Genomic DNA, 71,689 nt, shown 5'->3' on the forward strand with positions numbered 1-71,689 from the left:
CGGCAAGTCGGCAACACCAAATGCATAGAAACCCACAAAAAAAATGCCAAAGAGAGAGACCCATTGATTTGAGAGAGGAGCTTGAGGCATATGGGTTTGGGTTTGAGCAAAATCAAAAGATAAAGAGAGTTTGAGGCTAAGCACCAAGATAGATGGAGAAAGAAGAAAAAGAAGAAGAAAGAAAGAGGAGAAGGAAAGAATGAAGGCAGAGAAACTGAGAGACCGATCTGGGGAAGAAAAAGAAAAAACGAAAGAAGAAAACAAAAAAGAAAAAGAAACGGAGAAACTGAGAGACCGATTTGGGGAAGAAAAAGAAAAAGAAAGAAGAAAACAAAAAAGAAAAAGAAACAAGTACAAACAAAATCACACACAAAACCCACCAGCACCATTGAGACAGGAGAGTTTCAGAGAGTTGTAATCTAGAATTTTGGTGTTTTGATCGGGTGGGCTTGATTTTTTGTTTTTAATTTTTTTAATTTAATTAAAATTAATAAATTAATTTTTTAATTTAAATTATAAAGTGACAATTTTTTAATGCCAAAATAGATTTTTTTAATTATTATTTTACTGTACCGTTAGCCACGTCAGCATTTTTTGTTAGTTAGGTTACGGTAAAGACTTAAATGTCACGTGTTAATTGATTTAAATACTAAAATTGGTAAAAATAACATGTAAGGACCAAAATAAAAATCGGATCAAAATGTAGGGACTAAAAGACATTTATGCCAATATCATAAAATATTCAGAAAAATATTTCAATATTTTCATAATTAAAAAAAACTGACAGAGCCAAAAGCCTGGTAATTGAATTTACACCTCCTCATGTACAAAGTGCTTGGAGGTTTAGGAGAGAAATGGTTCGAATTGTGAAATTAGCAGTATGTTGTAATTATTATTTTTCAAAAAAGATTTGATGCAACTTAAAATTGAGATTTTTTTTTTTTTTTTTTTCTGTCTTCTTAGAATTTCTTTTTAAAATATATACGAGTGGATAATGAACTCCAAATGGCAGCAAGGAAGAAAGCACCACGCGTCTATGGATTATATGAAATAATTGAGATGGGTTTATTCTCTTTTTATAGCATATTCACTCAATGGCTTAAAATTCAACAAAGTGACTCAGATGCCATCTGGGTAGTGATAGCCAATTAAACAAGACGAAAAAAGAGTGCTTATTAGCAGGTTGAAACATCGCAAGGGAGTTGTCCTAGCTTAACCAAGCGCGTTGGTCAACTGGTAAGGAGTTGTCCTAGCTTAACCAAGGTCTCGTGTTCGAGCCTTGGGAATGCAGCTGCGTTAAAACTCGGTTGGGAGAGCTTTGCCGCCCTTGTGGTCCTACCCGGCTCGAATCCGGATTTAGTCGGAGCCCCAGTGGTTCCGGACACCGGGTGGTTTAACCAAAAAAAAAAGAAACATCGCAAGGGAATCATTCTTGGGACACGTCAATTTAATTACCAATTTTGAATTGATCAAATGACAAAGAGAGTTCAGATACAAGCCAGACAACAGAGTTATACAGAGGGTTTGGTTTTAATGCCATCGAATTTCCCTTTCAATAAAAAGAATTGATCAAATGTGAACTATTGACACTTTCTATTTACTATTTTTTTTTTATATATAAACTTAAACCCATCATTTTTATTTATTCTACCACTCATAAATCATAATTCACCATTTTAACAATTATAAAATCGGGGTGTATTCGTACTATTCCGTAGTATTGTCAATCAGATTCAGAACTTCAGCTTTAATTAAATGAAACTTCAAGGCTTCAACAGTAGGTAAATAAAAAATGCTGTCAACAAGGAAAAATCTAAATGTTAATAATAAATGCAGATTATGATCTTCTATAATTATTAAGATAACCCTACCACATCATCAATGGTTTTAATAAATATTAAAGAATTGATAGTCAAAATTTATTTAAGTATTAATGATATGAAAAATTGTAACTTCAAATCATCAACTGTAGGTTAATGTCTGACAAAAAGGAAAAAATAAATGCAAATAGTAAATGTAGAATTATGATCTTCTATAATTATTATAATAATTCTACCATGTTATCAATAATTTAAATAAATATCAAAATATTGATAGTCAAATTTGTTTAAATATTAATAATATGATAAAATTTAATTATTTTAAGAAAAGAAATATGAAATTTTAGGAAGTTCATAATGAAATTTATAACTTTAAAGCTCATCTTTTTGTTACTTTCAGTTGTAAAAAGGGAAAAATGTTAAATAGTGAATGAATCTATTCCTTCACCTTTTGATAATATTAAACTAAGTAATGACAAGTGATAACCAATAAGATGTTCCTAACTACTTCATCTCCAATCCCAACAAAAAGAGCCTTTTATTTTTATAATAAAAAATGACTTATAAAATAGAAAAGGGACATCAAAGTGAACAATTAGAAATATAAAGAAGAGAAGTGGCTTTTGGGCTCACTTAACTATTGCAACTTTTAATGAAACAACAAAAGTGCAGATTTAAAAAAGATTAGGTACGTAGTTCAATACTTCAATCTGTACTTCTAGGTGTTTTTAGTAATGATATTTAGAATTTAAATCCTTGTTCCTATTATAGTTACTGAATTTATAAAAAGAAAAGAAAAAACAAATTTAAAGGGTCCACTTTAAAAAAAAAATTATATCATTTTTATAAGAAATATAAAAATATATCAAAAAAGAAATATTTTTAAAAAATTAGTTCAACAAAAATTTTAAAATTAATAATCTTAAAATATCTGTTAACTTTAATTATATATAAATAAAAAGAAAAAGAAGATGAGGTCTATACTCTATAAGCAAGAGTAAATATCCAGGCAGAGCAAGATAACGGCAGTCTTGACCGAGTCAAACTGCGTGTGGGGAAAAGAAAACCCCAAAACCAGGCACTCTTATAAATCCAAAAGCAAAATTATAATTTTTCCCTCTTCTTATTCTTAACGACCAAGCAAATAAAACCTAACATTGTTTGTAATTTTTAAAAATGGCCAAACCAAACAAGACGGCGGTGAAACCAAAGACAACGGTTCCTCGTAATATGTTTTGCTAACTGTTATTATTACTAGTTAACAGATACGCACCTTAGTTAGTCCTGCCTACCTAGCTACCAAAATACCTAATAAACTTCACCCATTCTATCACACATCTTTTCCTCATCTACTAGCAGTCTGATTAAAAATCAACGGTTGAGATTAATCCTTAATCTTGCTTCCCCCCTTTAAATTACTTGTTCACCTTTAACAAAAAATTAGATGGAAAAAGTTAACTGATACTGAGTATTGGTTTACGAATTTTTTTTAGAATTTTTTTTAATGAAAAATAGAAAAAAGTAACTAATTTTTTGTGACGGCTATTTATGTTTTTTATAAAAATAGTATTAAAACTTTTTAAAAATAGTTTATTAACAATACCTTAAAAGTATTCGTTATCAACTTTTAGTACTTAGTTGATAGTTCTTGTAGTATTTTCCTCACAACTTTAAATTCAAACGAAGAAAAGGTAGTGTTTAATTTCTTAAATAAAGGTAAAGTGAAAATTGAGTTAGAAAAACGAATTTAGAGGGATACTATAAAACTTATAGCATAGATCTTATGATTCAATTTTTAAACACAAAATTTAAAAAAAAAATAGTTAAAAGATTTATTTATTACTATTGTTAAGGTAGCATTAATCATATCAATTTGTAAATTTTCTTTTTTTTTTTTTTTTGTATATAAATCTTGTTGCTTTTGAAGTGAACAATACTTTTTTTAGCATCGCTGGGTTTAAGCACAGCTGACATTCTATAATTTCCATCTTTAATGATAAGATGAGATGGGCAGTTCAATCCCACATCAACATGCACAAGTAATTTCTTCAAATAAATAATAAAAACTAATCAACAACTAAACATAATAATAAGAAAAATACTTATTAAAGTTTTTTTTTTTAGAAAGTTATTAAAGATACTTGTATCTTCTAAAAATTTATCCCTATATTAAATAATTTGGATTTTCTTACACTAATGGGAACATTTAAACCAAGACCATTAATTGCTAGTATTATTCTAAACATTTATTTAAAAGTTAAAATGACGAGTGGGAGTTATAGATATCCTAACATGTAAAATTTATAGTTTTATTATCTTTTTTATTTTTTTTTTCGGCTTCAGTTATTCTCTCTCTTTCTCTATCCTTCAATTCTTAGTATAAATAGACACCTTGTGAAAGAGCGAAAAACCACCAAACGGCTATAAATGACGTTACAAGTTCTGCTGAACACACAAAAACACACACACAAAACAGACACACACACACACACATAGAGAGAGAGAGAGAGAGAGGAGACTTTAAAATCGTTGGGTTTTGTTGGGGTTAACTTTGCCAAATTTCTCTTTGAAATTTTAGGCCTTTGGTTTTGGAGAAGGGGTTATTGATCTGGGTCTCAAAGATCTGATTCTCTTTTCTCACTGAGAAAGACAGAGAGAGAGAGAGAGAATTGGGCATTTTGTTTTTGGTTCTTCTCCAACATATACACAATATTTTATAGTATATATATATATAATATAGTTGAGAATCATGTCAGATGGGTATTATAGTTCTAAGAAGACTGATGATATCTGCGAAAAAGTTTGTGGCCAGGTACAAATCCTTTACCAATTCTATACTTGTTCAATTTTCAAACTTTTAACTTCTTTGCTAAAGATTTTGGGTTATTTGAAATGGGTATCTTTGGTTATTGGGAAATGATTTTTCATTTCTGGGATTAAGGGAAAGTGGGTGTGTTTTTTTTTTTCTTTGTTTTGTTTAGTTTAGTTTATTTGCTTAAGTTTTTACTTGTTTCTAGTATTTGTCTTTCCCAATTGACACTACTCTTTTCAGTTTTATGTCTTTATTCCTATTTTTGCAAATTAAATTTAGTTTTGGGGTTTGCTTTTTGAGATTTTCAGTAATGGGTATCTCTCAGTATCTTTGGTTTTATGTGATTAAGGATAAAAAAAAAAAATTGGGATTCTTTTAACTATATAAAGTGCCCCAATATCTTTTTTTCTATACATATACCTGCACATAGACCTATATTCACGCCTTTTTTTAACTCTAGAAGTTTTTGGTTGATGGGTTTGTTATTATCTAGATGGAATTTAGTTTCAGAATTGGCATATGAATTGTTTGAGGGATAGAAATTCGTGTGTGTTTTAAATTCTTGAATTTTCAAGTTTTAGCCCTTTTGTAAGATCCTTTTTTTAGTGTCATTGTCTGAGAAGTGAAAGGTGCGTAATATGTGTCTGAAACATTGGTCATTTCGACTATACAAGTTTTGGATTTTCCTTTCTTAAGATTCTATCTTTGTCTGAAGGTCAGGCAGCTATTGAACTAGTATTTGGGGGTTTTAGCATCTGAACCTTTTTCTTTTCTTCTAATAAATCAATTTAAATGTTTAGAGCAAACAGAAATGGTGTTATATCCCTGGGATTTGTCAAAGTTTATATCATTTCATGTAAACAAGATTAAATCAGTGTTTTTTTGGTACAAATATTCATAGTATCTTATATTGTGTATTTTTTAAATCCACAGCAAGGAACTCCTACATCCCTGAGCATCTCAAGACTCCGGACATATCTGCTCTTGTTTGTGTTTGTCCCATTATGCATTGTTGGCGTATATGTACATGGGCAGAAGGTCACTTATTTCCTAAGGCCACTATGGGAATCACCTCCAAAGCCATTTCATGAGATCCCTCATTATTATAATGAGAATGTATCGATGGAGACCCAATGCAAACTTCATGGGTGGGGAATTCGTGAATCACCAAGACGAGTCTTTGATGCAGTTCTGTTTAGTAATGAGCTTGACATCCTTACAATTCGGTGGAATGAATTGTATCCATATGTGACACAATTTGTTCTTCTTGAATCAAACTCAACGTTCACAGGCGTGCCTAAACCATTGATTTTTGCAAGTAACCGTGATCGGTTCAAGTTTGCTGATCCTCGGCTGACTTATGGGATGGTTGGAGGAAGATTCAAGAAAGGCGAAAATCCATTTATTGAAGAGGCATATCAGAGACTAGCACTTGACCGGCTTTTGAAAATTGCAGGCATAGAAGATGATGACTTGTTGATAATGTCTGATGTTGATGAGATTCCAAGTGCCCATACAATTAATCTCTTGAGGTGGTGTGATAACATCCCGCCTATTCTTCACCTTCAGCTTAGAGACTACTTGTATTCATATGAGTTTTATATTGATAACAAAAGCTGGAGAGCTTCAGTCCACAGGTACCAGTCTGGCAAGACTAGATATGTACATTATCGACAAACTGATGACCTCTTTTCAGATGCGGGGTGGCATTGTAGCTTTTGCTTCCGCCGAATCAGTGAGTTTATTTTTAAGATGAAGGCTTACAGCCATAATGATCGAGTCAAGTTTTCTCATTACCTGAATCGCGATAGGATTCAGGATATTATATGCAAAGGGGCTGACCTCTTTGACATGATGCCTGAGGAATACACATTTAAGGAGATCATTGGGAAGTTGGGACCTATTCCTCATTCTTATTCAGCAGTACATCTTCCAGCATATTTGCTGAACAATGCTGAGAAGTACAAATATCTGTTGCCTGGTAACTGCAAAAGAGAAAGTGGCTGAGTCTTGAAAAAGAGGTTCCTCTGGATAGATTGGAGATGCAGATAGTGCATTGCACTGAACAGGGATCAATTGGATGATTAATGGTCTTGGTGAAGCAGCAATACAAGTATACTACCTTATATCTAATGAAGTTAGGTCACTCCCTAGAGAGATTATTGGAGGAACTTGTCAGGGCCCTGGAATTTGACAGAGAACTCTCTATATCCTCCTTTTGGTGAGTTGGTGTTTCTTCCGGTATGGAGGCATGCCAATTTTCTGAGTAGGGAGCTCACTGTGAGAGGATAGTCTATGGCTGTGACTAGTTTATGTATCATTTCTTGCGGGTGTAGCATGATCCCATATTGCATAAATGTATAATGACATTTTCCAGCTTTTCTGTGCTGAGAATTTGGCTATCTTAGACTAATTTATTCATATAATCTTATCACAACTTGGGTTGTCTATCATTTTGAATTGTACCATCTGATTGCTTTTGGATCTTCCATTGATCATATTGCTGTCCATACGGTTGCTGATCATTAAGTTAGTGTATGGTTTGTCTTCTTCTCTTTCTCTCTATATCTCTCAATATATTTTGCATTGAAGTGAACCTCCACAATGGAAATAGATGGCTTTTCTTCTCTGAGGCAGAGTTTTTATGCCTAGCACTTGTTATTGCTAAAACCTAGACACCAGAATTAGGTTGTATATATTCTAAGAGTATAATTTTCACATTGTCAACATTTTTCAGGGTTCAGAATCTTTTTTTTTTTTTTTTTGCTTTGGGAAGCTGGCATGATGAGGTAGTTCCATCTATTGTGAATTAGTTGACCATTTGAACTGACCTTGTATTCTAATCTGTGACTTGTGGCCACGCGGCCACGCACCACGAATCTAACTCTGTTTACTTCTAAATTCCCTGAATGAGATGTGAGTATTAGTTTTAGTTTTGCCTACAGCTATTGATGGGGATTTATTGTTTGTGTGGTTCTCTTAAATTTAGGGTCTTTGCCAACTTGGTTGACTTGTCTGCTTACCTTTTCAAGCATTGTATTTTGGGGGGCGTTCATAAATTGATGTCTCTTTTAGTGATTGTATCCCAAGGTGCGCTTTGAAATTTCCATAGTGAAGATCCATCAAGGTGACCCACTATGCTCACAAAGACTAGAGAGATAAGGAATGGCCATATTAGATTCTCCACTAAAAAATGTGTGATTTTCAAATTTTGGATTATTATCTGGTTTGAATTTTTCTTTTTTGCTCATGTGTTTTAATTTGCTTGTGTTGATCCATTAAGTTCTTGTTCTCTCATTGCCTTAAAAAAATTCCAAAAAAAGCTGATACCACATGCTGTTTCTTAGAAATTACATTTGGTCTTGTTTGGGTTTGTGTTTTGTCTGATACTGCTGTTGAATAAATCAATTTTTGCTGATTCTGATGTGGCTTCTTGGAACTTTCTTGGCTTTCCATCAAGCGATGAGTCAAGATTTCATGTTCCCTCTTCTTCCATATTAGGATTAGTATTAGTATTGATCTTCTGCTCTGCCATTACATTTTCACAGATCTTATATATTCTGTGAACTAATATTGTGCATGACTATATGAAAAGGCCGAGAATGAATTTTTGAGCAGCAACAATAGGATGAAACGGATTAGGATTCTCTAGAGGTCTTAGTTAATTCAATCATGAAGTTCCTAAAATCTTAGAAACCAAAATTGTGACAGTTTGGTAATTAGCCTTTCAAATAGAAAAGGAAAAAAAATTTCAGGGAGTAAGGTTATGAGTGAATTGCCTCTTCCAAATCACACAAAAGTAAGAGTGTTATGCATTTGGTACGATCAAATGGTGATTGTGAACTTATTTAAATGGTGATGACATGGTAAAACCTAATCTGTTCAGTTTAAAATGGATAAAATGTATTTTAAGAATTCCACGATAAAAGTATTCTTAAAATTATAAAATATTATGCATGAAACTTGTAACTCAATTGACATATCTTTGTGTTTTCAAACGAGCTGTCCACAATTCAAGTTTTCCATTTTATCGAATTATAAAATATATCCTAATATGGATAAAACATCGACCAATTGCTCTAGCATTTAGTGTTTCAAGGTTTGGTGAAGTAGGACAGTAGAAGCATTCAAGAAATAATGGCCTAGACTTCGGCAACCAATCAAATTATAGTCTAATAATATCTTGTTGGCCTGTAGCTTAATTGTTGAGTCGGACATGGACGAATGGCTTCAATTGAGCATTGACCCCTAAAGTTTTATTAGTCATTTTGTAATTGATTAATAATTCAATTCCAGTAACAGTCATAAAAAGACAAACAGACATTTAACAGGAAACTTTGCCTATTACACATCACACATCCTTAGTGGCCATTGTGAAGAATAATTTTCATTGCATTAAGACAAAGGGTGTGTTTAAATACCGCTTATTTGCTAAAAATTAAAAACTTATTATTAAAAACAATGTAACAAAATAATTTTTAAAAGTGTAAATAATACTGTGAAATCCAAATTTACTTAAAAATCTGTAAAAAAAAGTGAGTTTGGTGGTACGTAAACAGTATCATTGAGACCCACTCAAAAAAGAGGTCAACGTGCGGATTGGGCGTCAAACGCACACTAATAGTTGCCCCATTTTCATTATTCAGAGTCCGTTTGGATAGAACTTATTGCTGAAAACTGAAAACTAAAAACACTGTACAAAAATAATTTTTTAATGTGTAAAAATTACTGTTCATCCCAAAAAGTACTGTTCATTGGCCTAAAATCACTGTTTATGGCCAATGAACAGTGACACATGCACGTGGAAAAAAAAAAAAAAAAAAAAAAGGCCAGACATGGACGCAACTGTGCTATCCAAACGCCCTCTCAATTTCACAAAGTCACTCTTAATTAATGAAATTGGAGAGCTGGTTTCAACGGCAAGGTTGCCATTTGGTCCTAGTACTTCCAAATACAACACACAAAAATTAACGACTTGACGTGACCAAAAAAAAAGTGTAAAATCTCTTAATTTTATTTATTTATTTATTTAATAATTCGATAATTAAAGAGGAAAATTTAAATCTTGAATATTTTTCTTGAAAAAGCTCTATAATACCTATGAGAGCAATTAATTTTATTAATTACTAATTTTGAGATACGAGATCATTCTCAACTAACCTCAAGTCATATTTTCATTAAAAAAAAAAAAAAAAAAAACCTCTAGTCATTTTATCTTCTTCAAACCATTTAAGTTTTAAAAATTAAAAAGCTGATTATATACTATTCAATTTCTTTTATATCTGAATATATATTTTCTAAAGGATTAATATCTTCTTATTAGTCAATTAAGTACGCGATTAGATTATATTGTTTTACTCGAAAGTCGAAACAGCTATCCAATTCCAAGCAAAAGAAACAACACCAATTGACGCGTTAAAACCAAGTCCTGTCTCTCTGAGTCTCTGATGGACAACAACACCACCAAGTCAAGCCAATTTTTGCTTTGTAGTTTCGTAGAAATTCATGGGTCCAGCATTAAACTGCAATGGTAGAAAAAACACTTGGAATTTTTGGTAGTCCATTTCCAATTAGTTGGTACCTATCATTATTTTTGGTATCCACGGTCTGGAAATTATTTGTATCCAAGAACATTTTAAATAAGACCAAAAAAAAATATATATATATATATATTTTTTGAGAGATGGTAATAAAGTACGTATAAACAATTTATATATATATAATCTTCTAATCTCTGTGTTTCTTAACCGGCAATTAACATGCAAGGAGGGAGGGTAAAAAAAGGCATCGATTGTCAATTCACTATACTCATTTTTTTTTGGTCTGAATATTCACTCTATTGATTTTTAAAAAATAAAAAATAAAAAGAACAGATGTACATATTTTTTCTTTTGAGAGAGGGAAATGCATAGACATAAACAGATTTGTAACAAATAATAGTTCGACCTTATCAAGATCAATAGAGTTTTCCACCATAGGTAGTGGCCAAGTTATCATAACAACAAAATTATAAGATTGTTTGAGCCCCTAATTTAGTCAAAATATTCGGACATTAATTAGTTGCACGATAAAATGTTTTCAAAAATATATTGATTTATTGACATAAATAAACCCTTCCCTAGAAGTGAACCCCCTTTTGTTCCAACCTTCCAACAACTTCTATGAAAAAAGAAAAAAAAAAAGAAAAAACTTTGAATTATGTATTGGGCAAATAATCAAACCTACAATTCTTTAATTGATCACATGGTAGTTGAACTCATGTATTTCTTCCCAAGAATTATCAATTATGCTATATCGCTATACATTTCGCTTGCACCAAAATTTAGTAGGACAAATGGGATGAGATATTAAATAAAGCCAACCCATTTTAATTTTAAACACACCCACATGAAGTTCCAAGCCTGGATAGCACGTCAATCCAAATTCAGCCTAAAAGCCAAGTTGTAATCATGCTTTCCTATAATATACTTTCTAAACAAACCCATATCTTACTCTTTCCCAAGAGCATGAATATTGATTCATTTGATTTATATATTTATTTCTTATTTATTAGAGTTTTAACTTGTGACGTTTGCTTCTTATGATTGTGCAATTTATTATCAGACCTAGACACTAATTAATTTTTGGTGTAAACGAGAATTTGATTTTTTATTTAACTATCGGAAACTTAACCAGTTTAGTAAACTAAAACCCATACCCCACCTAGTTACCTAGTTAATAAGCAATATTTTTTATATACTAGTTACTACAATCTTAACCTTGAAGGAAACTTCTAGGGAAGAATCAAATGGTAGTAGATTTATGCAAAAAAAAAATTTTGAAAGGAGATTTATGCAAATTGAATATATATTAAAAAAAAAGAAAAGGAAAGAAATCATAGACTCGACAGGGTATCAACCCATGAAGGCATGCCCTACTACTTTTATTGATAATAACAAGTTCACATTTATTTATTTGACTTTTCCTAAATTGATGGGCAATACTTCTATCCTTAGACTTGTCGATTATACAAGAAGTTTTTGCAGGCAGGTTATAACTGATAATGGAATTAATAATGCTTTTTCATTCACTACTTGTGGGACTTAATAGTACTTATAGCATAGTATAAAACCTTTTTTTTTTATTTGATAAACACACATACATATAAAAGCTAAGGCAAAAAAAAAAAAAAAAAAAAACACTCAACTTGGGACGGTACAAACCCACCAGGTCTTTTTGTGAAATTTTGACCACAGATGATAATTGATAAGATCAGTTCTAATTTCTATTATTTTATAGGAGTATGAGTATCCTTGCCATTTGTATAATTTTGTACAATATAGCACGGAAAGTTGACCGATTAATTTTTTTTTGATAAAGACTAATTAAAATTTAAACAATGTAATTGTACCGTTTCCTTTTTAGAAGTTGAAAAGGTGCTTTTTTTTTTTTTTTAATATATTAATCAGCAGTAGTATGATTGTGTGACGTATTGATTAATTAAAAAATAAAAATAAAATCAAACAAAAAATATTACGTATGTTATGTGGTAAAAACATCTAGTACAAAACCAATTTTTTACCAAAAAAAAAAAATTGCTTTAATGATTAAAAAAAAGTATGATAAATGATGAACTTCTTTTAATTTCTTGAAGTTTTAGACTTTTAGTAATAGGGTTTTAATGAATTGTTGTTTTAAATTTCTTGAAACTTGGGTAATAGAATTTCAAATTATCTTCATAATTTGAAGGTATTTATAGAATTATAGTGATTCACACAATATATATATCTTGTGTAAGATTGAACTTTTATTATCTTAATCTTGTAGTATGCTTGTGTAATAAATGAGTTAATTAAAAATGATACGAAAAAAAAAGATTTTATTAATATCATTAAAACTAAACTTGATTAGCATCTTCAGAATCTATATATAGCCGACTAAAAAAATGTTAAGAGTAGGGTTTGTTTATTATCATTGTAATATTATTGAACAAAAAAACAACTAGAACAAAAGGGGAAATTTTCAACTAACATGGTGGAAGAATATCATATAAGATCAATTTTTTAAAAAACTAAAATCATTGTAAAATTTTAAAATATATCTATAATAAATAAAAAATCTCTTTTATATTTTTATAAATTTTGGTAATATATAATTTAACTTAAAATAAATTATTTTAATAATTTTAATATACTAATAATGAGCCATATAATATAAACAATTCATACAACATGTAACCTTATACAACATACAACTGGTTGGTGTCTTGGTCTGATGATAAATAGTTATTATCATGAGCAAACGTGATAGGTTAAAACTCTCTAAAAAAACCCTTATATTTAATTACATAGCATTAATATAATATAGAATGTATTTTTTTTAGAAGAAATATAATATAGAATGTAAGGTCCTAATTTTAACATAATTTTAAACCATATAAAAATTATTAATGCTACATAGCAAAAGCATATAGTATAAAACCAAATTTTTGTAAAAATAAAAAAATTGTGGTTTTATGATTAAAAAGTTTAAGATAAATGATAAAAAATTATAATATCTTAAAATATTTTGGCAGTAGAGTTTTATGTATTGATATTTTCAAATGTCTTGAAACTCTCACAATAGAGTTTTCCCTATACAATTGTTTTTATAATTTTAATGAATTTATAGTGAACCACACGGTACAAGGGTAGTGTCGTATAACATGTAACACGTATATAAATTCAGATGATGTAAGTAGGGCATGTTAGACCTTAACTTTGATTATATTACTTTAGTATTATGCTTGTGTAATAGATAGCTAAATTAAAATCATATGAGATTAAAGAAAATATTTTATTAATCTCATAAAAATTGAAAATTAAAATAAAGGGGAAGATATTAAGTTACTGGGTGGAAGAATATCATGTAATATTATACTTTGTATAAAAAAAATCTAAAAATTATTGTAGATTATTAGAATAATTTAGAAAATAAAATTGTAGGAACACAATTTGTACCTAAGTCCAAAAGAGGAAAGGGAATAGGCTCAGAGAGCCCAATACAATGAATTTGTAAAGAGTGAGTTAGAAATCTAGGTTCTAATAAGTTTGTACAATAATCGTAGTGGGCCAAGATGACAATAGAATAAAGATGAAGCAATTTTATATAAGGAAAATTGTCATCAGACTCAATCCGAGGAAGCTAATTCTTCTATATATCTCATCTAAGGACAGATTACAAATATTGTTCTTCAGTCTACAATGTTTTCCTCTCCTTTTTCTCTGACCCCTTTATCCTCAGGGTCTCCTTTCTCTTTTATATTATCATTTTTCCTCTCTCTACCCTCCATGTATGGATCATATTATTGGTTTGAATACTTGTCCCATCAACACCTTCTTGAAACCTTTGGAAGTAGCTATAAGGCTGAACACTGCTACTCAGATATTACTTCTTCATTAACGGAGCCAGAGAGTTAGCTGTAGAGCATTCAATACGGTGATATCAACTTTCTCTTTAGATATTTTAGGACTTCCCTCTCTCCTGCATTTTTGTGATGCTTATCCGTATTAATAGAATCTCCTGGGACGTTACCCTGGATGGCAGACCATCCCTTCGAATCTCGGCTTTGCTCAGCTGAGGGGACATTCATCCTTAGACCACCCTCAGAGATCCTTATGATCAAAACTAGCCTCTTCTCTTACTAACATGGACTCCCCTAATAATGTGTACCTCTCATTGGACTACTTCATGCCCTCGGATTGGGCCTCCGATCCAATATACACATGGACATATATATTGCTAGGCCTAACACCCCTACAAAAACTATGGTCGGTTGGTAAAATAATGCAAAATAAACAATGAATTCAATTTAATTTAATCTAAAATAAATTATTCTAATAATTTTAATATATTTAACAAAAACACGTCATATAACACTTATATTGAGTTGCATAGCATGATCATGAAATGCATGTAAACACCACTCTTAATATATTACATGGGAATGGTTTGCAAAAAAAAGAAAAGATAATTATATAATTAATTTTTATTTGAAAAATAGTAAAGTAAATCATAGAATTTGTACAAGAAAAACCAAAGACAATGTAATAATAATTTATTTAAAGAAGAAAAATGCTATTCAAAATGAAATTGTTTAGTGTCATTTCTTCTAGCCTAATAGAACTTTTTACTAGGGTGTGTATGGATTGGGTTGGAGGATTTTTGAAACCTAACCCAATAATGTCAGGTTGAGATATTTCCAATCCAACTCAATTCTTGTGGGTTAGATTGGGTTGAGTTGGGCCAGTAAGTTGTATTTACATTTTTTATGACATGTAAATAATTAGAATTTTGTTAACTATTTAATTTATTTTTGCAATAAATCATTACAATTCATATAATATGCCTAAATTATAATATTGCAAACTTCCAAGTTCCTCAAAATTAATTTCCAAAAAACCCAAATAAATTAAACTAAAAAAATTTAATAAAATAGACTTATATATGTGATGTGTTGGGTCAAATAGGTTTTTTTTTTTTTTTTTAACTATCAACCCAAAATTATGAGGCTTAAAATTAAATTCTAATCCAACCCAATTCACAAAACCCAAACCTAGATGTCGAGTTAGGATTGAGTTGGGTCAATTTGGTCATATCAGCGGGTTGGATGCATTCCTAGGTAAGTTTTAATGGATTCCAATTATTATTAAATAGATTAAACTTCTTTAAACCTTTTTTTTTTCCGTTGCTCAAAACCTTCTTTATACCTTTATATATAAATATAATATTTAGTGCTTTTGTTTTAAGGATTTTGTTAATAGATGCTGTAATTTTTTTTGACAAATTTTTTTCTATTTTTCTATAAAACTGGTATTATATTTTTTTTAAAATAATTTGTTAACAAATAATTTAAGCACATTCAATAACGAAACTCATTAATATTAGCCAAAGGTAAATAGTAGTAAGGAAAAAAAAAGTATTTATTTGAGGGGACTCACAAAAAACTCAATTATGTAATGATTACAGCTAGTGTGCTTGGTTGACTTGGTGTATCATCTACGTCCACTTTGAGAATTGACCCGTTTGATTTGGGCAAGTCAAGTCGGTCGTACAAATTAAATTAGAGATTATTCGATAGTAGACTAGTAGTATAATCTAACCCGGCAAGTCTTCTTTCTTCCAATCCTCAAATTCCATTGAGATTTAAGAAATGGTCCACACCACCATTGAGATTAATATCTTTCTTCGAACTTTGTGGTGGTGGTTGTGGACCATTTCTTAAATCTCAATGAAGATGACAATGACGCATAATTTGTGTATATATTGTGTACCATTATCATTTCATAATTTTTAGCATCTTTTATGTGGGACTCACATGCGGTTTTAACGACGAGAAATATATTAATACTTGATAATTTTAGATAATTAATTTGTCATGTACAATGGGGGTTTATAGTATTTGAAAGTAAACATTATTTGGTCCCTTAGAATTTTTTTTTTTTTTTTTTTTTGAAAAGCTTGGATGTTGATGTTGGAGAAAGATTTATTCCATATAACAAATCAAATTGCAATCACAAAATTTAATTAGCCTTTCCATGTTGATGTAAAAGAAGTACTTATTACGTGTAATAAATCAATTGTGACATAATGATGTGATACTCCATGTTCTGCAAGAAACTTATAAGGTATGTTTAGTACTAGGGGCGTTTGTGGTGCAGTGTGATGCGGTTTTAGGTCATTTTTAGTACCGCACTTTGCGGTGCAGTTTAGCCAAAATTATAATTGCACCACATTTCATTATTGTGGTCACATGTGTGGTGCGGTGTGGTGTATAGTTTAGCCAAAGCCATAACCGCACTGCTCCTCATTTTTGCGGTCACATGTGCAGTGCAGTGTATTAAAATTTACCTACTATTATCCATGGAATTCTAAGCGATCAAATTACAAGAAGACATTATAAAACTCTCAAAAGTGAATGAAAGCTGTTCAAAACATCCATAAGGCACTGTAGGTAACAAAAGTTAACTCTGAAATCCCAATAACATGTAGTAAATGTCTAAACCCAGATTCAGTACCAAACAAAAACAAAGAAAACCCACAAAAATTAAACTTAAATATCTAACATAGCTATTGAGTACTGAGTCTTGACCCATCACTTCCAAGTGCCAATATACCAACGGCAACAATCAATAAAAAAAAAAATAATTAACAAGTTTGTCATATGCAAGCTACCAATAGATTAACTTTAACAAAGAAAAACTTGAATTGAACACATATAGACTATAGAGAGATAAATACCACAATAGTAGAAGCAACTGGTGCAAGTGAGTTGTCTATTGGCAATTCAAGTGGAAGTGTGTCGGCTAGGGTCTGAGTTCTAAGGGCTGAGAGAGTGATAAGATTTTTTTTATTTTTTTATTTTACTAACAGAACAGTGAGATACGGCTAAGGTATTAAATTATTAATTTTTTGATATTTTGTCCTTATTATATATATAATATAAAATAAATAAATATATTAATATATATAGAGAGTGCGGTTTGTGCGGTTTTCATATTATAAAACTGCAAACCGCACTGTATCATGCGGAGCGGTGTACTATTACTTGCAGTGCGGTGTGGTGCGATTATGCTATTTTACGGGCGATTTTGGTGCAGTTTGGTGAACACCCCTATTTAGTACTGTAAACATTAAATTGATTCGTACTTATAAAATTAAAATAGGAATTAGGAGGTTCACTTTATTCTTTTTAATATATAGATGGAGTACAGGATAGTTATACTTTTATAGAGAGGATAAAGACTATAGAGAGGATAAAATTTTGTGGGTTCTAGTTAACTCAACTGGTAAAATCTCTTATAGTTGAATAAGAGATCTGGGGTTCAGTCTCCGCCTATACCAAAAACTAATTGATGTCTTGGGCTGATGATAAAGAGTTATTGTTAAGATGAATGCCATAAGTTGAAACTCTCTAAATTAAAAAAAAAAGATTAAAAAAAACAAAAAAAAAAACTAAAGACTAAGCTAGAAAGAATAGTCCACAGAAGAGAGGGACAAAAATTTATCCCTTATATTGATTGGTTATCATGGAAAAAATGGGAGAAAATGGTTTATATCAATAGTTTATTTTTAATTATAAATTTAAACATTCTCTCTCACTCTCTTTCATTTTCCTCTCAAATTGAGAAGAAAGAGAGTAGTGAATTTCCTGCCCTCCCCCTTACTTACCACCCAACTTAGACTTTAATTAAATTGCAACATTATTTATAATATTGTATGTATTATTACTATTTTTTAATTAAAGAAAAAGATTAAATACATTATTATGAATTTAAAGATATATATACTCATTTATATTATTTAAAATTTGTTATTGAAATAAAGTAATAAAGTACATTTTGCATTAAAATGTAGAGAAGCAATTTTTTTTTTTCCTTAAGAGAAGACAAGCTAATAATTAGTCCCTTTCCATGGGCCCAAACCCATCTCTTCCATTTCAGAGTGGGTCTTCTCCTTGTCCAGGAAATATGGGTTGGGTCCTCTATTTGGTCTTTGCATTTGTTTTGCCTTTAATGTGAGGGAGGGACTATCTTTATCTAGGGGTTGAGGGGCCTTTAAGTGGGAGTTGTATACGGTTGGGGTTAGGTTGGATATTAAACCCATCTCTTTTAGATTGAGAAATCCCCAATCAAACCAATTTCATAGTAGTTCTAAAAACCAACCTAACCCAACCCAACTCACAAGGGTCAAGTTGGGTTAGATTTAAGTCATCAAGCTGGGATAATTTTATTAGGTACAATTTAAAAGAAGTTTTTATTCAATTATGAAAGCCCATTAATTATTCAATAAATAGTTGTCATTTACACAATTGAGCATAACATTCCAATTTCCAAGTTCATCCAAATTGAGTGTCAAAATACCAAAATAAATTAAATTAACAAAGTTAAGGTAAGTCTTAAAATTCAAATAAATAAATAAAATACATAATTTTAAAAATGTAGCATGTGTTAGGTTGGTTGTGGGTTGAAAATTTTGCCAACATGAACTGACCCATCCTAAGCTTAAAAAAGGCGCCCAACCCAATTTATGAACCAACGAATAATCAACTTGAGACTTTAGGTTGGATTGGGTTTGGTCATTGGTGAACACATCCCTTCCCCTCACCCTGCCATAAAAAAAGCCATCAATGCTTGATTGGAATAGTTTTGAAAGTTTTTGCAGAGATATATAGTTGCAGATAGACTCCTAATCATTACTTCCTAGATAAGATATTCCTAGATAAGATATGTTAAAACTACGTAGTTTCCCGATTAAATTCAAACACCTAATTGCTTTAATTAATAAAATACAGATAGTGTTATTTTTTTTAAGGAAAATTAAATTCAATGCATCTTTGTGTTTGAATTTGATTGGGAAGCTTGACTTATTACTCTTAAGTTATTGTGCCTAAGGCCCATAAGAATATTTCTTATTATCGTGGTAAATTTTGTCTAGGATTATAAATGAACTTAACTATCAATACTCAATTTGAGCTTAACTTGGGTGGAAAAATCTTTTTGTTCTTTTATTCAGCAAATGACCCAAGCTCAAGGCTAAATTTAGATTTGAGTCATTTGACTACTAAACAAAGTGAGCTCAAACATTTTATAATATATGCTTGTAAAAATAAAACTAGATTTATATACAAAATTATATGCTTATTTGTGTGTATAAAAAAAATACTTATATAGACTTGAGATTAGATTGTGTAACTTAGTAAATAAGTTCATAAAAGATCCTTCTGAAAAAAAAAAAAAAAAAGGTTCATAAAAGATCAAATTATCATTTCTTATTTATTCACAACATATATAGTCAATTTCGTAGTAAAAATTGTATATAATTTCTTAACAATGTAAGGTTGGTGAATGTGATTTTTATGAATTTATAAATGAAAATTATTCTATCTAGTTAACTCAAATAATATAATTTCAACTCTAATTTAGCTATTAGTTATTAACATAGATTTGTAAAGTGGTAAAAAAAAATTGAAGGTACAGTGTTTACTATATATGAAAAAAGAATTAAATTAATCAAGTATCTTGTGAAAAAAGTTTGAGCTTGTTTGACCCCCAAAAAAAAAGTACCAAATATTAACATGTAATCTAATCTAGTTTAGTTACAAGCTTTTCAAAATAAAATTAGATGAACAGTTCAATACTTTTAAAACTCAGTTCAATTAGGACTCAACTCGTTTCCACTACTCTCACTAATAACAACAGAGAAGTGAGTTTCATTCTGACATTGAATCAATGTACAGCAAACAAGTAAAAAATGCGCATGTCATCTACCAAAATCCTAGAAAACTACAGTTAACTCTTGCTCGAGCTTCCAAATCCTTACTTAGATTTCAGGGGGTTAAGGTAGTTTGTCCTTGGGGTAATGAATTAAGGAAGAGCGTGGGAGTGGTTTTACCTGCTGCTTCTCATTGTAAATCTTAAGTAAAATACATCAATTATTTTCATTTCCACGGGATGTTTAAGAGGAAATTTTACAAGGGTTCAGCTAGCATGCAGTGCATTTGCTCATGAACACACCAAGTATGCATCTTGCAGCCAATGTGCAAAGGCATGGATGCAAGCCAAATCCATGTTACAAACAATAACTCTAGAGCCACAACTATTTTTTCTTTTACAAAATGCTGCACTTAGTATTGATTTCTTTAACAAAGAAGAGAGTACAAAACGTACCAAAAGAATAAAAATTCACTGCACCATCGTATTAATCTGAGATCTTTATATCATCAAAACAATCTCCGAAGGACAGTGCTCAGCAATGAGAGATCTAATCACTATCCCAAGCCTCGTCCAATTCTTTTTGTGTCCTCGACTTTTTATTATCAACCCCATAATCCTTAGCCTTCATTGGATGATGATCTTCCTCATCACCACTGCTCCTGTAATCATGTCTTCCAGCTGTTGATGCACTTGAGTCGCCCTCAGCATCTGACACCCACATTGCATTTTCCAAATCGCTAAACATTTCTTCCGATCCAGAATCTTCCTCAGCCATATTTCCGCTGAACTTAGCTTCAGCTTTTGTCTCAAAATATGAATCATTATTGGATCTGCCAATCCTATTATGCTTCCGCTGCGCAACTCTTGATCCCTTGAATCTACCGTGAGTTTCATCTGAATCATCAGCATCACTCTCCTGTTGATTCACCCCATTCTTCTCATCTCCCTTAACGTGATATAAGTTGTCTTCCTCATCACTGCTGCTTCTGTACTTATAAGTTGCTGCTCTTGATGCTTCTAATAAGTTGGGTTCTTCCTCCGCATCTGATTGCCACATTGCATTTTCAGTATCACTCAACGCGTTTACTGAATCAGAATCTTCCTCAATAGCCTGTCTTCTAAAATTAGCTATAGGATTTCTCTTAGAATTGTCATTATTTTTGGCCCTGAGAATCTTATCCTCCTTCCACCTGTTTGCTCTAGAAGACTTGAACTTTTCATGAACTTCATCAGAATCATCAGCATCACTCTCAAGATCACTAGCAGTCTTCACATCATTAGAATCCCATTCATCATCACCATCAGAAATATCATTGTCTGCATCATCTCTATCATTAGTCCTCTGCTTGTCACGTGCATCTCTCCACCCCCTTGCCTGTCTGACCTCATCATCATCATCATAAGAGTTGCGATCCCTACGTGTTTCAGATCCCCTGAACCTCCCTTCAAAGTCTGCTCTGTTCCAATACCTAATTTTTCCAAGCTCTTCTTTCTCTGCTTCTTCTTCAGCAACCCATTCTTTATCTGCTGCATCCTCTATCTCAGCTATGAATCTGTCTAACTCCTCCTGGTCACTATCATCAGGGGGTTCTGACTCTTCAAAGTTTTTAATAGGTTCCATTACTTGCTGTTTATCCTCCCGGAAAACATAAGGACTTCCTTCCTGCCTGTCAATTGCATTGAAGAACGTAGAAGCAACTCTCTGAATGCTGGCCATGGCAACTGGATCCTCAGGATTTACCCCCATTCGCCGGAGCTGCTGTTCTAACTTCTTTATGTTTAGCTTCTGAGATTCAAGAGCTTGTTCAAATCTTGCCTTGAATAGTGCCTGCATGTAAAGACAAGCAAGTTACTTTGCAGAACAAACTCGGTCCAGAGACCCCCCCCCCTCTTTTTTTTACCAACAAACTGTACAAAAGATGCCATCCCATCCTAATTCAATGTATGATTGGCACTGATGCACTTTACCCAGCAAATTTTTGGCTGGAGGTCATATGCATTACAAAGAGCGAGCTTTTCACAATGTAGAACATGAAAAGCGTCACTCAGTTGGTTTCTTTATTTGTATTCTTCTACTGAATTGGGAGCTTAAGGCAGGTTCATCAAACCAAGGCTGCGGTTGGGGGCTTGGTGAAAATGATAATAGTTTTCTAGGGTTCAGTTGTTATTTACATTTTCAAAGTCTCAAAGGTACATATTTCAGGTACCTCAAATGCAACCCCTCTTGCAAACTGAAAAGCAGTGCAAAGAGACATATGCCCTGTAGTCTACCTCGTTTTGCCCCAAAATTACAAATAAGGGCATTCTACTTTATTCTACTAGACTCATGCCCAAAAATGAAGGGGGAAAAGATAAGCACAATATGATTTGAAATGAAAAATATTACAGAATAGAACATGAATATGGTACCGACCTTCCTCTTTGTAAGGGTGTTGATAGGTATCAAAATTTTGGGTTGGCGATAGTTTCTGCCACGAAACATGATGATTGTTTTCACATTATGAATATTTACGACAATACCACCACTCAGTCTTGCAATCATGGTTGCCATTTCTTTTATTTTTTCTTTGGGGAAGTTGTCGCAGCAAACTTGCACAGTTTCATGAAACTTCCAGTGGAGATGCATATTTTGGACAACTCCACCAAAAACTCCACGAACACCAACAGGTACATAATTTTTATTTCTGAAGCCAATTTTTTTAAATGCCTGAAGCTGTTCGGGAGTCAATAGCTCAGGGTCATGACGAGGGGGTGGCAACTCTGGCAGCTCATATTTCTTGAGCTTCTGAAGGAGCAATGCCACTTTTTTCTTGGCCTGCATTAGTTAGATAGTGGAGGATCGTCAATCTGATGATTACAATAAGCCAATAAGATGTTATATGCTGAGAAAATTGGGAAAAATGATTGAAAACTGCAATGATATTACCCTAAAATCGGAAGGTGGAAAAGGAAAAAACCAAAACTAATGCAACACTGAAATTAAAGAAAAGAAAATTTTAATGACCTTGGACTCAGAACCAAGAAAAGAAAGCCAAACCTAAGAATCAGCACCAAACCATTGAGAAGTGAGAATTTCATTAAAATTGAATGAACTGTAAATTTGCATCCATTGGAGTACAATAGTGTGCTTATATATGCATATGACTCAACCCTAGTTTAATTGACTTAAGAAAGATAAATTATTGAATTACAAAAATATCCTTGACTCTAGGAAATTAATTAAAATACTATATAACCAAATTAACTAATAAGACCTAAAATAAAATCCAATTGACCAATAAAAATACAATTGATTTTCAAAATTAAATAAAATTGTCTTCATGCTTTCTGCATCATTCTCCCCTGATTGGAAGCATCTTAACCTGTAGCTTTTGAAATGTTTAAGGATAAGCACTCTTGCATTTTATACTTGCTTCAACTCTTAGATACCTTCAATTGTACTAAGAGCAAGAAATTTTCTGTTCCAGCATATCATTAAATTTGTTTGAGATGACAAAACTAAGGGGTGAAATAGCATTGCAAAGGTTACAGCCATATCTTGATCCTCATAAAACACCAATGTATCGAACCTTTCAATTCATCAAGCTTTGTCATTTCATGCACCGTAAGGGCATGATTTTCAAAAATTAAATAAAACTAAATTAAAATAAAAATGTCTTTGCACTTCCTGCATCAGAAGCCATTCTCTCAAAATGAAATTCATAGTAATTATAGACAAACTAAACAGTTGACAACACCTTAAAGGCAATGAAAAGTCACAACAGTTGATCTACAAGTCCCAAAAATTTGTATCCTTTATTTCATATATGCCAATAAAAAATTTATGTCAAAACCAACAGATAACTCCCCAGTGTCTTATACCCAATGACATTGATTGATAAAAGGGCAATCTAATACACCAAGTAAAACAATTAAGAGAAATCTAAAAGCCAATTGTTGCAGTCCAAATTTAGAGAAAGAAAAAAAGAGGATAGACATTGTTACAATTCCATATCTCATCCTTGATCATAAGGGCTAGATAACATACTCTTTTGAGGTTGTAAACAAGCCTCTCCTCCTCAGTCATTAGCTTCTTCTTTAATTTTTGTGCTCTCCGCTTCTCCCTTAGGGTTTTACCAGACTCTCTTTGCATCCGCTTCTCCACCTTGCTTCGCATGCTTCTCCCTTTCGAAGTTGACATAGACCGGAACCACCCCTTGAAGGGATTCAATGATGCATGTGAAGAAAATAAAAGACTATCTTCACTTGGAATACTAGGCTGAGTCACATTGCTTGAGATGGGATGTGGCAAAACATCTCTTAAAAACATGAGATTTCTGAATATAAAGTACATTTATATCAGAATAAATCTTATGCAAAAACCAGAAGTATCAAATTGAACTTGCTCATAAATTGAACAATAAACTCTTGAGTTCAAATTCTCCATTCACCCACCAACTGAGCTCAATCATCTCATTCAAAACAGATCATAAAAAATAATAAAAACCCAAGTAACCAAACAGAATGAAATTAGACTCTCTTTGCTTTCTGTACAAATGTAGGAAAGAAAAGGGGATTGAACAATTGGTTTCTTACATTTTTCATTACTGAGGCATGAGAAAACCAAAACATATAAGCAAGAAAGCAGAGCTGTCCAAAATTAAACCACATTAAAGCAATACCTTATAGATGAATGAAAGAGAAATTTAAAATAAATAAATAAACAAATGATTAAAGAGAAATTAAGTCATATCTCATTATCATTCTATTTGGTTACTGGGAGCTCTAGAGTCTAGAGAGCCAAAAAAAAAAAAAGACATGACATTTTTGCTACTTCGAATCAGACAGAAGCAAATGGATGAAAACCCAGAAAAATAAGGAGAAAAATAATCTAAATTTGATTGCTTTATACATAAAAACTATGAAAGATGAGACATTTAAAACTGGATCACGAAAGGGTTTATTATTAGCCTAGAACACCCCATTTGACACAGTGGAGGTGAAAACCATAAAACCCGCTTATCCTTTTCAATTCTCGTTTATTTTCCTTCACTTTTCCTACTCAAACAAACGGGGAGAGAGAGAGAGAGAGAGAGAGAGAGAGAGAGCATACTTGGAGGGATTGGATTGGAGAAGTGAGAAGAGGGACTTGAAGGAATGCCTCTGAAGAGTCCTCGCAGCAAACATTGGCGTCAATCAATCTATCTATCTCAGTCACCTTGTTTTGTTTTGCTTGCCTTCATTCCATTGTTTCTTCCCTACAAAGTTCAAACACAAAGAAAAATGGCAATGGGGTTTTTCACTGTTCAGGGTTTTAGGTCGGGGTTTTGGGGCAATTTGTGCTTTTCAACAATATGGGTTTCCTACAAAGTTATTTACCAATCTGCTCCTGCGCTCAAATTTATTTGCACAAACAGCCCTATCTATCTGGTTAATGTTTATTTTGGTAAATTCCAATTAACATGTTAATATTAAACAAGTTTAAAACTTTTCAAAATTAGCTAATTTGGTCTCTAAAACAGTTGAGATAAAAATAATTAACCGTTTAGGGACCAAATTTACTAGTTTTGAAAAGTCTTGGATTTGGTTGGCATAACCTCAAACCTCGAGGTATATTAGTGAAATTTATTCTATTTATTTTGTAGAGAGAAGGGGAAATAAGGGACATTAAGGGTCCGTTTGTATGCAGCTGAAACTGAAAATTAAAAACTGAAAAAAACTGTAACAAAATAATTTTTTAATGTGTAAATAATACTGTAAGGACCTGAGAATTCACAAACTTGGTTAACTACCCCTTCTTCGTTTCTTGATCAAAGATCCTTATACAATATATTTGGTAGAGAGGGTCCAACAACAAAAGTCTTCCCTCCGTAGTGTCCTGACTCTTATTTATATCGTTTGTTCCTTTCATCTTGGCCTTACACCTCACCATCTACTATGCTTTTCCCTCTGACACCTGTTTGTCGGTAATGGAGCAGAGTTCTAACTTTGCATTCAGCACTGTTCAGGTTATGTCCACATTAATGCAATGGATTGAGTTGGTATCCTCCAATTAATGCGGCCAGAATGGTTGTTGCCGGGCATTTAATGCAACACTCTGAATTAGCCTGCCACCTTCAGATATTTGTAACCCTTATGTCAGCAGTGCCCATGCCACATCATCTTTGGGTATTCCCAGGTAACTTCCCTTACTCCTTCACTTCCTCTTGCTTATGCATGTCGGCCTTCTTTTCCTCGGGTCTTCGGGTTCTTGGGTCCTCGGAACCTCACAAATACCGTAGGACCCACTTTTAATAAAAAATTTTGAAAAAGTGTGCGCACTACAATTTTGTCCCCTCACAGCAGAAACGAAAAAAAAAAAAAAAAAAAAAAAATATATATATATATATATATATATATATATATATATATATATATATTGAAAAGCGTTTTGCGTCTAGACGTGGACGCAAAACGCAGCACCCAAACGCCTCTAAAAGTTCATTTGAGAATAGCTTATTTAGTTGAAACTGAAAACTTTTTGCTGAAAGTATTGTAGATAAAGCTAAAAGGTGGCTAAAATTGTACAGTGACACTCATAAATAGTACCAAAAAGTGCAATGAGACTCATAAATAGTAGCAAAAATAAGTTATATAGTAAAAAAAGCTGGCTTTTTAAGTCAATGTCAAACACAATCTAAGAGTCCATTTGAGAACAACTTATTTAGTTAAAACTGAAAACTTTTTACTGAAAGTACTATAGATAAAGTTAAAAGGTAGTTGAAATAATACAGTGAGACTCGTAAATAGTACCAAAAAGTGTAACAGAACCCATGAACAGTAGCAAAAATAAACTAAATATAAAAAAAGATAGTTTTTTTAGCCAATGCCAAACGCAACCTAAGAGTCCATTTGGGAACAATTTATTTAGCTGAAATGTAAAACTTTTTGCTGAAATTACTGTAGATAAAGCTAAAATCTAACTGAAATAATATAGTGGGACCCATTGTACTTTTTGATACTATTCATGGGTCCTATAAATAGTAGCAAAAATAACTTAAATAGTAAAAAAAGTTGCATTATTCAGCCAATCACAAATGTAACCTAAATTAGGGTTTTTTTTTAGAGGGAGTTTTGCGTCCGCTCGTGGTAATTGTCCTTTATCATCTGACCAAGATACCAATTAAATTTTAGTGTAAGTAGGGATAGAATCTTAAATCTCTTATTTGATGATAAGAGACTTTACTAACTAGAACCCACAATTCGGGTCCTAACTCCTAAAGGAGTCAAATCAAGTCAAATATTAAGATTTTAAAGATTGGTTTATTTAATTTTATTTTGAATATGAGTTCAGTTCAAACTCATTACCAGGCAAGGTTATACGTTCATGATTAGTTCATTCTTTTGTCGAGCAAGTTTGTATAAGTGGTGTTATTAATAAAATAAAAGAATTTTAATTGTCATATGCAAATAAGTTGCATTATGAACTTAGTAGTGCGGTTTTAAAACCTATTCTCATCAGTTTTTGAGATAATCTAAAAGATGTTACTAAATTTTTGTGCTTACTTACTATTTATAGATATTAAGCACTACAAAACATCAAGTGGTTAGTTGTTTTATTTGGATTTAATGTTTTTTTGCTATGATTGGAATCCTCGTCACATAAATATTTTCATCTCTTAATTGGCGTGTGGATGCTAACATTTCCATTTGAAATATTAGAGAGTTTCATTTGATTGGTCATGTTTATCTATATCTTATTAAAATTAAAATAAAATAATACAAATAATATTAGCCACTACAAATCAAGATAGAGTTTTGAAAACATTTTTTTTGTCCGCCATATAAAGTAAGTTGCTCAAGTGTGAATATATTAACCATTGAGTCTATAGTAGGATAAATTCTAAAGGATAAAAAAAAATAATAATAATAAAAAGATATGCAAAGGGTTTTAGGCTTAAAGCAACCAAATAAAAATAATTTAATAAAAATTTAGTTTACAATCATACTCGGCATTCAATTTTATGATTGCAATTTGCAAGTCACTTCTGCATTTCTAATTCTTCCATAGAAAATAAGTAAATATATTTAGATGAAATGCATGACTTGTAGAGCTTGTATGATATGGTCCAAAATGATATGCAATTTGAACATAATCCTTAGTGTTACCTTGAGTATTATCGAAATATATTTCCTTTTAAAATATAATGTTGTGTTATGAGCTGTGTTTAACAACGAAACCTGGGAATCTATCACTTGACCTTATTATGGGGTCTTTTAGTGTCACGTGCATATGTATGTCCTGAGATTTGAATAAAATGATCGTACATTTCTTTGTGGTAAAAAAAAATGCAAACAAATGGATATTAGTTAACAATTTAATCTACAATCTTCATATGAAATAAAATTTTAATTTTTTGAATCATACATATAGGGAAGCAATTTTTTGTGCAACTACAAAATACCTTCAAAACTTACTACAAAATCATATATCCATCTATATATGTTTAGTAATTGGATTATGAAACTATGATAACTCTTAAACTACATTGGAAACTAAGTAAACCAAACACAAACAATATAATACAATAACATCAGGAAAAACTAAATAGAAGAGCAAAACACAAAATATTTCAGATTGAACTTTCAACTCAAAATAAACTGCATAATGCAACTCTAATATGGACCAATGAATTTATACTAATTAACTGAAAACCAACAATTTTTTTAAAACAGTTCATTTTGTTTATTGCAAACTCATTTATTATTTTAACAATATCTATTATACCTATATCTAAAGTTAGTCCAATAGGTCCAAAAATTTGACAATACATTTTGATATTATGCTTTCCATATCTATTAAGCTTGGATATTACATTTTCAGTTGGTAAGGATTCTCGACAGCTAAAAGGTTGCATTTGGCACAACTTCATATTAGTATCCAACTTATCAAAAAATTGATACTTCTTAATGTCATAAATCTTCAAATTTCTTATCACTTTATAAAGGAAAAAAAATCCTCAATTGGTCTTCAAATTGAAATTACATCATATTAAAACAAAAACAAAATTGTGTGATTCTCTCAAAAATAAAATACTAATATCAATTAAGGGGAAAAAATAACATAAAAAATATAATATCACAAATTATTTAATTAAACAATTAAAAATAAAAACATTACTTTTTGTCATCTTGGACCGAGTAGACTGGCATGGACAAAAGTGGACCAAATAGGTCAAAGAGACTAAATTGGACCGAAATGGAAAAATTAGAACGAGTAGACCAAAGTAGACCATATTGAAACAAATGGACCGAATAGACTGAAGTGGTTTGAATTGGACTAAAGTGAACCAAAAAGGACTAAAGTGGACCCAAATGGACCGAATTGGACCCAAGTAGACTAAAATGGACCGAAGTAGACTGAATTGGACCTAATTTGAAAGCACATATTGGTACAAGGGCAAGACTTAGGTACAGTACTTATGTGTTATTCTTTAGATTTCCCTCTTAAGATTTAGCTATGTGGATTTTTTCTCATGAGATGAAAATGTATTTTTTAGTTAAGTAGCCACATGACTAATCTTAAGAGAGAAATCTAAGGAATAGTACCTAAAGTACTGTACTTAAGTTTTATCCTTGGTACAAATCCTAAACATCAATTTAGTTACAATAAGATTTACATGTGTACATATTATTTTTCTTTGTTTGGGAAGTGAGAGAAATTTATTGATGTATTGTAAAAAGGATTGAAAAAAAAAGAGCGTACCGTAAAGATTTTTTTTTTTTTTTTTTACTTTCCTTTTTTAAGAATATGGTTTGCAATTTTTCATATTTTTCCAGTAGTCATATTAGGGGGAGAAATCGTCCAAGATGAATGTGTAAAGTCAATCGGTTAATATATTTAATATTATCAAAAAATTGGAGGAACAAATCAATAAAAAAAATTGTAACATGACTAATGATGTAGCTCAACAAGAGTGTAGCAACATTAAATACTAACTTTTAGATATTATATATAGATATAGATGAGACAAGCGTAAATGTAGTCCCCATTAAGTAGAATGATTTAATGAGAAAAACTTCCATGTTAGCTCCACCCTTTTGCCAAATGGATCAAAAGTATTCAAAGCTCCTTGAGTAGTTGAGTCAATTACCAAGACAAATCTTCAGTAATGAGTCATTACTAATGACTTTAAAACTTTGGCTAAATACCAATATAAACTCTTTGAGCACTTGATGAGTTCATTACCAAGATAAATCTTCGGTAATGACTTCAAAACATTGGCTAGACACCTGACACTACAGTCATAGTTGTCAAAATCGCAATCTGGATCGTAGGATCACACAATTTTACGATCCCACCTCACCAAAACGTTTAAGATCGCACTAGGATTGTAAAAATTGTAGGATCGTATGTAGGATCGTATATGATCATATAGGATCGTAAGATCGAATGAGATTCTACCGATCCTACTAAAAACATAAATTTTTGGTTTTTTTTATGGGAATTTTTTGTTTTTGTTTTTTTTTGTTTTGTTGAAGCTTTAAGGGTTTTTATTTTTTCATGTTGTGATGATATGAATTTTTATAAAATTATTTTAACCTAAGCAAATGTTTTTGAGTTTGTAATTCACTTATAATCAAAATGAATGAATGCTTTATCATTTCTAAATGAAAAATTTGATGTTTGCTTTGTTAACTTTTAAGCTATAATGTTATTAATCTGTTTGATCAATATACTAATTTGTTTTCTAATATTACTATAATATTTTTATATATATAATTTTATCAACTATGCTTGTATTTGTGTATTGATTGATTGATTTTTTTGAGTATGCTCTTTAATTGTTGCTGAGTAGTACAACTGAATAGTTGAGTGTAAAATTGTATCTTGATGTCTTTTATAGTTATAGTATACAAATATATAATATTTACATAGATGATGATTAGGAATTTAGGACAGTGGTTGTAAGAACCTTAGAATGTGAATAATTAAATGTTCACTACACTTTTGGATTTCATATTGTAATTAGCTAGTTTCCATTTGCTAACTTATTTTAGATTTCAAACTTGGAACTTAGAACTTGGAAAATATTTTCCATATGTTTTGATAAATATTTTGGTATTTGGTTACTAATTAAACATTTATTGAACTTTTTAAATACATTGGATCAAAACTTAAATATATTTGTTTTTTTAGTATAGACTTAGCGATGTATGACATGCAAATTACATCTAAATCTTAGTTTTTTTATTGATGAATTTATAATTTACGTGATTATTTAACATACAAAGTCATTATCAATGTGTTTTTTGTTTTAAATTTGAAAATATATAAGATCTTATGATTCAGGATCCTACGATTCACGATCCCACCTACATTTAACAATCCTATATAAGATCCCGATTTTGACAACCTTGATTACAGTCAACTAGTAGCATCACACCTCTAGAGTAAGACCACCATTCTGTTTTTTCTGGCTCTCTCTGGCTTTCTCTCTGCCACCATGCTCTGTTAACTTTTGATTGATAACCTATAGATCTTAATATTTTTTCTTGGCATCGGTTACTATTTTCTATTTTAGATTCTTGGATTGATCATTTGATCAACTATAGCAAATTGAAGCAGAGACACCACTCCCCAACGTAATATATTACCTTCCCTAGCCTCTAGTTCTCTCATGAGTGTTTTGCTATGTGTTTGAATGGTGGAAAGCTTCTACTAACATGAGAATGAAGTAGAATAAACAAGATGGCCACTAAATAATGCAATTCTATTTTTCTTTATAACAACAGAAAATTAAGAAAAGAGCATGCAACAGACAACAAAGCCAATTCTATCAATGCAATAAGCTTTCTTACAATACATTAACAAATGTCAATGTTTCAAATGTTTCTATTTAGTTGCTGCTTCCATGCTTTCCACGTGTGTATCCAATGAGATGCTTTAACTACCACAGAAGCAACAAATATCTAAATGACAAGCCGCTTAATATTTCAAACCTAAGAGCACCAACAGCATTAAATACAGGATTCACCAGATCCAGGCACCTACATGGTGCATTGATACTAAGACAAAGAAGCCGAGATAGAGCTAGAACACAAAAAGTCATTGCCATTTCAGCTTGACCATGGTATAAGCTCCAGGTCCAGATCTCTGGTACTAGACAGCCGAAAGGTTCGGCCAACTCCATGGTCTTGTGTACCTTAAAGCCTTGCAGAGTTAAAAAAAACCATTGCCCCAGCAGAGATGGGCAAACTCCGATGTCCCTAAAACAATGAAATCAAGTCATTGCCGTCGAGGAAACATCCAGACTTTGGATGGAACAAAATTGGGAATTCAATTTAATTCCCGGGTTAGCTACATAATGTCATCTCATAACCGGTCCATCCAACTGAGAACACTATCTTGAGAACCAAACTGCAAATCCTATACGCATAAATGACAAAGATCAGCAATATGTTAGAAATCTTCTCATTTGTGTTCTCAAGCTGGAAATCAGATGCATAAAAGTAGAGAAAGAATAGAAGAAAGTGAAACTTACAGCAAGCTGGAAATCGGGTGGAGTATCCAGATATATGTTCTCAAGGTCAGGAATTCCAGAAGATGCACTATTGTTTAAGGTCATCTCATTTGTGTTGCTAGAAAAGCCAGTATGAGAGATGTGATTCAGTCCTGAATTATTTAGAGGAGCATAATTATTGAAAATCTCCGTGCACAGTAATGAATCATTCATGCAGTTTAAATCAGAGTTCTCGACAGCCTGAGATTCCCCTGCCAGCCATGCAGGGTAGTCCATGTTGTCTTCAGCCTTAATATCTGATGGAGGGGCATGAGATGCTTCTGAGACAAATTCTACTTCCTAATCCACAAATATTGATTTCAGTTAAGATTTAACACATTGAGGCATCTTAGAAATTTATATATATATATATATATATATATATATATATTCTACTGGTTTTTCATAATATGGTCATTTTATGTCCCACCCCCCCCCCCCTTCCACCCACCTTCTTTTGCCTATAGAAGTTTAAAATTAAGAAACCACTCAAAAATTAATTTCATTAACAGTTACCACATCTTGCTTTTCTTTTCTCTTATTTCCAACATGATCTTTTCCCTTCATCCCCTTGCTCATAACTTAAATACCACCAATAGTTCACCCCGGGTGTATATTGACTACATCACACAAAAATATATTAAAGAAATTGCCACATACCTGGAGAGATGACAGGTCATTATTTTCAACAACATCATCACTCTGAACAGATATTCCTGGACGTGGTGGATTAGGAGGATTTGCTTTTGGGGTCCTTGGACTAGTTCTCGGCGTCATAATGTCAGAATCCTCAACCACCAGATTGCCATCATTATTTTCAGTCTGCTTCTGCTGTTGATAGAAAATTTTTGAAACCACAAATTCACCTTCCTTCTCATTTTCTTCAGTTCCTAGATGATATTGATGCATCACCCAATTGGATTTATCAGGCTTGGAGCCCTTCTTTGAACTCTTATACAGTACCATTATCTTCTTACAGCCTTTCTGCAATCCATTTTCCATCAAAGGTTTTGTCTTACCTGTCTTGTGCCAGCGGACAGGCCCCTCAGTCAAACTATGTTCACTTTGGATCTTGCGGCGTTTCCGTTGACCAGAAGCATATGCATTAGTGGTTCTGTGAAAGAAATGGACACTGCTTCCATCTTTCTTAGCACCTGGAAATTTAGAAGGAAAAAAAAACAGCAATTTAGACCATAGTTTGATTGACTCAGCTCTATGAGGTTGCATTAGTTGGTCCAATTTTGGTCAAATTACATACACATTTACATATAGATTGAGAACTTATGAGAATAGGGGCACAATAATTCCAAAATCAGTTCAAATTGGGTAACCACATTATCATTACATTTGACCATTCAACACAGGAATAATAAAATAAAATAAGGAATTGAGGAAGTGATTTAGGTAGGAACTAAATAAAAAAATTAGAATGAACTCAATGATTGAATAACCATATTTTATTGTTTGAGCTCAGTAATTCAGCAACCACATCAAATTATTTGAAATAGAGAAATTTTAGCAAGATCAAGTTTTCTGTTGGCTGCTAATTTCAATTTCACAAACCCCAGTTATGATGGGGTGCTTTCTTTCTATCTTTTTTCCCCCTTTTTTGGGGAGGAAACCATGGCATGTGCTACAATTCAAAAACCGCTCAGCCAGGTTTCACTTTTATACATTTCTTTTCTTTCTTCTCCCTTTTTCAAACTCTTAGATTGCCCTTTCTCCTTTTAAAAACAGAAGCATCAAAATCAGCAGCCTTCCAGATTTTAAAAAATAAGCAAATTTCAGATGGTAATCTTATCCTTTTTTTTGTGCTAACACATTAATCTGATTGTTCCTCGATTTATATTGCAGATTCTGTACTCAATACACTACCATGGATACCAATGATAGAATGGAATTGCAGATTCTTTATATATTCCCTCACCTGGAAGGTCTTCCGGATGGCTGTAGCAAATTCCTTTGTCCCCCTCAAGTGTTGGGATGAACTCATCAATAAACAAGTGTGGATTTGAGTTTCCAACACCACATTTTGCTGCTAAATGTTCTAAGAGCTCTGCATCAGAAGGCTCAAACTTCACACCAACAGGCAGGCCAGGCCATTCAGGAGAAACCTTTGCAGGAGAAGCAGCAATGTTAGCAACATAAGTCTACAACTAGTCAAGGATATCCATGTCAAACAATTCTGCAAAAATGGTTTTACAAGCTTTCCTTGATAAAGATGGTGAATACCTTCTACTCGTAAGAAAAAGAAAAAAGTAATAGCATGAAATGCATTTAGTTATAGGTTCTAAAAGAATAGATAAAAATTAAATAATGTTGAGGTATCTAAAAGACAATTTTCTAGGCATATTTAGTGTACAAGTTAACAGCAAGGAATGGTATGAAAGCTGAGTAAATGTTCAAGTTCCAACTTACATCACTATTGTCTATACGACAATGGCAATTTGGGCATTCACGATTTGCCCCACAGTCTTTGATTTGATGAGCAGCAGAACACGTAACATTTCTCACTTTCCTTGCCAATGCCCTGCTATTGATTAGCCAAGCCCTGCAAGAATGATTTGCTATTATAAGCTTAGAATTCCAGTAATAAGACATCCTATATCTATAAGCAGAAATATGTTATAAGTCCAATATTTAAAAAGGTTTGCAAAGAACAAGATTACAAGAACCAGAAGGAAAAGAAAAAAAAAAGAGTTTGCATGAAGGAAAAAGCAGGAGTCAACCATTAGGGTAGAACATCATTGCTGAAATGCATAAAGTATCAGCAAATCATATGATATGACTCAACACTGAGGTCCAAGACATCATGTATGGTACAATTATATTTGATAAACACATGTATGGGACAATGTTGCAAGGAATGCTAAGAGTAAGTTTGTATTGCCACCCACTTAAAATCAATTTGGGCAAATCTAGTGGTGGAAAGGCTCCTTTAAGACTTTGACACTGATCAAGCAAACACAAAACCCAAAATTGTAGTATGCATATTTTGCACAGTCAAAAACATTGGGCCAACCTAGTAGAGCAGAAAGATAATAAAGTCAGAGTATGGCAAAAATGAAAGAGAGAAAGGCACTCAAGATGAGACACGCAACAAATTGAACATTAATAGATTGAAACACATTCAAGTAGTTTTTCTATACCTGTTGCTTCCTAAAGATTTTTAATTGAAACTATATTAACTTATTAAGAGACTAGACTAGATATCTGAGTAGTTTATAAATTTCCTAACATGCAGATCACTACTTATTAAGATAATAATGCATACGGAAGGGAATGACCTGCCCAATCAATAAGTTCAAACGATAGAAGATTCACTACCATCTACAACTGACTCCAATCAGTACATTGAAATCTTACAAAGTCTCATTTTCTTAATCTTTCAAAGATATAATATTATATATGAAACTCATTAAGGATTTATTTACCACAGATCGATATCTAAAAGGAAGCTAAAAAAATATGTGCATTTTCAATTTCCTCCAATAAAAGATTATATTTTTAAGCTTGATTTTCTTTTCCTTGAGAAGATTTATGATTGAGATACTTCTTCAAATAGACAAGCATAAGGAATACAGTATAATTAAAGAATGAGATGTCAGTACTCTGTACCCTATCAACTGGCTGTTATGTGCCATATAAACTAACTCCAATCTTCACTTCCCCCCCCCCCCCTTTTGAATGATATTGATTAATTTTTAATTTAACATTTATTCCAACAAAAAGTGATCATCATCCAGAACACTCCTCACATTGCTGCATTGTGGAGTAGGAAGAAAGTTTAGGTTTCACCACCAAACCAAACCCAGCTACAGGGGTATGGAACACAGTTGATAAGACCTGAAGTGGGTGTCTCAAAAATACATCCAAATATCTGTTTCCTCGTCAAGATATGGAATAAAAGAAAGGGACATTAATATTTGCTTCCAATAGAAAGACACAAACTTTTTTCTTATCACATCCTTCAACATCAGCATTTAACCAAATAAGGTAACCACCAATAAAGTATAAAATCTTGCAAGAGAATTTTCCTCTGACAAAAGGGTTTCCAAAACTAGTAACAAGTTACCTATAAATTTCATAACCTAATCCAGTAGTACAAAAAAAAAAAAAAGCATTTTTTTTTACTATAAAATCAACTAATATATAATACCCAATTAATAAAAGGTGCATCCAAATAAATCGCAGAAACTTAAACCAAAAAAAAAAACGAAGAAAAAAAAATTGATTAGTATTCTGCGCATCATAGACTCTTAATATCACAACAAAAATGTAAAAACGAGACACCCAAAAGAAAAAGATAAAAACTTTATCTATATATTTACTTATTGATAATCTTAGGCTTACCTTGCCATGTTCTTAAGAGCTAGATAGACGATGTTGAAGCTAAACACAAACTGTACAGAGAGAGTGAGAGAGCTTAGTTATTGTGTGTTAAGCTTCGCCTTTTGTACACTCGACTAAGTTAAGTGAACTGAGAGAGAGAGAGTTATATAAAGAGAGAGAGAGAGAGAGAGAGAGAGAGAGCGGGAAAACACAGCTTTGGTGTCGTTATGAGAGGCTTGTAAACCGAGGCTAAGGTTTGGAATAGAAATGCTTTTGTTGGACTGGGTCAATGGCCAATGGGGGTTTTGGAGTTTGGTCTGAGTGTGGCCCACCGTTGACTAAACCTGGATCCGAGGCAGTTGGTTCGGACACGAAGCTCGAAGGATGTCGGGAAGCTCGGAACTTCGAAATCCGAGAAAAAGTGTCATTATAGTGAATTTTCGTGGGGAGTGGGGACTCAGTGCTTAGCTTCCTTGCTCCCCAAGCCAGTACATAGAAACGTTTCGAACACTTTTCTGGATTTCCCTTTCTGCCCCTCGTGTTCTACAAAATGACTCAGGTCTGTGTTTGATTTGACTTTCTTCCAAACTTTTTGCTTTCTTTTTTGCCCTTTGAACCTCAGCAAAATAGAATCTTACTGTTAATTACGCGGTTCCAAGACTTTCACCTTTCTGAAATGGTGATTGAGTAATTTTAGTAACGTATAAGAAGCCACCTTTATCTATGTATCACATTTTGGTTGATTGCCTATTACTTTTATATAAATCTGTTATTTTTTTTTCAGCATTCACAATCTAGTCTATTAAGAGTTGTGACAAAAACTGTAGTTTTTATATTGTCTTAGAATTTTTGTTTGTGGTTAGATTATGTTTCTTACATATGGGACCACTGCTAGCTATTGATTGGTGAAGAGCAATCCAATCGCCACTTGATACATTCATAAGATGTAATAATATGTGTGACAAAGTGTGTATCTATAGACTTTTTGTACCATGTGTGACGGTGACTCTTTGAGAATTTAGAAAAATTGTGTCACGGTTTTAGCTTAGGTCTAGTGTCTTGTGCATTAGACCCAATAGAATGTTGCCATGTGTCCATAAATTGTCACATGGTAGCATCCCATCGGATCCAGTGCATAAGACACACTAAATCTAAACTTCTCCTAGCTAACTTTTGGGACAATTCTATTTGGTAGAGAAAAAAATAATGAGCTCACACAATTGGTGACAATTCTATTGTGTAAAAAAAAAAGAAAAAAAAAGAAAAAGAAGAAGTGGTGAGTTCACATAATCAATTACCTCAACAAATTGTGTCAATGGTATGGTTCTAGAAGACTTTGGTGGATTTTATAAAATATAATTTTATCATCCATTTGGTTAGATCATTACTACTAGGGATTGTAAACCCCCCAAAATGGTATTTTATACCATCGACCAACAAAAATTGAGCATTATCCGAATGTTGCCATGTGTCCATAAATTGCCACATGGCAGTATCCCATCGGGTTCAGGGCATAAGACACACTAAATCTAAGCCTCTCCTAGCTAACTTTTAGGACAATTCTATTTGGTAGAGTGGGGGGAAGAGTTCATGCAATTGGTGACAATTCTATTGTGTTAAAAAAGAATGGTAAGTTCACACAATCAATTACTTCAACAAAAATCTTGTCAATGGTATGGTTCTAGAAGACTTTGGTGGATTTTATAAATATAATTTTATCATCTATTTGGTTAGAGCATTAGTACTGGTGATGTAATGTTAGGATATGTGTCTTTTAAATCCTATTATATGATACTATGTATGAAATTAAGTATGATATTATGTTGTGATTAATAAAGTTGTTTTATTATTATCTAAAATAACGGTAACATGAATATTTGAACATTATCATATAGTCCATGAGATGCATTGCATGTGATTTAGTCATAGATGATATAAATCACAAGTTCTTTGTAAACTCAGAATTTTAGTTCGTAGTCGATAATGAAATTGGGCATTTTATTTGCGAAGATTATAACATATCAACTAAGATGATTTGTCTTGATCATGGAAGTAGAGACTTCTAGTTGGTATGTTAATATGTTTTAAGTATTAAGACATATTGAACTAGATTGCTATGAGATTTATTATTCTACTAACGACTGTCAAATAAATAATAAATCTCACGACTTTTATTTACATGAACTCTCAATCCTAAGAGAATAATAAATATGATCATGAAGTGTAGGTTACTTTGATATATCAGGAGTGAGATCTAAAGTCACGATCAAAATGGTGTGTATGTGAATGTAAGCCACTCTCTTATTCTCCCTTGAACACATACGTATAAATATGATTGAGAGACCATACTTCTTGGGTATAAGTGGAATTGGAGTGAAGATTAAAAGTGTTCTTAAGTACTTCTAATATTTGGTTTTGAATTTCACTGCACTAAGGTGCGCTCTCTTATTCTTATAATTCTGAAATTTACATAATACATATTATCAATTGCGAATGAAGTAGATCTATTAATTTTCTGTTACGTATGTTTTGTATGCGATACAAACTATGTTTTTCCAACATGTAAACCCACCAAAATGGTATTTTTTACCATCGATCAACAAAAACTGAGCATTATCCGGAGTGATAGTTGTAAAATATTTTACAATTTCGCTACAGTATCATCTTATAAATAAGATGGTATTGTAGCAAGATGGTATATTTTTAAAATAATATTTTATTGGGCTTTAGGTTTTATTTGGGTATTGAGTTATATTATTTTATTATGTAGATATATTATTTTAATGTGTTGTATGGTAAGTTAAAAAAGTTGGGATGTTGGATATATTGTAAAATGATATGGTATAATAGATAAAGTAGTTTTTGAGATGATAAAATGAAATATTTTTTTAAAACCGAATCTAATGATGATATATATAAATAAAATTACTTTTATCCATTTATTTATTTATTATGTAAAAGTTTGATTGTATCTTGAAAAAAAAATGATAATTTTGAAAAGTTTTATGTTATCTTTTTAGCAAAAAATCATTCCTAGAAAATCTTGACTGTAATCTAAACTGGTATTCCATTTATTATACTTTTATAGTGATGATAATAGTATAATACAAGACAGTAGATTCAATTATTTTACATAATATATAAGAGGAGATTGGTTAAGGTGGAAAGAATACTCCAACAACAGTAAGTTTTGTAGAAAATTCAAAACTTTTAAAGCAAATTTCTAGTGAAATATTTTCTTAAGTAATTAAAAAAAATTTACTATTATGTATTTATTTTTACTCCAGTAAGGTAAAAACTAAAAACTAATAAGTTAAAAAAGTTGTCATAAACTCATAATTGTGTTTCTTTGTTTTTTGTAACGGCTATATCTTTGGATGTTCCACATGAAAGAAAAGAACTAATAATATTCAATAATTCTAAGGCCACCAACGAGTCGTTGTAGTATAGTGGTAAGTATTCCCGCCTGTCACGCGGGTGACCCGGGTTCGATCCCCGGCAACGGCGATATTTTTTTTTCCCTTTTTTGTATTTTGTATCTGGACCGGGTCATTTTGGCCCAAACCCATTTATTGTGTAACAAAACTAGTCCAGCCCATTAATTAAAAAAAGGCTCTTCTGCCGAAGTACAAGAACCCAACCCCCTTTTTTTTTTTGAAGGAACAAGAACCCAACCCCTCTAGTCTTGATTTTAAAACACAAACATAAAAAAGGTAGCTCAGGCATGCATGTGTCAGTACTCGGTTGGAGTATGTTAATTTATGTCATTACTGCTAAGAATTCTGTTCTACATTTTTAGATATTAATGGTTTTCTAGTGCTTCAATTAAAAGTTGAATATCTTAGATCAAACCTACATTATTAACTTCTTTCTAGATGAAATAACTGTTTTCCTTTTTCCTTTTCACCTAAGATCAAACCTACCTTCTCATATGTCATAGTCACCTTTTTTACCTTTTATTTTTTAATTTACTTTTACACAAAACTAAAGTTGAACCTTAAATTACTCATTTACGTTGACTAACACAACACGAACAATGTATTTTTCTAAAAACAATTAAATTAGCTTATAAAAAAAATGACAATTAAATTAAATTCAGTCATATATTTGAATTTAATAAGAAAGCCTGAGGTGCATTTTTTGACTCTCTCTCTAGAAGTTTGATTTTAACTTATGACTGTTTTGCAATGCTTTCATCTTTTCTCTCTCACAGGTCAGCATGATTGACCATTAATTTGATCATCTCAAGTTCTGAATCAATCAAGTATTGACAAGAACATGTTTTGGAGTGTATGGTCACATAACTAAATCTGATACAATGCATTAGCACTAGAATGTTAACAGTCATTACATAATCTGGAAGATTTCTTGCATACATGTAGTAGGAGTAAAGGCCTTTGGATGGACCTTATTTTACAATGAAACAAGTCAAACAACATCTCAGCAACCCAACTCCAGAACTCAGTGAACGCCTCTTGACCATAACATCAGCTCCAACATAATTTCCTATGTCAACTTACTAAGCTAACTAAGTTTGAGCAAATTTACTTTTTTTTTTTTTGGAAGTAATATGTAGTATTTTTGCAATATCTGAGACTTTAGTGTATTGAACTTGACTAATGATTATTATTTGGGATCAGTAGCAATGTCTAAAGCAACTGAAAAAACCTACAGAGTTGTCTTCTAAGTTGGATGTTGGGGTTTCCCCCGAGTCATGTCTTGCAGCCATTAAGGCACTTGTACCAGGAGATTCTGGCGGAAACACAGTATTCTCTGAAGCATATATCTGAGGAGGGATAACAGGCTCTGGTGTCGATATAGTAGACAGATAATGCAAGAGCATCTGTATAATTTGGCTGAAGTTTGGTCGAGTGTTTGCGTCTGCTCTCCAACATGAAGTCACAATCAAACCCAAATCCTCAGGGAGGTTTTCAGCATTGGGCCTCACATTCTGAAACAATAAATATTTGGATGATGTTAAAAGTTCCAAGAAATAAATGAGATTTAATCTAGCAATGGGACAATGTGAATCCTTGTGGCACACATTGCAAAATAAATTACCTGATGGCCTAATCATCGAGATTCATACAAAAACAAATAAGGATGTTAGACCCCTTTCTAGAATAAATTATGCTTATTGTACATTCCATTCCATTCAATGTCAAAGTTTGAACTGGATAGACATAAATTAGGACTACAAGAGCAATTTTAGTAAATCTTTAGTTGCAGGTTTTTCACAAGGTTCTACTTTCAGCAATTTAGCCTTGCAATCATTTATTATTTTTCCCGCTAAGTCACCACACAGCAGCTGCTGAATCTTTCTAAACCTACATGTGATCTCCACCAAGATGGTCTGGCTGCATTGTTCAAGTGCACTATCCTAAGAAAAATTTCAAGTCCATCTGATTGAATTTGTTAATTTTCCCTGGTAGTTTTTTAATGAGGCGTGTAAAATGTTGCCTATCAAACCTAACAAAACTGCTGGGGAGGGGTGTCAGCTAGTTCTCCTAAATTACTCAAAGTTTCCTGCACTATGGGTTAAGTTGAAAAAGAAATGCTCCCAAAGCTAGCATATTTTTTGTTACCTTTGACGTCTTATAGTCCTAGAAGAGATCATATGAGACTGTAGACACCATTAAAGTTGCTATTTTAAAGTTCTACCCTAAGATCACACACATGCAAGAAATCATCCCATCTTAGATATATCATAAGACAAGATCAAAACATATAGCTACCTTAAAAGCGGCTGCATATGCTGCCTGTAGATTTGACATGCCTTCAAAAGGCAATTTATTGTGGATGAGCTCCCACAGAACAATTGCAAAGCTGTAGGCATCCACCTTGTTATTGTAATGCTTCTTTTCCCCGTGCCTCAGCGTGACTGTGCTGTAAAGCTATCTCCAAATAGATAAAGGAATCATTAGTAAATACAAAACACCAATTGCCTGAACAATATAAACCTAAAACCTTCAAGCAATTGAGTACCTCTGGAGCCATCCAACGATATGTCCCTGTTTCAGCCGTCATCATCTCTGTTAATGACTCTTCTCTAGCTAAACCAAAATCTGCAAGTTTAACTGTTTTATGGTCTGCGGTCAAGATCAAATTCTCTGTCAAAAGAAAAGGAAACAAAGTCGTCAAACTTTTGCTCAAACCTAGGTTCCTCAAGAAGTTGCTACACCTGATTTATGTGGATATCACTTTGGAGATAGTGCTCAAAATTACTTCAGCTAAGATGTTAGCTAGAATCTAAAATATAAGATATTCATCTTTTGAAACCATCTCATGTTCACCATGTCTATAATGAGCAAGAGTTAAACTAGGAATGACCAAACACTATTTGCTCATTTGTTATGATTATCAGATTTTGACATAAAACAAAAACAATAAGTCAAGAAACTACTATAAATTGAATTTGGCAGAAGCAATGTGATCCTAAATCAACAGTAGACAGTAGACCTTCTCTTAAGATAGCCCGCCAGAGAAGCTAAGAGATGCGGTACAAGGACAGCCAAGGAAACATAAATATGGGACAAACCAAAGCACTGCCATCAATGATGCTAAATCTAGTTCTACCACACAATGGAAAGCCTCCCATCAGATTTCAAAATCCAAATTAAATTTTGCAGCTACCTTCTGATGCTAATTGTAGGTATGCATTCTCATATGTCATTGGACATGCTCACAGTTAAAGACAACCTGTTCTTCATGTACTCCCATGTCTGTAGCAGAATAATTAATGCCTCCAAGAATAACATTGGCTTAACTACTTTAGAATTTTAGTGCAAACTTATACTAATTTGAAACCTACAGACATCAAAAGCATATTTGTGTAACTGTTTTGAAAGCTGGACCTCATGATGAGTACCGCTAAAATACTATCTTAAGCTTTCTTGTTTTCTGTGTTTTTTCTTCTTCTTCCCCCCCTTTCCCCCTTTTTACAGCTACTCAAGTTGATTAGTAGACGCCCACAACTCAAGTTGTTTACTAAAATGTCAACGACCAGTCACCATACAGAATTTTATAATCATGATTGACAAGTATCCCAGGACTAAATACTCTTCTTCATATGTCAGTTACTTGCAAGAACAAAATTCAATTGCAATTATCAACCAACTGAAAAATGGAGATACAAATGGTATATGCAAGTAACACATTCACCATGTTATGCAACACTGTCGTGAGTCCTTCTAATAGAAGTTAGAATTGAAATACAAATAACTTAATACAGACTTGACACGCTTCCAGCTAATAAAATATTCTGTTCTTTTCTTTTGTGATTGTGAGTTAACAACAACTGTACAAACAACAGAAACTCCAACCGAAACAGTAAAATAACTGTACCAGGTTTCAGATCCCGGTGAATGATCCCATGGGAGTGTAAGCATTCCATAGCGCGAGCAATATCAAGTGCAAACCCGACTGCCACACGCATATCCAAACAGCTTGGCCGCAAATCCAACAAGTATCTACGCAACGTCCCACCCATTAGAAGTTCAGTTACTATCACCATAAAGGGTTCCTTGCAAGCACCAATAAACTGGTAATACACAAATAGACACAGTCGTGTCAGATATTGATTAAATGCTCACTTCAATGGTTTCTTCTAATCACTAACAATTCACTGACTATCCTTACATTTCAGATCCTGATATAGATAGAATCATATGCTTAAACAATTGAAATATCATTTCCTATATATACTTATCAAACAACCTTCACTAGATTCTTGTGTTGGACTCTGGATAACATTGCAACCTCTCTGGCAAACCGCGCTTCTCTCTTGGCAATCTCTTCTGGTGTCTCTCCCCTATGAACAACTTTAATAGCAACAGTTTGATTTTTATATCTGGAAAAAACAGAAATTCCAGCAAATTGAAGATTAAGACAACTGCACCATAACAATATACCATTGATTAAATGATCTAAAACAGTAAGCCAATAACTAAAGCCTCATAAATATGAGATACAAGAATTCAGACCCCAAAAAGGAAAAGAGAACCCAGGTTGACTTACTGCCCCTTGTAAACTTTGGCATGTGCACCCTCTCCAATCTTTGGCCCAACAAGAAGTTGCTTAGGATCAACCAGCCACTTTGCATCCAAATTGAACTCTCCCTCTGAGTAAATCCCATTACCAGATCCCATTTTCTTCTTCTTCTCCTTCTAAAACTCTCTCTCTCTCTCTCTCTCTCTAAAATAGGAACAGAACTAGTATAAACTGACTAACCAAAGTAGACCCTTTTGTGCATCACACAATTAAAGTACACTGAATAAAAGAGATGCTATAATAAAAACATAAAAAGAGAGAAGTAGAACTTAGTACAAAAGGACATGCTTGGCTCTGCACCAATGGCAGGTCATTCAGCACAGACCCATCCCCAAGATCACGCTTGCAGATCCAAAAGAATTCAACATGTACCTTTGTTTGGGTGACAAAGAATAAAGCCCCACATGTTCTGCTATGACACCCACCCACCCACCCAACTAAAACTATTATTAAGGATTTTAAAACTGAACTAATAAAACCAAATAAACTCAAAGAACCCCAACAAGCTGTGTCTCAGAAACAGAGTAGATGAAGAAAAAAAAGTTGCTCTTAATGGCAGAGTAGTAGACAAAGAAAAGCCTTTAATGGAGGATTGGAGTTGAGTTAAGAACGAAACTCAAACAAAAACAAAAACAAAGGACCCAGATAGAAAATTTGGGTTGAACTTGAAACGGTGGTTGTGGGGTAGGATTTGTGACTGATATTATAATATTCTCCGCGTATTGTATTGTTGAATTTTAGCTCTGTTTCTTGATCTAAGGATAAAAGCCGCGGAAGAAGTCCGGTCTGTGTCAGAAGCAGTGGACTTCTAATTTTATTAAAAGATTATATAAATATAAACAAACATAAATCGGAAATCTAGATGATACCATATATAAATATATATATATATATATATATATTATATTTATATATATGGTAACATCATGTATAATCATATTTTTACCCAAAAAATAAAATATATCATCTATATTATATATTACATTATTATTATTATTATTATTATTATTATTATATAACAAAAGTTAGAGTTTATAAACCATGATTTTGACAAGTAAATATCATAAAAAATAAAAAAAGTTAGCTCAATCAGAAATTTTTTTTTGTCATGAAACCTATATCATAAACTAATTAGTGTTTTAACCTAATAATAAAAGTAATTGTCATGAAATAGACGTTTTTAATATTTTTTATTTTATATATTAATAGTTGGGGTGGGAGATTTAGGTAATAATATCACTGAACAATAATGGTTTAGACTCTAGATTGATAAGAAACTTTTATCGTTTCCATTAGTTAAAATAGTTATTGGTGCATTTATACTAACTAGACTAGTAGTTACTCTTCTCAAAAAAAGAAAAAGAAAAAAAGACTAATAGTTACTAGAGTACCTGCCTAAATAAGAAAAAAAAATATCAGAGTATATCATGTACTATTTTAATACCAATTACAAAGCTATTATTGCACTCCCATTAATTATACTCCTAAATAAGAAAGAAAAAAATTAGCAAAAAAGAAAAAAGAAAAAAAAGGGTTGTACTAGAGTATATTATTATTCATGTCACTAATTAATATTGTGTTTGGATGGAGGGGACTATAAGAGAGAAAATTCTTAGATAGTCCCGGAGTATAGTGAAATGGTGCTCCTTCCTCTCACATTCATGGTGGACCCCATCATGAATTTAATGAGCGGACCCCACCATGAATGTGAGAGGAGGGAGTACCATTCTCCGTGCTCCGGGAGTACCTAAGAATTACTCCTATAAGAGATAGGATAAGAAGTGTTTAATTAATTTTGTTTGGATTTTTTTTAAAGGGAGGGTGAAGGAGGTTGGGCTGGTGTTTTACTCCTCCAAACTTTTTAAATTTATTTTTTATTTTTTATAATTCAATGGTTACAACAATTTATATGTTATACTAGAGTATGTTATGCATTTATGTCAATAATTAAGATATTATTGCAGCTCCATATGCATTTAGGTTATTCAAGTTAAACTGGTAAAGTTTCTGATAGTTGAATAAGATATTTGAGATTCAATCCTTGCCTACATCAAAAATTGATTGGTGTCTTGGTCTAATGATAAAGAGGACAAATATTAGAAGTAGACACTATAAATTGAAACTCTCTCTCTATATATATATATTAGTATTTTTTTTAATAATTTTTTTTTGAGAAGGTTTGATAGTTACAATAACAGGGCAAGAGAGATTTGAATCTTGATTTGTTATTTTAAACAAAGAAATATGTGTTATATCACTAAAATACAAGAGCTTTTTAGTGTATTATTAGTATAATAAATAAGAAACTCTTAAGCATCAGTACTTAAAAAAAAAGGAACTCTTACTCTTTGTTGGGATAATGGCCGTCCTTACTCTTTTTTATTCAAAAAAAAAGGGAGGAGGGGGGGGGGTAACGAGGGTAAAAATGATCTAATTAGATTATTGTAACGTAGGAGAGTTAAAGAGCACTAATCAGTCGCATGTGGACATGGATTTTGGGCATGAAAACAAGCACTACTCAACACATTTGCAAATTTAATTGGGATTAGTTCATTTTCTTTTGTTTATTTTGCTTAAATAATAAATTTGATATAATTACAATTAATTTTTAAAAAATTGTATTCCATCATACCTTAAAATTTTGTCAAATGAAAGGGATTACTAATTAGATCATGTTTACTTATATAGTGCACCAATTAGAAATTCAGAAGTACTGTAGGAAACATGGATTATTCCTTTCAACATTAGGTAAGGGAGAATGGCTCAATGATCTAACTTTATACCCTTGATTCTTTTGAAAGCAAAAGATACCAGAATTTTGGGGTATTCATATGTCAAATCTCAATAATGCAGTTTTTAGCATTTTAGTCTTTAATCCTTCTATGAAATTGCTAGAGGCATGTATTGCTGGATTAAGACAGATGAACGTGGCTATCAAAAGAACCCAATCTGAGTTCACACGAGTGATGGGATATATGGTTGAATACATTGAAACTTGAAGGTAAAAAAAGTCTTTCCTTACTAGCTGAATTTTCTAGTTTTTATAGCCTTTCAGCTCAAGAAAATGGTAGAAGAAACTCTTTTAACCAATGGCTCATGTAATAATCCATTAATAGATTAATGCCAAACGTTTTTGCCATAGAACTTTCTTCATTGCTTTGTTTGTATTTGTCAAAGTGACTTTCAATTCCATTCTAAAGAAAAAGTAGGTTCACTTTTGAAAATGGCAATGGAATACTTAATTACGGCTGCCATTTTTACTATTGGGTGCTAACTGGCTGAGGCAATTATACGCTTTTCTCTTTTTCATAAATCATTTCCCTTCCTTTTATTTTATTTGTTCCTTAGGTGCTGAGTATAAGCCATGGATCTTATTTGTTACTAGAAGTTTATTTGCTGTCAAAGTATTTGTAAAAGGTATATCATCCAATTAGTTCAATTAATAGAAATTTTTGTAGTCAAATAAGAAATTTAGAGTTCGAAATTTCCGACTATATAAAAAAAAGATTAATGTCTTAACTTAATAACAAGAGTAATCATAATAATGAACACCATAGATTAAAAGTATATGTCAACTCAAGGCCAAGCCAAGTCCTAGAAGACCGTTCTTTGACTTTATAATCTTTTGAGATGGTAAATAATATAAGCAACATTTTTATATAGAATAATGTTATTTTTATTTATCTCAATAGATTAAAAAATGTGAGTTCTACTTAGTTCAATTAGTAAAATTCTTGATGGTTGTATAAGAGATTTGGAGTTCAATTTTCGCCTATATAAAAAACTAATAGGCGTTTTATTATGATGACAAAGAGCTATCACTAAGAGTAGATGTCATAAATTGAAACTCTTAAAAAAAAATTGAAAAAAGAGATTAAATAACAAATTACATTATATAATTTTGACATATTTTCAATTTAATCATTTGAAGTTTATTTTTGTTTATTTCAATCATTTAATTTAAAATGGTTTCAAATTAGTTACCTTCTATAATAGTAATACATCTAATCTTCTTGTTGATTTTAGTTTTTTTTTTTTCTTTCACCTTTTAAAACGATATCATTTTGATGAACTTAACGGTGTGGATTGAATGGAAATAGACATTCTACAACCTACCTTGCAAATTAATGAAAGTTAGGAGTTAGGACTTAGGATGTAAATTATATAATTAAAAAAAGAAATTAGTGAATTAAGTAATGCCATTCTACCTAAACATTGGTAAATCATCACAATGACAATGGTGGATAATCTCAAGTTTGACTAATTAGCAACACCGACAGACAGGTTGAAATTAACTTTGTCTTTTTTTTTTTTTATAGGAACTTTGTCTTTGAGTGTGTGTGTGTGTCAATTAGACAATTACTGTGGGACATGACGGTGCCATGTACTTGTGTAGCAATTCAATAATTGTGAGGTTTTCTATTTTTCTCATTTTATTAGGTTGAATCTGATGTGTCTGGATTTTGGTGGCTCGAGGGATTTGAATAAATCCATATTCCACTGCATTAACTCTTTTATATTTAGCTAAAAAAAAATGATAGATTTGAAAAAAAGAAAAAAAGAGTTACGGGGTATTAATTATTACATTTGTTTTGTTAGAAAAGGGAAAAAAAAATCTTTGCTTTCTCGTCGGTTTGGTGGACTTTTGGGAATTGGACATTTTTTTTTGGATATTTTTCGTGAAGGTAGTCGGCGGGGTTGGCCTCCCTATTTGACTCTAATCTTAAGGTCCTAACAGCCATGAACAGATGTTTGTTAAGTATTGTTTATTTGAAGGTTAGATGTCTACTTATTATAAGGACTACTTGGCATTGATAATTTGTTTTCATTATTAGGTTAAAATATAGATTGATTTTTGGTATAAACGAAGTTTAAATTTTAACAATTAAACTATTTAAATTCATAAATTCACATTTTTTTTAAACTTATATTTTTTAAAATGTATAACTTTTTATTTATTTATTTATTTTTTTAATTTTTTATAAAAGAGTTCATTTTTAAATGATTGAGAAAATTAAACTACACTGAAATAGGCATTGAGTGTTAGACTTTCTTATTAGAGCATTCCTAATAAGGGTTTTAAAATTTTTAGCATTTACTATCTTAAAAACCAACTTTATAGCATTTGATACATCTTTTTACAAATTCACCTTACATCAAAACTTCCATATTTTTACTACTTTATTTTAATATTTTTTATTTTTTATCTTTTATTCATTTTTTATTCCGTCTCTCTCTCTCCCTCTGTCAAAACCCGTGCTCCATGTCTAGAAGACTAGAACCTTCTCCCTCTCTCTGATCTGCTCTCAAACCCATGATCCATGTATCTAATCTTCTTTCAAACCTGTGCTCCATGGCTGACTACCAAGCTCCGTCGGCCTAAAACACTTCTCACCTCTTTGAGCTCCTTCTCTAAAACTGAGCTATCCTTCTAAACCTCCATGGCCGATCCGAGCCTCATTCTCATCAGCTCCAACCACAGCACTCAACAACCTCATTTTCTGCCCTATCTTTGAATTCAAACTCGATCTAAGCCTATCTAGACTTTGATCCCTTCGATCCAAATGAGGTAAAACCTCCCCGTTCCACCACTGAACCCAGCCAACGCCAATGCCAACCACCGCAAACAATCTCAGTAGTGGATTTGCAATGAGATTTTGAGGGTTTTTCAGTGGTTTGTTGCTGGGTTTTGGGGCTATTTTTGGTGCTGTGTACAAATGGAGTTTTAGGATTGATTTTCTGGGTTTTGGAAGCTGTTTTTTTGTGTTTTTTTTTGTGGTATTTTCTGGGTATTTTCAGTGAGGTTTTGGGTATTTTTTGTGTGCTGATTTTCTGGTTTTTTGGTTGGTTTTTTGTGTGATTGCAACAGGGTTCTTTATGGTAGTTTTTGGATATTTTCTGGGTTGCAGTGATGAAAGCGTTGGCTGAGATAGTGAGAGGCAGAGGAAGAAGCTTGGGTGAGATGGTGTGACAGAGGAGAAGTGAGAGAGGAGAGAGAAGAGACTTGGGAAGGAGCCAAGCACGAAAGAGAGAGAGAGAGAAATAAGTTAATAAAAAAATGATAGCAATATAGCATGTTGTTACAGTGCGGTCTCAAAAATGAGAGTATATTGTAGTAAAATGGCAAATTTTTTAGGATATAACATCTAAGATGGAGTATTTGTAAGAGCATCCACAGTAGTGGAGCTAAAAATTTAGTTATGTAGCTCCACCAAAAGTTACTTTATCTATTTTACTTACACACATGCTGCAGCAGTGGATCTATTTTAATTTTCAACACAATAAAATAATATAAATATCACAATAAAATAATATATCTACCATAATAAAATAATACATCTCACTATAATAAAAAACACCACAATAAAAAAGTAATATGAACACAAAATAAAAAATTAATTTTTTTTTTAGCTCTCATGAACAGTGCACATCTATTTATAGATGTGCACTGTAGCAATGAGTTAAAAAAATATAGATTTAGCTCCACTGCTACATGCTTATTTTTAGTGTTTTGGTGGAGCTAAATAGCTGCTGCAAGTGCTCTAATACCTTGAGAATGCTCTTAATTGTGGTTTGCTATGACATAAACATTGACTTTTCCTTCAGTCAATGAATTCAAGCATTTGTGCCTTCCATTGGTTCTTATATTAGAAAGGGCAGCTACATTGAGACTTCTAAATATAGCCTATTGGGTCTTGTTTATCTATGTCTTATTTTTATGTTTCTCCTACCCATTTCGAGGAAAAATATTGTTGAATATTAATTACACAATATAATAGTGGATGCGTGTTGCCTTTAAAGCAGGGTAGTTAGTTTTGTACCGTACCGGCCGATACGGCCGATATTTTTCGTTCCGGTGCCTGAAACGGTACAAAGACTTCCTCATTTCGTACCGGTTTAAATACCGGCAATACCGGGAGCGTTTCGGCTGTACCGGCAGAAATTCCGGATTTCGGCCGGAAAATTGATACCGGCTTGAAACAAAAACACAGATTTCTTTGTAGTTTTTCACTCACCTAATCTGTGCTCCTCTAATCTTTGTGACTCTGTGTTCCTCTAATCTTCTTCTTCTTCTTCTTTTTCTTGCTGTTGATTTCGTCATCAAAATCCATATCTTCTTCATCTTCAAGGTCTCGCATAAGCTCCTCAACATTGATAATGTCAGGCTCTTCCACTGTCACACCTGTCTCTATGCTCTACTTCTGCTCTGTTTCTTCGCAAATCAACTCCGTCTGAGCTCTGATACTTGGACTCTTGGGGAGAAAGTTAGCATACCCATATGATGCATTTACTTGGAGTTTAGATACCAACGCTTTCTTTATTTTTCTTTTTTATGTCTTGTTGCAGGTGCCCACGTGATGGTCAGTCAAGGAGTACTAGCCTTTTGAAATTTGAAATGAGACAAGACCCAGCAGTAGAGTTAAACATGTGGAGGAGATAAAATCAAGATAGAAATAAAGAAAAATAAATTGTAAAAGTAAAAGAGAATGAATGGAGGTGAAAAAAAAAAAGAAAAAAAAGTGAGTTATTAAAAAATATTTGTTGGCAGAGATCAGTGGAAAATTGAGATACATGTATCTAAAAAAAATTCTTTACAATATTTTCACAATAAATTTTAAGTTTTAGGTTGTTATGAGTTTTTATTGGTAGAGTAAAAAAGTTATTTTAGTGGTAGGTTCAAATTAGAACTAATAAAAAATAGTCACATATGATTTGTTGTATTAAATGTTGAGAAAATATTGTGGACGTAGTACATTTATAATTTATATATATTAAATATATAAAATAGCGGTAAACCCGAAACGGTACACCGGTATTGACCGGTATCCGAAATATATCGTACCGCTGGCCAAACCGGTATAGCCTCCGATACGGTATTGACTCCCTTGCTTTAAAGACATATGGTTGCAACTTGTGTGACCTAATAATGGTTAAGGTTTTGATATGACTTGTGAGATAGTTGATGAGTTTGAAGTTTGATCTGTAAGTCTTTTATTAGGGACAATGATTCTACCTATACTATAGAGCACCTGTTGTCTCTCGAAGTCTAAGCTTTTCAACCATTAATCACAACAGTGGTTGCAAAAAAATATAGTTTTGTTATAGCTTTTTATAATTATACAAAAAATAGAAAGTTATTAATTTGTCTTGGAGTGGTGTAACAAAATTTTATCTTTGAAAATTTGTTTTCACTATTTGCCATTGAATTTATTTTTGGCTGAAATTATGTTCTTTTAATAAAACAAAAAATCTTTCATTAGAAATAATACCCACATTTTTTCTTTCTTTAAGAATTCCACGTAACAGATGGATCTTCAATCCATACATACTCATCATTAAAATATTAAACCAAAAGAAGCTAGTTTTGTTATTATAATTATTATTATTAAATGAGAAAAAGAAGCTAGTTTATCAACTGTCTTATTCCTATTCCTTATCAATCCATATCAGTTTATTTGTAATCCTTTTCCATGGAAGCTGAATTTGAAGAATTGTCTTATTTATTCAAATACTATCTAGGACCTAATTTTCTTCCATGACTTGTTGCTTTCATATATTACCTATTTGACACGCCACTGACTAGGGCGCATAGTCCTCCAAAAATCCACAATAGCTATTATTTTATGACATGCGTGAATTGGGGTAAAATAAATCAATAGTCATTGGTGTGAAAATGGCATTTACAATTTGATACTTATAAAAATGGTGGTAGTTACGTGTGTGATCCCTATTCCCTAAGGTCAAAAGAGGTGTTTTCAAAAACACTATTGCCTGAAACATTTATGAGAGAGCAAGAACCAAAAAACACAACTTGTTATTGAGAGGGGAAAAGTGCTTTATTGCGCCTAAGTTTCATAAATGATAAAAACTACAAAAATGTATCTCACCTGAATAAAAATTTCATCTATAAACTTTGTTAGACTTGGCAACTGAGCTTAATATATTACAGTTGGGCACTCTCATTTATCCAGGATGGTGATAAAAGGGAAAAAATGAAAAATTCCCTTGGTGTTAGCGGCGCTTGTACAAACAAGGTTTTAGCTCGGGCCATTCGATTTCCTGCATCTCTGATTTTTGCTTATCCTACAACAAAATAAGATATATAAAACACTGCTCCTTGTTTGTATATATATTATTCAAGCCACAAAAGGCCATGTATGTACCTTTTTCTTGAAGTATAACAAAACAAACATCTTATTTGAGTAGTCCTGCAAATATACTTATCTGTTAGGACAAAGAATTGGTTTTTATCAGTCAGAAAAACATATGGGAGGAGAACAGAATAGACCTGTAACACAGAGGAAAAGCCTAGGTCACAGACAGCTTTTGAGAACTTTTTTGGGTCTGCTCCTCCAGTATTTGGATCAAACCTGCTTTTTACTTCAGCTATCAAAAGCCAACCGCTGTAAAGAGCCAGCAAAAGTGAGATAACTAACTGAAAAAACGAATTACCTAATGTGAAAGTGTTTGACAAAATGGGTGCAAACCATGGCTTAAGGACTCTGTGTGCTTCCTTAAGGTAATTTTGGTAGTTAGTTCCCATAAGCGAAAGGCAGAAAACAGCAACATCAATGACTGAAGAATCGAGGGGTGTCTGCCAATAAGCACAAATATTTCATTAAAAAGTGAGGGACTCTTTAAAATTGTTTATAAACATTCTGAAAACCTTTCAGTTCTAAATAATCCTCTTGAACCCTACTTCAAATGAAAGCACATACCTTAGACATGTCACAAGCAATTACTGAGGGATCATTTGAGACAAGATCAAAGGAGAATACTTTATTCTTCACATTTTTAGCAAGGCGTCCATCCCCTGATAAAATGTAACAAAAGAACATATTAGCAAGCACTAGACACTTTGATTACACTCTAAATGTTCAGTAAATTTTCATAGCAATAGTTAGCATTAGAAAAAGAGTTCAATAACTCTCACCACAGCCAAAATCAGCTACAACCAAAGAAGGGTTGTGATTCTTTAGCCATTTCATGATTATATTAACCGGTTGTTCGGGCCAGTGAGACATTTGCTCCTGGTACCCTGTATGATACTGCCAGGTGAGTAAAACATAAGTTTAGATACATCTTCATAAGATAAAAGAATAAGTTATCCAAATAGTCTTTTACATGGAATTTTTTTATGCTCAAGTATTTTGTGGAACAAACAAGACAATAAAAAGGTAATATACAGGCTTTGTGAGAGATTTACAAATAAAGGATTAGAATGCATGTGTGACATTCTTATACCAGCCATTGACCTCAAAACTTTGGGAACCCTTTCACTATTATAGGCAAGCAAATTATCTAACACACTTAACATTTTACTCTTCATCCAGATAGAAATTAAATTTCGAAGACCGAATCCAGATTCAATTTCGATATTCATTATCTTAGAGTCATAGCGGATAGAATTTAAATTTACAAGACTGAATATGGACTCAATTTGGATACTCATTATCTTAGATTCATAGTTTCATCTAGATAGAATTTAAATTCGAAGACCGAATCCAGATTCAATTTCAATGCTCATTATCTTAGAAGTCATAGCTTCATCCGGATAGAATTTAAATTTTAGAGACTGAATATGGATTCAATTTGGATACTCATTATCTTAGATTCATAGTTTCATCTAGATAGAATTTAAATTCCAAGACCAAATCTAGATTCAGTTTTGATGCTCTCATAGGATACACATTTGAGCTACAGCCTACATCTCTAATTGTTTAAGTAGAAACCATAATCTCCAGTATGTATAATGCATTCACAAACAAAAACCATACCCAAATTATAAAAGAGCAGTGCCTAAAGTCCAAGGAACAATTGTATTGTATCATATGACATTGAGCAAAATGCATGTGATGCTTAAAAGGGTCTGCAAATCAATTACTTTCCAATCCATAACACGAATCATAAAAGCACAAAGACTACACTTTTGGACGCAATTTGCAAACCAATAGTCTTAATTCTTTGCAAACATATCACCCATCAAAATCAATAATTCATTGAATGAAAAAAAGATTTCGTTATTTGTTGGGTACAAAACTTACCATATCAAATAATGCAGGGTCATCTTTGAAATAGTCAAGTGCCTCTTTCCCACTGAGAAAAACACATACCACAAAATGAATATATATGAAAAAAAAAAATCAAATGGGCTTCAACAAAAATTGAAATTAGTGAGTTTTAACACATACCCAAAAAGAATATACATGAAAAAATCAAATGGGCTTCAACAAAAATTGAAGTTTGTGAGTACTAACAAAAAAAAAAAAATTACCTGCAAGTGTAGAGCTTTTCGTTTATCATCCTGAAATGCCCTCCTGATAATCTTGCTCTCATCTTCAAAATCCCAAAAGAAAAAAAAAAAAAAAAACCAAAAAAAATTAAAACAGAAATCATAAAAATCTGAGAAGTACTTTCAATTGAAAAAGAAAAGAAAAGAGAAGAAAGATTCATACTTTGTCGAGAAAGGTGGAGGATTTTGTGGGGTGGGCAAGAGCAGAAGAAGATTGGTTGGGTTCATGGGTTACTTTGTTTTTTTGATGAGAAGGGTTGTTGTTGTTCTGAGATTTGCGAGGTTTGTTCCTCTTTCGCTTTTTGGTCTGCGTCCTCACCTCCTCCATTGCTTTGCAAGCTCAGCGACAGAGACGGACCCAGGATTTCAAGCTAGGGGGGACGAAATATAAGAACTTATATTAATTTTTTTTTTTATTTTATTATTTTTTATCTTTGTTACTCACCCACGCCCCAAACACACCCTTACTTACCCACTACTGACATTATGAAATTTTTTGAGCATTCTAAACTCACACTACCATACCTGATACCACTGATAATATCAAAAACGCATTAAAAACATCCATATTTTGAAAGGCAAAATTAACCAGCAAATGCAATACCCAAACTTGTTAAATCCTAAATGGACCTAATCCAAACTTGCTACTAACACACTTTTCCCAACTATAGGATTTTGTTTTCCCGAATCACTACCCTCTGTTTGTGCAAGTTCCTAATCCTATTCTATTATTGCAGTCAAACAGATGAACATTATTTTTTTTTACAGCCCCTACTCTCTCTGTATATAACATAACTTTACTCACACACGGCAAATATAACTTTCAGTCTCTGAGAGACAGACTCACAAGCACAATCACAGATCAATTATTCATACATTGAATTCACAATTATCCTCAGCAAAAAAAAAAAAAACCACCACAATCACATATTTGCACAAACTATAAACGTATGGTGTGGAGAAAGAGCATATATATATATATATATATCAGTATTAGGTTTTAAAAGAGATACTGATAAATACTTCGAAATTGGAGGTTGGAGAGGCCGGCGGCGTGGTCGGTGGCTCAGTGGCCGGTGGTTGTGGTTGATGCTTGATTGTCCGTCCCTGCTCAGTGAGTTCGCACCAAATCGCTGGTGTTGGGCTGTCCTAGGGCTCCTTTCTAATGGAAAACGGTAAACGGTACCGCTTTTAGTTGTGTGTGTGCGTGTGTGTGTGTTTTTCAAAATATACCATACAACAAATTTAGTTTTATTATGACCAATATACAATTTTTTTTAGAGAGATAGTCAGAAATTTTATATTTTCAGCTTTTATTGTCCTAATTCTTCTGATCAAATTTTTTTTTAGTTATTAAATGAATTCTTTTGATTCTTCCACGATTCCATCGTGTTCCGTTATTTTTATGACTAGGATCTGTTTGGATAAAACTTATTGCTAAAAGCTGAAAACTGAAAATACTGTACAAAAATAATTTTTTAATGGATAAAAATTACTGTTCATTGGCCTAAAATCACTGTTCATGGCCAATGAACAGTGACAGATGCGCGTGAAAAAAAAAAAAAAGTTGAACGTGGACGCACGTTTTGCTATCCAAACGCCCTCTAAGAATGTGTTTGGATAGTGCGTCCACGTCCAGCGTCTGGGCTCCTTTTTTTTTTTTTTTTTCCTTCCCAGCCGCAGTTGTTGACCAAGTCTTCCGTGAACAGTGCATTCGTGCACTGTTTACGGACCCACAAATTTCACTTTTCAGCCACTTTTTCATTAAAAATGGGTCTCGCGGTACTATTCACACATTTTAAAATTATTTTGCTACAGTGTTTTCACTTTTCAGTTTTCAGCAATAAGTTCTATCCAAACAGACCCTAAGGAAGAAATAAGATGACTTGTTTTTAATGACGTGTCTTTTTTTTTTTTGGGTAGAGAATGGAAATCATTTCATTAACTTAAATTAGAGGAGTTGAGGCATAGCCTCTTGTATCATACAACACTAACAAAATAATGTCCAGTGGGGGATTGGATAATAACAAAAAGTCTTATTGCTGAGTTGTTCCCATTTTCGCTAGTCTATTTGCACACTGGTTTGCCTCCAGTAGTAGTACTTGACCTTCAGATTAGGAATTTACCCCCTTAGTTGCCTGCAATTCGATATAAGAGTAGAGTGAACAATATTTTTAGTGGTATTTCCTAACACCCAGTTCATAACAACTTTGGCATCAAGTTCTATCTCAACTGCTAGTAAGTTTAAAGAGTTGCAAATTTTTAGTCCATCTCTTAAGGCCCATAGCTCCGCCTCTACACTTGTAGCTATTCCAATGGCTCTGCTAAATCCAGAAATCCACACTCCATTATGATCCCGGATAATATTAACACTTCCACCACTTGCCTTACCTGGGTCTCTCATGGCGGGCCCATCTGTGTTTAGCTTGTACCAATTCATCTCTGGCTTGTTCCATCTTACATTAATTGGGCTCTTGGTTTTCATAGGCTTAGCACGACCAGCATAATAATTCAGAGCCATGTTATACACTTCTTTACTCAATCTACCATTCGGTGTGGCTTGCTTAAATACTCTCTTGTTTCACTGCATCCACAATCCCCATATACCAAAGGCAAATAATACTCCCCAAGGCACATTTGCCTCCACCAACTCTATGGAGGACCTTAGATTATCTTTCAACCAACTGCACAGATCAAATGTGAAGAAGTTGTTATCACAATTCCCATTTCCTGTGTCCAGCCAAAACTTTTTTGCTATATCACAATCCCTAAGCATGTGAATAATAGTCTCAGCTTCTCTCCCACACCCTTCACATTTACTATCTTCGGCAATGCCTCTTGCAGCAAACAAATCTTTAACTAGCAAACTAAAGAGATATCTTTTTCACATGAAACACTGGATTTTTGGTAGCATATCCACCTTCCAAACTAAAGAGATGTGTCATTTGATTATTCACCACTCAAGCTAATGAGTACTCCATTAAACTTAAATGAATTCACTTTAAATGAGTTCATTTTTCTCAAGTAAAATTCATATCCAAATTACCTGAAATTAGGAGTGTCCATGAGTCGGATTGAGTTGGGTTTGTGCTCAACTTGTACTTGATCCGATGAATCAAGTTTTTCACTGGTAGCGGTCAAATTCGAACACCAGCTAATGATGAGGAGAGGCAGAGATGTTAAGATCTTGAGGATATCTCACTAAATTAGCAAAGATCAGGCAAAGATCTCGTCAAATCTTGTAGATCTCCAATGGATTTGGTGATATCATTGGTTGGATTAGGATTGTCAAATTTTGAAGGAGAAAACTTGCAGTTGATCGTTGCGACCATTGGATTGGTTGATTTTTGGTTTGGGTTCGATTGGATTCGTCACGTGGGTCGGTTTGCTTGGGTATATGGACAACCCTAGTTGATGCACTTCCACCTATTGCAATTGAACCCTAAAACCCCACTACATGCGAATTAGTTTAGGCTCAATTATTAAGTAAGGAAAGCTCAATCATAATATTGCCCTCTTCAATAAATTTGTGATTATGAAGATTGATAAAACTATATATAATATTATATGTTCATATGTATTGATGTTTAAAATATGCTTATATAGACTTCAGAGATAAGATTGTGTAAATTTGTAAAATATGTTCATAACCTATCAAATTGTTATTTGTGATATATTAACATAAATAGTTCACTTTGTTGTATATATAATTTTTAGCAATACAAGGTTGGTAAATCTAATTTTTATAAGTTCATGTACTAATTTTTTATTATTATAATTAACTCAAACAATATACTTTCAAGTATAATCTAGTTATCAATTAATATTAGTCATAGTGTCTATTATATATAGGAAAAAAATTAGTCAAATAATTCGTAAAAACGTTTGAGCTTAGTAAGAAATTGAACTAAGCTTGAATATGTAATCTAGTATGGTGATGAGATTACACCCGGTTTGTGTTTGAAATTAAATAAAATGTACAATCTTAAAGATATGGTAATGGTCAGGTCAGACCGGGTCTGGCTAATTGGGTTGCAAGTAAAAAAACGAGTTTGGTAAAAAACATGTCATTTTAAATAGGCCGGTTTATCGGGTTGTGGGTCGAACCATCTTTCCTTGGCTAGCTATTCATTCACCTCCTTAAAGAGAAGTACCAATTTTATATTACATTGGAAATTTCAATTAGAAAAATAGCAAGCATACCATTGGAAGACTGAATTTAATATGTAAAAAGGCTAGTGTTCATTGATCTTTAAAATTAGAACTAAAATAGCTTATGTGAAAAATGTATTAGTCCAACAATGAATAACAATGCACACTTTGAAGCAGTGTGCCTTCCTCATATGGCCAAAATAAAATAAACGAATAGCTACTCAAAAACCAAAGCGAGATTGCAAGAGCATATTTGTTACATTTTTTGAAAACATTACACTTTTTGTCGACAAAGTCATAAATGAGACTTTTTTTGGGGAGAATATTGCCTACCTATAATTTAAATACGTACAATATCATAAGTTCTCTGTTTGTGCTTTTTATAGTACTTTAATTATTAAAATAAATACAAAAGTTTTGGTTGGGACAAGTTGGAGAATTAAATGTGTAAAATTTGAGAGCTGCACTACCTACAAAGTAACAACTGCTCCAATAACAAAGTGTTAAATAATTAAAAACACACACATAAGCTCCAACTCACAGCTAACATGTCAAACCTTAAAAACATTCGTGACCCATTCATCTTCAACAACCAAACAACTCCAACTCTCAATAATCATGACCAACCACCGCCTACCAAATTTGGAAAAAAACATTTTTCTATATACTTTTTCATGAGAAACATAGAAAAGAAAAGTTGTGATGTCTCTCCCCATAATTTACTCTTCGATTTGTTATACCAATGGTATATATTCAAGCAAAGACAACATCTTGAGGACCAAATAGGATCCGTGACACCAAGTTGGTAGAGATTGTTTATGGCCTCATCAATTACAAATTGTTTTAGCTCTTTTTTGACAATGACAACGTTTTGGAGGTTGAAGCATTTGATTCTAAAAGCTTTTGGTTTATTTTATTTTATTTTATTTTTTGTTTTGTTTTGAGAACCCCATGGCAAATATCCATGGCTGAAAAGAAAAGAGAAGAAAGATTCATACTTTGTCGGAAAAGGTGGAGGATTTGTGGGGTGGCTCCATGGCTGAAAAGAAAAGAGAAGAAAGATTCGTACTTTGTCGACAAAGGTGGAGGATTTGTGGGGTGGGCAAGAGCAGAAGAAGATTGGTTGGGTTTGTGGGTTACTTTGTTTTTTCTATGAGAAGGATTGTTGTTGTTTTGAGATTTGCAAGGTCTGTTTCTCTTTTGCTTTTTGCTTTGCATTCTCTCCCCCTCCATTGCTTTGTAGCTCAATGAGTTCGAACCAAATCTTTGGTTTTGGCCCTTTTGGGCTAGTCTAGGGCTCCTTTCTAATGGTAAACGGTACTCTTTTTTTTTTTGGGTAGGAATAGGCATCAAATTTAGTATTATATTATGACTAATATACATTGTTGAAATTTTTATTTTGAGCTTTTATATTGTCCCTATTCTTTTGATCAGTTTTAATTAGTAATATATAATGAATTTTTTTGATTCTTCCATCATGTTCTGTTACTTTTATTTTATTTTTATTACTAACGAAAAAATAAGGTGACTTCTTTTTAATGACGTGTCATTTGATCATTCTTAACTTGAAGTCGCGAGTACTAATAACATTATTTCACTTTAAATGAGTTCTTTTTTTTTTTTTTTTTTTCCCAAGTAAAACTCATAACTAAATTACTTGATAGTAGGAGTGTCCATGTGTCAGATTGAGTTGGGTTTGTACTTAACCTGTACTCAACATGATCACATCAAGTGAAGGAGAATGAATCTTGAACTTCCACATGTGCTGCTCACATGGCCTTTCACGAGTATTGAGTCTCGAGGCAGTAGCGAGCCAAGTCATGAGATCAACAGTTTTGAGCAATTTTCACCAACTTAATACTAAGCTCATTACATGCAATTAAATCCCATAAAATACAAAGAAATAAATTAATGAAATTACAATACTTTTTGTCATGAAATAAAGTTACCATAAATGTTATATAAAAAATTATAACTTAACAGCTAACTCCGAGGGAAAAAGGGTGCAATTACATGTGTAGCTGCATGATTTTCCTTCACCCTACTAGTGAAGCAAAATTGGTTATGAAGAAGTGGATTGAGGAACTTCATGTGCAGCCATGGTCCAAAGCAAAGAAATCAAACGATCAGCCTGCCTTTAATTGGGCATTGAATAAAACTGCTGGAGAGGTTTGTTCTATTTGCCGTTCTAGTTTATTTCATAGCCTAAACTTCCCTAGTAAATTTTTGTTTTTTAGGGAAGCTTGGTCATCTTAGTACTTCCATTAAAGCAAATTCACAAACGGCCTGTGCCTATATTATTTTTCAAAGGAAAGTATTGCCATTTGGTACTGAAAATAAATAATCTGGAAATCTTGATATATTGGAGTTGTCTGCATAATCTGGTTGATTTAATTGTACAGAATATGTTCTAGGTGGCACACATTTTCTGTGTTCCAGAGCTGTTCCTTATAGGTCTTGCTTCTAACTCTCATGTAATATACACTTCAATAGTATGAGTGCGAATCTATATAGCCTACAGTGAGAACTAGTGGAATTTTGTGACTGAACATTGTCTTCACAATTATTTATAAAAAAGAAGAAGTATCACTTGGAATCTTCATATATTTTGATGTCGAAGTATTTTTTTTTCTTCTGATCTCTACCTGCTTCCCAACAGGAGGATTATACTTCAAGAACCTGACATGGGACCATGGGATTGCATGTTATAGTCCATAACAATAATATCATTGTTTTTGAGAAAAATATAATTGACTAACCAGTGTCATGGGCTAAATGCATTTTGCCCCGGTGTCATTGAGCGGCGGTCGTGCTGCTCATTCACATGTCGTGTGCTATCAGGTGTGATGGAGCCAGGCAGCTCATCCCCTTCCAGCCCCATCCCAACATACTGTTGCACCACCAAAACAGAAACAGTGGCTGCAAAATCAGACGAAGCTAGCATATCCCCTATTGCACCCAGCTCTGGGCACTCACTCCAGTCAGTTAGTCCTGCTGTAAGTGGTGATATCATTCCTTGACCTCTCCCAACAATGAACAGGTCATGAATGCTTTCCATCGACCTTATCACCGCCACGGTCTCCTCTCCATTATTCACTACTTCCTTGGTATACACGATTGATTCATTGTTCGAGGTGTTCATCCTAAACTCATTTATAAGCTCCTCATCAAGTCTCTTTTCTCTTTCATTGTCTGTTTCAATTGTTAACATCCTTGAGTCGTTGTGATTGCTTCTGGACTGAACTGCAGGCTCATTTGCATCCTCACCAGGAATGAACCGCAGTACTGTTAGGCTTATTCCAGGATGTTGGGACATTCTCCATGCATAGCATAGTGCTTCTCTATCATCTGGTCCGCCAAAGAATAGCACAGCTATGTGGTGAGATACCTGGTTTGCAGCCAAACGTACAGTCGAGCCGTTTAGGCCTCTGTCAACAAGAATTCCAACTGAGCAAGGTGCATTTGCTAGTACATTCTGGTTCACAGTTCGAAAGGCTGGGTTTGTAGCTTCCATCCCGCCATCAACAGTTTGTTGTTTGTGGAAAGGGATGATTATGAGGCCGACTCGTTTGTCTTCTGCTAAATTGCAGATGTCTTCGTGCATGGTAGAGTAAGGGGAAATTGCAGTGAGGGGCTGAACAGAGACACAACCAGCAGCATGCTGCTCATAGTTCTCGAATGCATGGATGATGTGGTCAGACTGAGCTTGGGTCCGGTTGAGGGCTGGTTTGCCTGATTTCCGGGTGTTATGGACTATAAGCATAGCAGATGCACGCCCCGTGAGTTCCACTAAGTGGAGCACATAGACGCATATTGGAGATTTTTTGGTGGGGTTAGAGGCTTCAAGGAGGTTGATGATTGTTGGGACATTTCGAGGAGTGTGAATGCAAGTAAGTACTCTTAATTCTGCATCTTCTTTTGAACTTTGGATAGTTCGCCTTTTGTATGATGTGAACCTCCTTGCTGGCCTGTAAATTGTTGTTACAGAGGGCACGACGACTCCAGTCATAATTATGGTTGCTATCACCAGTTGTGCAAATAACCTGTCATCTAACACCTGAAAGTAATTAATTAGTTGTGTTAGTTTTCATCAAATTTGTGCTTAAGTAGAGAGAAAAAGAGCAATGAGACTAGGAATAAAAATCCTTTGTAACTCTCTTTTGGGTATATCGTTTGATATACTCAAATACACACACACACATGTATATTTTCAGTTTAAATTTTGATTGGAATGCTTAAGTGTAACACACAGTTTTTTATTATGACACCAGTTACTAGTTTTTAGAGGAAGATTACATACCTTCTGTTCCCTCCCAACGTTCAGCACAATCATTTCAATAAGGCCTTTTGTGTTCATGAGCGAACCAAGAGTAATGCCTTCACGTGCCGGCATCTGGTAAAAGAATGAAACGAGAAGAGTTCCTGCAATTTTGCCGACACAGGAAAGAAAAATGATAAGCATTAGAAAGACCCAGTATCTGAGTCCCCCTATAGCTCCTATATTAGTCTTCAGCCCGCTAATGGCAAAGAAGAGAGGGAGCAGAAGGCCGGAAACGAAGTCCTCAAGCTTTTCTATGAGAGTAACTCCAAGTTGTCCATTTGGAATTATCAAGCCAAACACAAAAGCTCCAAACACAGAATGTGTTCCAATGGCATCTGTAATAAAGCCCGAGATCATAACCCCAGTAATAATGAGACATATATGGAAGTCACTGAAGCTTTCGCCTTCTGGGGTTCTGTTGATCATCCATATGATTGCTGGACGGACAACAAAAATGAAGAAGACAACAAACGATATGCATGACAGTATCACCCATAGGGAAGCTAAAGGAGTTACACTTCGGTTCTCAGACAAGGCAAGGGCTAAAGCTAATAGAATCCAAGCACACACATCACTGACTAGAGCTGATGATAAGGCTATCTTGCCAAGCTCTGTATTTATGAGTTTAAGCTCAGCAAGAATTCGAGCAAGCACTGGGAATGAGGTGACAGAGACGGAAACACCAAGGAAGAGGATGTATGTCCCTTGTGACATGCCTGTATCTTTTCTGTGCAGAATGAAGGAGAAGATGATAGCTATGGTGAATGGCAAAACCATACCAGCAAGTGCAATAGTCACTGCCCTTTTTCCAGTACGCCGGATTACTGTAAGGTCCATCTCCACTCCAACCAGGAAGAGGAAGTAAAGTAGACCCACATTTGCCATTGTCTCAATCACCATTACACTTCTTAGAGGAAATATTGTGTTGGCAAAGGTTAAGCTTTTTCCAAGCACTGATGGCCCCAATAGCACTCCACCCTGTAGACCTTGTACATATCAAATCAATGTTACAACAATAATAATATACAGAACAGTAGGCTTCAAGGTTTCCATTGATCCATTGCGATAAGCATTGAACTAGAACTTGAAAATATGCAATCTTTGCACATTGGCCAATATTATATAATCCTACTTTTTCAAAAATTATGATCATGCAGATGAAATAGCAGCTATCTACTAGGATCTTGGACCATGGTCCCCGTTTTGTTTTTTTGAAAAACTTAAATAGTATATAGAAATACTCATATTTTAGAGTCTGGTGTAAGATTGTTATAATTGGCCCCTCAAAAATTTTGGATTAGTCTAAAAAATCCAAAAGAAATTAATCACCACCCTCCATAGTCTAGATACATCACAAGAAAAACACCCCAACCCCGGAAATCACTTTGGGTGTCAATAGACTCAATATACTAACTTTTTTTTTTTTTTTTTTTTTTCAATTAATGTGATGTCAAAAATATTTTCACAAAAATTCTTAGATTACAAACTATTAGCGATGGATAAAAAAAGTGGTATAAGTGGTGAATCTATATCAGAACCAATAAGTTATTGCCTAAAATTTATTGTGAAATTGTTATGAAAAATGAAAATTTGTGAATGTAGCACTATTTTAATTTTTTGGTTAGAGAATAAAAGATGAGATAATTTACATGCCTTTTAATTGATTTATAAATTATGAGAAAATCAATTACAATATTTGACTCTTTTTCAAAAGAAAAAATTCAAATTCTTATAAACTAATATTAATGATATAGCATTGCCAACCCTTAATATTATTATCCCAATTTGTTGTTAGATATTTATGAATGGCAATTCATATATGTTAGATATTTATGATAAGAGATATAAGATGTACCAAAATTTCTGCGATAACACGAGGTTGGCGAAAGGGTTTGAGGAGGAAAACCAGAGCCCGAGTGGTCACGACAATCAATGTCAATTGCAGTATGAAGAGAGGGAGAGAATAATCTAAAGGGTTATCACCTTGCCATATACCATTTGTTGTTATCATGGTTGGTGCATAGCAGACTAATGAGTCGTTTGTTGTGTTCGTTGGTACCACTACCCCCGCCATTTTTTCCCACTGCTTTAATCTTCAAAGCCACTCAACACCACCACCACTGCTGCTGCCACAAACACCTTTTGAATATGTGTATTACTCAACAATTTTTTGTCACCACTGTTACCATTAAGATAACCATGCAGTGTCCTCACGCACAACTTTTTCACAAGCAAAACTGGAAAGTTGAAAACAAAAAATACAAAAACAAATACTTGGTCTTGCTTTCTTTGCAAACAAAGAGATAGATAAAGAAGAATATATATATAAATTCTTTGTTCGTTTGTTTGTTTGTTTGTTTGTTTTTTTAGTTATATAAGAAATGAGAGGAATGTGGAAGAAAGGAAGAGGAATTCAGTTGGTTCTGGTGGTTGCCCGCCCCATTTTTTTAGGCTATCACTTCGGAGGTCATATGGTTAACAAGAAAGAGCTCTATTTTAAGAATGTTTATGCCAACTCACAACTTTTACCTCTACTAAAAACGGGAAGACCAGTTCAAATTTGTCTCATATCAAACGACAAATTTTGGAACCTCCAAACACAGAAAATTCTAATTGCATCATGAATATGGTAAAATAGATAAAGTAACTTTTTAAGATATAAAATGAGAATTTTTTTAGAAATCCCGATAATAGTGCTCTTACAAAAATATAAACAGTTCAAGTTTAGCTTAAGGAAATATTTATTTATGTTTATTTATTTAGCAAATGTGCAAGCTCCATGCCTGAGTTTATACTTGACTATTAAATGAACTAAGCTCAAATAAAATAATGTGTTCATGAATAGAGGCGGCTCTAGAAAGTTTTTTCAAGGTGGTTATTAAAAAAACTTAATTTTTTTAAAAATTATTAATAATAAAACTTGAATATATTAACATTACAAAATAAAAACATATTCAAATATATAAAGTTTTAAAACTTCTTTCACAAGTTTTCATATTTTAAAATTGTTGTATGATATGATAGTTTCACTATTAATATGATCAGCTACATCTTTTATTCAATATACATAACTAAGCTATTATTAAGCTACTAATCTCTTATTCAATTACCTAAATAAGTAATAATATAAACAAAATACATTATCTTTTTGAAAAAAATATATCACATAAATCCAACAAATTCAGTTAAAGACTAAAGCAAATACTAACAAACTAGCTATTTGAAAATTGTGCATTTTTTATATATAAAAAAATGACAATTTTAAAATATGCTAGTTGAAATACAATTTAAAAAATTACAATTAAATGTTTGATTTGATATTTTAGGCTAATTTGTTTGTTTGAGTAATTTTTGAAAAGTGTTATGTCCATAGTATTTCTGCAACACTTTCATAACAAAGCCTAGGTTGTAAGTTTTTACTGGTTTTAATTTGAACTTACCACTGAAATGATTTTCTATTCATCAGTAATAACTTGTTATTTAGGATTTATTGTGAAAATGTTGTGAACATAGCATTTTTTACAGTTTTTTTTTCAACATTCAATGGATTTTGGAGATGTTGAATTTTATTTGTAATGGGCTCAATTATTATTAAGGGTATTCAAGTGTTTTTTTAGAGTGGTCAATTTTTTTTTTTCCCTAGGGTGGTCAAAAGACCCATATTAATTTAAAACTCAAAATTTTTTAAGTTATTTTAAAAAAAAAAAAATCAAGGTGGTCCTGTGACCACGATGATTAACACTTGGTGCCATTAGTGCTCATGAACAACTTTGTGCATATGAGGCTCGATTTAAGTATATTTGATATTATATGTTTACATATTCACATTTGATATTATATGTTTACATATTCACATGTATTGAATTATACTTACATAAACTTGATATTGGAGTGTGTAACTATAAATGAGTTCACAACATATAAAGTTATCATTTCATTTACTGATAATATAAATAGTCCACTTCATAGTAAACGTTATACATAATTTTTAACAATACAAGAGGTTGGTGATTCTAATTTTATAAGTTTATAAAAAAATCATTTTATCTAATTTAATCAAATAGTATAATTTTAACTTTAATTAATTAATTAATTATTAGTATAGATTTGTGAAGTGATAAAATTTTTCATTGTGGTGATTTATATATATATATATATATATATATATATATATATATATATATACACACACACATAACAACTAACTCACAAATATGCTCGTTACATTGTTTAATTGACAAGAAAATATATATAATTTGAACGTCAAACTAGTTTGTGGGGGTGATGTTATTATATGCACATGTTTTATATGACATAATATATATGACTATTTGCCATCTAAATAGTTATTTTGTAATTATGGTATAATGTATAATTTTTTCTCTAAAATTTGTTTAAGATAATTTGTTTTCCCTAAAATTAAACAAATTTTAAAATTATTTTTCATCTTTCTATCCCTAAACATATCATTCTATTATTTTGGGTGTGTTTCATTGATATAATTCCTTTATGAGATGATCCATATTCTTTGAAATTATGCTATAGTAATATATGTTTTTGTAATTTTATTTTCTTTCTTTACATCTAAACATTTTAATTAAATATGAAATAAATTATTCAAATATTTTCTTAAAGGAGATTGTGGGGGGATGTGCCTAGGCACAGCCTGGAGACATTGGCCTCAAGAGTTCAAGTTATGGCACTCCTTCCATGGCAGGATACTTGCCCTAAAGCCTGGGGGAAAATAAAGGAACCTGGGGTCCAACAAGATCAGGTTGAGGATCGAGCCTGAGATGCATGTGGAGCTCGTGTTCCCAAAGGCATAAACCTACCGAGGAACACCTTGTTGTCTAACCAAAGTAGCCTTGCTTCATCAGATTACCATAAGAACGCGTTAGGAAAAATGTAGAACCCAATGCAGCCATCATCTCTGTATTTAAGACCCTCCTCACCTAATGTCAGCCGCATTAATTGCTAATTGATTGGCCTGAGCAGGGAGAACAGCCCTAAAACCTGCCCTAATGATCACAAAATGGCAGAAAGGTGTGCTGATGGGACTGACCACTCTCCAAAAATCTGGCTAGAGAACCAGATAGTTGGAGGAGGAAAGGGGCTATAAAAGGGGCAGAGGATCAACTGGAAAAGGGGATCCAAGAATATTGAGAGAAAAACTAGGAGAAAAAAAGTGTAAGGAGTTTTTTCGGAGAGTTCAACTTTATTTTATTCTTGTAACTACCTTGGGAGCACCATTCTTTTCTGTTATTAGTAGTAGCTCAGCTCTTTCGTCCTTAATCATTTATCTGATTCCCCCATTGTGGATTTCAATCTCGTATTCTTCATAAATTAGTTGTGCAGATCAAGAACCATACTAGTTCTTTTTGGCTTTTGTGTTCTTGAGCCCCCACAGAGATAATTATTATAAAGATAAAAACTTATAACAACATTACACTTGATATTACTCAAATATTTGATATGCACATTCAAGTGCATAGCCAAGCTTGTGTTATTATATAAATTCAAATTCTCACTTCAAAAATAACTAAATATATTAACTCAAATAAAAATCAAACCAAAATTTTAAGAGGGAGAGAGGTTACTTGTGATGGAGAGCTCAAAAATACAACACCAAAATGTATTACCCAAAAGACAGTTATAACAAACTCAATGGTTCACCGATTAACCTAAAGTAGAGTTACAAGAAAAATAAAAAGCAGAGAGAGAGAGAGAGAGAGAGAGAGAGAGAGAGAGAGAGAGAGAGAGAGAGAGTAATCACTTTTTTTTTTTTAGGAGAATGTGAAAGAAAATAGCAAATTTATAAAAAATAAGACGAGAAAAAAAGAGTAAAAATTAAAGATACAGTAATAAATACCAAATTATCAAAGTCATGCTATATAAATTTATTTTGTTATATAATATCTTTATAATGCAATAGGATAACATTTAACAATCAAAGAAAAGTAAAAAAAGATATAACTTAAAAACATAAAATTAAACTGTATCAACCAAAGTTGACTTCTTAAGAACACGAAAATTCATTAACTTAAAGTAGAGATGCAAGAAAAAAAATCCACCAAAAAATGAAAAAAATTGAGAGAGTGAGAGAGAGAACCATTTTTGTGTGGGAAAACTATGCATAAAAGAGAATGAAAATTTATACTAAGAGGACGTCAAAAAGAAGAGCCAAAATGTAGAAAGATAGAGGGATAGAGTGTAGTTTGGGAGATGACAAGGTATAAGAGAGGGGGAGATGTTGAAGAAAGTGTAACAATAAATTAGGAAATTAATAAGAAGAAGAATTAAGAATAAGAGCGAGAATGTTAAAAATAGGTGGGTGATGTGGCACAATGAGAGAATAGCAAAATTAATTGCTATGTTTCGTATTAGGAACCCTATAGATGGAAAATTATTGAATACTTTGAGAGTACCATAAATGTGTATTCTTTCCTCTCACATGAATTGTGGGTCCCACCATAAATTTAGTTAGTAGGACCCACAATTATGTGAGAGGGGGAAGCATGCATTTATGGTATGCTGGGAATATTCTATAATTGGTTTGACTTATCTCTAATACTTTTTAAAAGTGAATCTCCTTTTGTTTTAATGAGATACTGCCACATCACCCCTTAATTAAATAAAAGGTAGGGATTAAAAGTTTAAAACTCACTATTACTTGCTATTATATATTTAAAATAAAATGACACATCTAGTTAAAAAAGTACTAGAAGTAAGCCAAACATTTCTCTAAGTACCCTCTATAGATATATAGATAATAATTGTTATAATATTGCATTTAGTTAGCTAGGCATTTAATTAGTTAGTTGGTTAGTTAGTTACAATTTCCATCAACATGTGTTAAATGTGATTAATATACTTGAAATTGTAACTAACTAACCAACTAACTAACTAACTAACTATACCCATATGGAGTCCTAACATTTCAACTTTTAGATATAATTATATATAGACATAGATATAAATAGATAAATAAATATAGATATAGATGTACCTTTTTCTCAAAAAAGAAAAATAAAAAAGATATAGATGTAACTTGATCATGATCCCTTATCCTGCTTTGAATCAAGACATATCAATTATATATATCCTTGATTAATGAATAAGTAATAGCTCATATATATATATATATATATATATATAT

The 71,689-nt window shown here is 32.6% G+C and overlaps 6 protein-coding genes and 1 non-coding gene across 9 annotated transcripts; 2 read left to right on the forward strand and 5 right to left on the reverse strand.

The window, feature by feature from the left end:
- The first annotated feature begins 4,156 nt into the window (after positions 1 to 4,156).
- On the forward strand, positions 4,157 to 7,084 carry LOC142622277 (uncharacterized). The gene is made up of 2 exons (XM_075795722.1): positions 4,157 to 4,632; positions 5,566 to 7,084. Exons 1-2 carry the CDS (start codon positions 4,570 to 4,572, stop codon positions 6,637 to 6,639), a joined length of 1,137 nt encoding a protein of 378 aa, XP_075651837.1. The 5' UTR covers positions 4,157 to 4,569; the 3' UTR covers positions 6,640 to 7,084.
- A 12,981-nt stretch (positions 7,085 to 20,065) lies between these two features.
- On the reverse strand, positions 20,066 to 25,185 carry LOC142640452 (uncharacterized). The gene is made up of 4 exons (XM_075814558.1): positions 24,958 to 25,185; positions 23,893 to 24,181; positions 22,279 to 22,680; positions 20,066 to 21,693 (listed from the first exon to the last, which is right to left on the reverse strand). Exons 1-4 carry the CDS (start codon positions 25,029 to 25,031, stop codon positions 20,413 to 20,415), a joined length of 2,046 nt encoding a protein of 681 aa, XP_075670673.1. The 5' UTR covers positions 25,032 to 25,185; the 3' UTR covers positions 20,066 to 20,412.
- A 6,459-nt stretch (positions 25,186 to 31,644) lies between these two features.
- LOC142605754 (SUPPRESSOR OF GAMMA RESPONSE 1-like) lies at positions 31,645 to 36,859 on the reverse strand. 2 transcript variants are annotated; one of them, XM_075777198.1, is made up of 6 exons: positions 36,740 to 36,859; positions 34,805 to 34,937; positions 34,314 to 34,500; positions 33,047 to 33,540; positions 32,369 to 32,686; positions 31,645 to 32,253 (listed from the first exon to the last, which is right to left on the reverse strand). In XM_075777198.1, the coding sequence occupies exons 1-6, from the start codon at positions 36,745 to 36,747 to the stop codon at positions 32,200 to 32,202; spliced, it is 1,194 nt and encodes a 397-aa protein (XP_075633313.1). In that variant the 5' UTR covers positions 36,748 to 36,859; the 3' UTR covers positions 31,645 to 32,199. The 2 variants fall into 2 exon arrangements, with proteins under 2 accessions (XP_075633313.1, XP_075633317.1); XM_075777202.1 differs by having other exon boundaries at positions 32,112 to 32,244.
- Positions 36,860 to 40,153: 3,294 nt separating this feature from the next.
- Positions 40,154 to 40,225, forward strand: TRNAD-GUC (transfer RNA aspartic acid (anticodon GUC)). Its single transcript has one exon. It is a non-coding gene; the product is annotated as a tRNA-Asp (tRNA).
- Positions 40,226 to 41,019: 794 nt separating this feature from the next.
- Positions 41,020 to 45,100, reverse strand: LOC142622336 (serine/threonine-protein kinase STY13). 2 transcript variants are annotated; one of them, XM_075795788.1, is made up of 6 exons: positions 44,735 to 45,100; positions 44,435 to 44,567; positions 44,063 to 44,258; positions 42,704 to 42,828; positions 42,454 to 42,612; positions 41,020 to 41,669 (listed from the first exon to the last, which is right to left on the reverse strand). In XM_075795788.1, the coding sequence occupies exons 1-6, from the start codon at positions 44,863 to 44,865 to the stop codon at positions 41,355 to 41,357; spliced, it is 1,059 nt and encodes a 352-aa protein (XP_075651903.1). In that variant the 5' UTR covers positions 44,866 to 45,100; the 3' UTR covers positions 41,020 to 41,354. The 2 variants fall into 2 exon arrangements, with proteins under 2 accessions (XP_075651903.1, XP_075651902.1); XM_075795787.1 differs by having other exon boundaries at positions 44,701 to 44,994.
- Positions 45,101 to 53,585: 8,485 nt separating this feature from the next.
- Positions 53,586 to 57,284, reverse strand: LOC142641046 (ribosomal RNA-processing protein 8). Its single transcript, XM_075815407.1, has 10 exons — positions 57,084 to 57,284; positions 56,224 to 56,431; positions 56,043 to 56,104; positions 55,813 to 55,864; positions 54,702 to 54,816; positions 54,487 to 54,581; positions 54,256 to 54,362; positions 54,057 to 54,171; positions 53,932 to 53,976; positions 53,586 to 53,851 (listed from the first exon to the last, which is right to left on the reverse strand). The coding sequence occupies exons 2-10, from the start codon at positions 56,386 to 56,388 to the stop codon at positions 53,780 to 53,782; spliced, it is 828 nt and encodes a 275-aa protein (XP_075671522.1). The 5' UTR covers positions 56,389 to 56,431; positions 57,084 to 57,284; the 3' UTR covers positions 53,586 to 53,779.
- Positions 57,285 to 62,776: 5,492 nt separating this feature from the next.
- On the reverse strand, positions 62,777 to 66,607 carry LOC142632393 (cation/H(+) antiporter 15-like). Its single transcript, XM_075806814.1, has 4 exons — positions 66,517 to 66,607; positions 64,513 to 65,519; positions 62,972 to 64,269; positions 62,777 to 62,891 (listed from the first exon to the last, which is right to left on the reverse strand). The coding sequence occupies exons 1-3, from the start codon at positions 66,605 to 66,607 to the stop codon at positions 62,977 to 62,979; spliced, it is 2,391 nt and encodes a 796-aa protein (XP_075662929.1). The 3' UTR covers positions 62,777 to 62,891; positions 62,972 to 62,976.
- Between the last annotated feature and the right edge of the window lie 5,082 nt (positions 66,608 to 71,689).

Source organism: Castanea sativa, chromosome 1 (genome assembly GCF_040712315.1).
Source record: "Castanea sativa cultivar Marrone di Chiusa Pesio chromosome 1, ASM4071231v1".
NCBI lineage: Eukaryota > Viridiplantae > Streptophyta > Magnoliopsida > Fagales > Fagaceae > Castanea > Castanea sativa.

Bases quoted from the DNA above. Each gene is read 5' to 3' on its own strand.
- LOC142622277 (XM_075795722.1), top strand. From the start codon at position 4,570: ATGTCAGATGGGTATTATAGTTCTAAGAAGACTGATGATATCTGCGAA. The intron at 4,633-5,565 runs GTACAAATCCTT...TTAAATCCACAG, and splicing joins GCGAAAAAGTTTGTGGCCAG to CAAGGAACTCCTACATCCCT.
- LOC142640452 (XM_075814558.1), bottom strand. From the start codon at position 25,031: ATGTTTGCTGCGAGGACTCTTCAGAGGCATTCCTTCAAGTCCCTCTTC. The intron at 24,182-24,957 runs GTATGCTCTCTC...CTTTATATTCAG, and splicing joins CTCCAATCCAATCCCTCCAA to AAATCTCATGTTTTTAAGAG. The intron at 22,681-23,892 runs GTATGTTATCTA...TAACTAATGCAG, and splicing joins TTGTTTACAACCTCAAAAGA to GCCAAGAAAAAAGTGGCATT.
- LOC142605754 (XM_075777198.1), bottom strand. The intron at 33,541-34,313 runs GTGAGGGAATAT...CTAAATTTCCAG, and splicing joins CCATCCGGAAGACCTTCCAG to GTGCTAAGAAAGATGGAAGC. The intron at 32,254-32,368 runs GTAAGTTTCACT...TTATGCGTATAG, and splicing joins CACCCGATTTCCAGCTTGCT to GATTTGCAGTTTGGTTCTCA.
- LOC142622336 (XM_075795787.1), bottom strand. From the start codon at position 44,852: ATGGGATTTACTCAGAGGGAGAGTTCAATTTGGATGCAAAGTGGCTGG. The intron at 44,259-44,434 runs GTTGTTTGATAA...GTGTATTACCAG, and splicing joins AACACAAGAATCTAGTGAAG to TTTATTGGTGCTTGCAAGGA. The intron at 42,829-44,062 runs GTACAGTTATTT...TTCTTTTGACAG, and splicing joins TCACCGGGATCTGAAACCTG to AGAATTTGATCTTGACCGCA.
- LOC142641046 (XM_075815407.1), bottom strand. From the start codon at position 56,388: ATGGAGGAGGTGAGGACGCAGACCAAAAAGCGAAAGAGGAACAAACCT. The intron at 55,865-56,042 runs GTAATTTTTTTT...TGTTTTTCTCAG, and splicing joins GAAAAGCTCTACACTTGCAG to TGGGAAAGAGGCACTTGACT. The intron at 53,977-54,056 runs GTCTATTCTGTT...GTATATTTGCAG, and splicing joins GCTTTTCCTCTGTGTTACAG to GACTACTCAAATAAGATGTT.
- LOC142632393 (XM_075806814.1), bottom strand. From the start codon at position 66,607: ATGGCGGGGGTAGTGGTACCAACGAACACAACAAACGACTCATTAGTC. The intron at 65,520-66,516 runs GTGATAACCCTT...GATATGTACAAG, and splicing joins AACAAATGGTATATGGCAAG to GTCTACAGGGTGGAGTGCTA. The intron at 64,270-64,512 runs GTATGTAATCTT...AATTACTTTCAG, and splicing joins ACGTTGGGAGGGAACAGAAG to GTGTTAGATGACAGGTTATT.